This window comes from Thermobia domestica, chromosome 6 (genome assembly GCF_964235325.1).
Source record: "Thermobia domestica chromosome 6, izTheDome1.hap1.1, whole genome shotgun sequence".
Taxonomy (NCBI): Eukaryota; Metazoa; Arthropoda; class Insecta; order Zygentoma; family Lepismatidae; genus Thermobia; species Thermobia domestica.
The window spans coordinates 62,172,982-62,245,070 of NC_137459.1; positions in this window are offsets into that span (position 1 = coordinate 62,172,982).

Here is a 72,089-nt window from a genome sequence, read left to right on the forward strand (position 1 = left end):
AGGAATTCGTTCATCTACAAGTGAACATTAGACGCCTTGGTATGATGTATAATTACAGCCCTGCTCCAGTTCCCATTACACTTTCAGTGTTTCGTATGTAGTAGCAAAATAAATAGTAAAATAAACTGACATCATTCCAGTCTCGAGAAATAAACTGGATAACGTATACAAACCTAAACTATTATTTAGTTCATCTGGTATGGCGTCAAGTGTATACGTGTCGAAATTACTGCTACCAACTTACTGTTTAGTCGTTCTTCGTCACAGAGTTCCAGCGCTATCTAGGTCAAGTATTGAAATCACTATGAAAACATTCAATATATTATCACAAAGTACCTGCCACAGAAAAAAAAAAAGTGTGTGTCTTCATTAAACAAGTGAGTTTTCTTTCACACTGTGAAACTACTGTAGATGTAACCAATTGGATGCAACACAGAAACTAGAAGTAGCTCTGTAGCGTAGTCGCTAACGATTTCGTTTTTGGTGTGGGTGTTCCCGGATTCGGTTCCCGGTGGGTACACTCGGTCGAAAAAGTGAAAAAAAAAACTTTTCAGGCTAGATCCGCTGAGTGAGGTTTTCCTCATTCACACTAGGCAAAAGCCAGGATGGTACCTAGCATATAGGTTCCAGGTCGCTTCCTTTCTTTCCCAATCTTTTCTCCCTTCCCTTCCCTCGGATAGTGTAATCTCCGAGGGACGTCATCCCTCATACGGGACGGGCTAACATGGTCATAGATACTCAAAGCCCAGAAATCTAAATCCTAATGCTAATCTATTTTTACTTCTAATTGTAATAGAGGAATCATATCAAAGATAGAGCCTCTTTCGTTCCTTGGACGCTGAATCCAAAAGGATGAGGTGGAAATGGAATTTACTCTGGACGCAGAATCTGTTTCAAAATAGTGCTTCTTGCTTTATTTTGCTATATGTGTTCTGTGCCGAATAACGTTAAAACTGAAAATTGTTAATTTATTGGGTTTTTAAATATATACATATAAATGAGTTTTTAAATATATATATATATATATATATATATATATATATATATATATATATATATATATATATATATATATATATATATATATATATAATGAAATATTTCAGTTTAACGTCCCATGATTATGCCTGCTAGGCTGAGAGAGAGACGGATGAACAAGTCAAGTGAATGGTGGAAGACTTCACGAAATCACAATGTGGGAGGAAATGGAGTACCCCGAGAAAAAAAAATACGGACACAATGTTGTTGACAGCAAACATACTTGGCTGAAAATCGAACCAAAGCCCCACAAACCGAAAGTAAGCGTTCTATCACTGAGCCACTGAGGCCCCAACTTTTGGTTTAACTAGAGGGTTTGCGGAGTAGGTACGTACATCCTATTTTTGTGACGCTGAATCAATTGAAAGGAACAGTATCGCTATATCTTACTGTGGTTACTCCATAAAGATCAATATTGTAACCTGTAGCAGTAGCAAAAATATATCGGTTGCTCTTTTAGTAGAGGTATGTGAATGAAAGTAATGTATTTACACCGTGAATCGACTAAAAAAAATCTTGTCGTTATACTGTATTGTTTTGTGCAACGGCGATTAATTTTGAAGACGGAAAAAGTTAATTTCTTCTATTTCCAGTTTAAATGGAGGGTTAGCGGATGAGATGGAACATATTCTTGAGACGCCGAATCGACTCAAAAAGAAAAGAAACACGCTTGTCGATTTATCTTACGCTTTTACTCTGATACCTGTCGACAGATGAACATGTCCGTCTGACATTCTACACACGACTTCCAATACTATGCATAGCATAGTTTGGGAGTAGGCATAGATCTATAATAGTAAGTGAAAAATTAAACTGGCAATCTTTGCGTCCTTCACTTAATTTCAGAGTACACATTTGTACTAGAGGTCTGCACGGGCTGGAATTTTTAGCCCGGGCCCGGCCCGGCCCGGCCCGTGAATTTACAATGAGAGGCCCGACCCGAGTCCGAAATATGTTTTAGCATTTAGGTCCGAGCCCGGCCCGAGCTCATGTGGTAATCGTTACAGCAATTAGAGATTTATTTTGCAGTTGTGTTTTAAAAGTTCTCCAGAAAGAACGGTGCATTACATATTGTTGTACAGTATATTTACAAAGTTAGTCCCGAAAAGGCCCGATAAATATTGCCGTATATTTAAAAATTAACGGCCCGGTCCTGAAATGATATATGCTTTGTAGGCCCGAGCCCGTGCAGGCCTCTAATTTGCACAACACCGGATACGGGTCTATTGTGTGTTCCGAAACCTAGATTTATAATAGCCCCAAGATCACTCATGTGCAGGTGTTCTACTGAATTTAGCACATTTCCACCTACCATATATATATACTGCAGCTATCCTTGAAAGAGTATTCTGACTTCCCTTATATGAAATTGAGCTTAAATACTGTTACGAAATGGGGAATGGCGGAAACTTCATAACCAGGAACTGCATAAGTTATACTATTTACGGAACATGGTTGGGGTCCATTAAGTCTGGGAGGCTCCGGTGAACAGGTTATGCAGCCAAAATGGAAGAAAGTTGAAGCACTTTCAAAATTTTATCTGGAAAACCAATAGAAGAAAGGTCATTAGTAAGACTTAGGCGCAGATGGAAAGATAATATTAAGGTAGATCTCACAGAAATAGAGGTAAGTAAAAACTAGATCATGTTAGCTGACATAAGTCAATGGAGAGTTTTTGCGGCATTGAACCTCCGGGTTTCATAAGCCATAGACTTAATGAATAAGATCTTGACGGGTAATATTAGCATAACACTTGTTTGTTAATGCTTTCGTTGATTTTTTCCTTTTCTTTCTTTTTCTTTTTTTTTCAATTTTGTTGTTACACTTCAGTGTAAAATGTCCCACATACTGTCTGGGACTGTATATACAAATACATAAATAGTACTCGTAAGATATAGTAGCATATGATAAATGAATTGAATATGCAATATGTAAGGCTTCTACCATCGGGAAGAATATTCACTGTTAAAATGGATAGATAATTATGAATTATAATTTTTATTATGCTTCGTATTTTTCTGGTAAAACATATTTTTAGGTCCGTTTAATTCTATTTAAATTTATGTATATTCTACACTGAAGATCTAAGATAATTTCTGATTGATGGATTTTTTCTTTTCAATTCGATATTTTAAAAGTATATACGCTAATAGAGACTCGACTCCAACGTAAACCGAACCAAATTCAAATGCTGTGAACGCAAGCATTTTAAATATTTGGTTACTTGGATATTAGCATCTCTTTCAGCACCGAGGCAATGTGAGACGTGGACGTACAGGTTAACGTTGGATCCGAGCTCCCGAAAACAATAGCTTCCTCTGGAAATCGATCTCGGTCTCCTCCATCGAAGAAGCGTACACTAACCGTATAACCACGAAAGGTTTCATTTTTAAGTGTTCTACTCGTATGACATTGTGAATCTTCATTTCACAATTAGTCTTTGTTTTAATTATTATTTTTAATTGTTGACGTGAGAAAATTACAATTCGTAAGCAATTAGATCACAAAATAATGTTTTTAATTACCAAGAACGTATAAATAAAGGCAAATCACTGTTATGCAAACTAATGGTAATTGGAGGATTATATAAACGCAGAAAACACTTTCATATTTATTTCTGCAAATTTTCCTTTCTTGCAAACGGAGAGAAATCGCTTGCGGTAAAAAATGCAATATTCGCAATAGTGTGGGATAAAGAATAAAATAAAACCATGCTGTAAAATATTTTGTGAAATAGGAGACACACAAAAATAGAGAACAGAGATACATAAATGAAGGCTAGTTGGAAATTTCTTTGAGGCAACGTTGAGACTAGAGAAAATCCGGAGAGATTGTTTTCAGATCTTGGGAAGGGGTTTCTGTGGCACAGTTCAGTATCGCCTCCAGAGAAACACACGTTGCACAATCAACTAAAATTCTGTGTATGCATTAAGTTGGAAGGAATCCTACAAAGTTTTGGGTAACGTTTTGTTATTGCGCTTTATTGCATATGGAGATGCCGTTCCTTAGAGTGATAACTAAAGGAATACTCTATCGCATAAAAAAAATGTCGTGCACTCAACGTCTTAGAAGATCTGATTGCTTATCTCCGCGTTGCGTTTGAAAAACGGACGACGAATTTCAGGATCATTTAAAGGAATTGGTATTGTTGGTTCTCTTCTTCATTGGTAAGTCTTAAAGCTTACATGGAGAGGCCTCTGACCAGCCATCAGGCTTGTAATTGATTGTTTTGTGATCAGATAATCGATTCACATAGCTGTTGCTGTAGTATTATGAATCTAAGATCAGAAGTAGAAGCCAGATTTGCCAACGGAGTTCGAATATATGTTTTTTTTTTTTTAATTCCAAATGTAGACTTCTGATTCTCGAATCCGTATACGTTTTCTAAATCAAGATCTGGATACTTTGGATAAAAATGTCCATTCCAGATTTAAACTGTAATTTTCAACACAATAAGTAAATGTATAAATTTTGGTTTCAGGACAGTGCAAGAACATTACATGGAACTAACCCTATTACTATATGATAAACAATATGAATATGTTTTGTCTCCTGTGTATAACCTCAACTGAATCCACCCTATATTTATAGAACTGAATTATAGTCATTATTATTATTATTACTTGGACGAGGTAATAACAATTTATAAGGAAGAATTCAACGGTGAGTTAAAAATTAGATTCTTGGCGATAAATGCATATTAAAGTGAAACCTCTCTAAAGCGGACAGCCGTGGGGAATCAAAAATTGTCCGCTATAGAGAGGTGTCCGCCTTACAGAGGCTTCAATATTTTCTTATGTAAATTAGTAATCAAATTGATATGTAATTAGAAAAAAATGTGTTAGCATGAATTGTGTACTTACGAATATTACCAAATGTCACGGTACATGCATTATCCTCCGCCATCCAATACTCTATGTTCGAGGCACAACATTGAAATAAGATTCTATAGTTTACAATTATCACTACTTACTACGTTTTCAGTATGTCGCTTTAATTTGTGGGTTAATTGCAGTCCAGAAGTCTTTTTTGAGACAATATGCGTACCCGCGGGCAAAAAAAAAAAAAAAAAAAAAAGCTTGTTGGTTCGAGATTCCAGAGGGACAGTAGCATAATATGTCATCCCAAACGGCGGGCAACTGTCAATCACTTTTGTGTCTAAAACAGGTTGGCTGGGAGCGGGATGCAAGCAAAGGACATGAGAGTGTTGATAAACAGAGACACATCATCTGGGTTGCTGAGCAGACAGTTGAGGAAGCTAAATGTCACATTGCTTCCTTGGTGACACATATATGAATTACTAAAAATGAATTTTTACTATATTTTTAACTTGTTTCTAGAGAAAGTGTCCGTAATACGGAGGTAAATAATTCCTATAAAAGACAGAAAAGAATGTCCGTGTCCGTACTAGAGAGTGTCAGCTTTAAATAGGTTTGCCAATATGTTTTTTTTTTCCTATTGCAGTGTTTGGGGATTACAAAATATGTCCGTTATGGGAGGTGTCCGCTAGTAGAGGTTTCACTGTACTACTATAAAAAAAAACGCTGCAATTATATAGTCGAAGAAATTACAAATACATAAAAGCGTTATTTTATCTTTTTTACTTGGCAGATATGGAAGCTAGTCCACAACTTGCAAAGAGGAAGAGAAACTGAAGGTTTCTAAAACCGTTTTGAGAAAAAAAAAACATATTAATATTTTGGTATCGTACAGACAGGTGTATAAAAATAATTATATAATGCATCACTCTACTGTATAACTGAATATTAATATATATATATATATATATATATATTAAGATCTTGCATCCTGAGACGGATATTCGGACCCAAGAGGGACAGAAATGAGGAATGGCGGAAACTTCATAACCAGGAGTTATAGTTTACCAAACATGGTTTGGGTCCATTCAGTCTGAGAGGCTCCGGTGAACAGGTCATGTAGCCAGAATGGAAGAAAGTAGAAACACCTTCAAAATTTTATCTGGAAAACCAATCGAAGAAATATCATTAGGAAGACCTAGACGCAGATGAAGAGGCAGTATTAAGATAGATCTCACATAAATAGGAATGCAGAGTAAAAACTGGATCCAGTTGGCTGACATAAGTCAATGGAGAGCTTTCCTGAAAGTGTCATTGAACCTCCGGGTTTTATAAGCCATAGACGTAATTAATAAGACCTTGACGAGTAATATTAGCATAACACTTGATTGCGTATAAAATACACACTGGAGGATTGGGTACTAGCGTAGCCTTTGATATGCAAGGTATGCGGACGAAACTATAACACTATTACTGATAGGACTTTCGTATTAAAATTTAGGAAACATTGAAAGCACAATATTTTGAAGACGACTCCAAGGACTTTCTTGGTATTTCGTAAGACCACATTTCTGGATATGAGGAATCGGATATTTTCTAACTAGTGCATCAGTTGCATTAGTAAAATTGGAATATAATATGTTAAAATGACTTGAGATTTGTTCATCCTGGCCAAATTCTCAAGCCGAGAAACCGAGACATAACATCGAATAACGGTCCGTCTCCGAAAATTCAATTAAACTGGAAACCTCAATCAATTATAACTCTTTCGATTGAAATCGCCTCATAGTGGTGTTGTACACATCAAATTATTGAGCCAGGAATTTCAGACATAATTAAAAAGTAGATTTGAGAAAATAGAAAATCATTTAAAGTGACTCGACATTTCTCTGTACACAGAAAATACAGTAGAATCTCATACCATTATACACACTTTGAAACCCACTGGAAAGCAGGAAGCAGATTCATCCCTCTAGTTTTGGTGTTTAACTTGAAAGCAAATCCAAGTTTCACGCATTAAAGAAATAAAATACATTTTTTGGTCAGGTGACCATTTTTGAAAAAAAACAACGGAAATTTAGGTGTCCCGAAATATGTTCTCGGGACACCGAGACAGCTAACGGAAAACAGGGAGTCCCTTATTAAATCCGGAATATCTGGTGAACTTAAAGTTGTTTCTGTTTTGGTTTGCTTGTTCGTGTTATCTACGTAAAAGTTAGAAACAACAATGGATCTGAATCTCACAATTACAACTCAGTTAACAATCGAATAACCTCATACAAGAGATCAGAAATATATTATTGATATAAGAGCTCATATTTGTGAACCAAGTAAGATAATATAATATGAAAATTATATTATTCAACCTAAGTAACACGAATGGTTGTACACAACAACTAAGAGCGGTGACACGATTGCTTATATTTATAGTGTTCATCTCTCGCGCGAAAGGTTTCTGGTTGGATGTCGGTCGCCCGTGACCTTATGGACAAGATTGTATTCTTCGACCGTGGGACGGCTTACCATAACACAAAAAGGGAACAGTTTTCAGCTTAATTTTCCGTGACTAGAATTATCATGTTATAATTAATATCACCTTCGGAACATTCTCCTCGTTTGAGAAAAAAAAAATGATTAAAAATCATTTTTCACACACATATATGCATACGTAAATTAGGCCCATGTTTTTGTGATAATAGGATAAATGTAGTGGTATTATTATTAGTGTTCGTACTTGTAGTAAAACTATAGTAATCCATTCGTTATTAGTTTTGGTACTAAGCAGGATCTTTGATTCTTTCCCTTTTTAAGTTTCGAATTTATTATTCAATGAATAACAACAAAATATCATCGCTATGTTTGTCTTTGTTCCTTTATAGTTCTTATTTCGTACTGCTAGTTGTTTGCATAAATAAAAAATGGTGTGCACATTAAACTGTTTTCATGTGTAAATAACTTGCTAATTTGAATATACACGGAAATATCGTTAGGACTTATTTCAAGACTTGTTACCTTAAGACCCCTGGAAGTTGGCAGTTCGTTATGCACGAGCAGACGCACAAACTTAATTTGTTTTGCAAGTTATAAACAAATATTTGTCTTGAATAGTTTATTATACACTTACCTGATTAACGGGTAATTAATTAATTGCTCCTCCTCTTTGCGTATTAGAAGCGAAACAAGCTTAGCAGTGTGATGCTGAAGTCAGGATTCGACTAAATGAATCAAAATATGTAGCATCGAAGAAAATTTATACAGACGGTTACATTTAATTCCTTAATATGATAACACAATTTCTATCTACTACAGGCGCTTTTCCTAAATATCAAATATAAAACCACAAGGAAAACATGTCATATTTTAAAATTTATTTACTGCAAATAATAATAAATATTATGTGATTGAAAATTCTTGCTTATTTCAAAGTATATCGTAACTTTGTTCCGTATGAAAATATTCAGAAAACACAAGAAAACGATTCATTCTAAAAACAATGCAAACTATAAATTCATATTTGCATATTTGCCACAATAAGTGGATATGTGTAATTGATTTGAACAACTTTAGAATGAATCGTCTAATTTGATTTAAATGAGTTTAACGTGGTATATTTTACCTTTTTTTTTAAGTTTCGGAAAGTATGTAATTCAAATATTTGTTATCAATTTTCTACGTGGTTTAAACGATTTACTTGATTGGAGCGAGAAATGCTATGATTAGTGTAAACATATTGGATTAAATGACACGAAACAAATATTAAAGTAAGTTATGACGAATTATTCACATGGAAATTGTACGTATTGTAAACAGTGTGTGTTTCACCTTGAAGATAGGTATTATAATGTTGTTGCAAGGAACAGTTTGTGTGATGTAGAAAATTATAGGTAAGACTATATCCAATAAGCTAAACAGAAGTTATTTGTCAATATTTATTTTTGGGATATATTGAACAGTTATGGAGGACGTACTTGTACTGTGATCACATGGCTATATTAGTTAATGCGGATTAAAAGAAACATGAGAATCTAATTTCTACTTAACGTTGAGTATTTGTTATTAATACTAAACGACTTAAAGTTATTAAACTATAGGCCTCTATTTTGAAGTTGTAAAGAAAATAAATTTTACAATCCACTTGAGCTGGTGGTTGTACGGTCGCCACCAACAGAACTCATTTTATGTATTATTTCATCAGTGACTTTGGAGCAAACGTTTACTTGACATGGAAACGGCAATAATTATATGTAAGTTAAGGAAAATTGTGCTCGAATTGTCACCTTTGTTCCAGTTATTGGCAAAGCGAGAGATCATTTGATTTTAGTGGGATTTGTACGTTGACTATGCAAAAGTACGGTAATTTTGCGTACCCATCATTCTAGAATCATAGATTTCATTTTAGTTTCACAGGACCATAACTTATATTGGGAATGTTCTTCTTTTATGTGTTTATCTCTTAATCAATATTTAATGTGCATTTGGGGTCATGGTAGCTCAGTGCTAGAGCTCTAACCTGTAGTGCCAGGGGTCCCTGGTTTGATCTTAGGTCATGTTGGTTTGTGGCGGACAACACCGTGTTCGTGGGTTTTCTCGGGGTTCTCCCGTGCTCATATTTTCATTCCACCAATTATATCCCAATTACTCATTTATTATCCATTTTATTTAGCCTAAAGAGCATAACCGTGGGACGCAAATCTAGAAATTTAATTTCATTTAGTATGTATTTGTTTCAAGGAAAAAAATATTTACGGTGATAATATCCTTAAATCTATGGAAATTGGTAGTCTTCACTATTTTGCGGTATTGTATAGTTAGGAAAAAAGTTTAATTGATTTATTATAATAGTGAAATTGGGTGATACAATGTTTAACTATTATCGTGACCTATGTAATTTTGCCTCTATACGCTACCATCCCCCCATATTCATTTTAAAATCTTTTTTTTATTTAGCCGCTTTTTAAAAATAATTACAAAATTTTCTGGCAGCGTGGAGCCGAGTTTGCGGACATCTCTGTGAGAGCAGCCGGCCAAACACCAACAGGCTAGGAAATTCGCTGCTTTTAGAGTTATTGGAGAATGAAACATCCGTATTTAATTGAAATATATAGCAATTTTTGTGTATCTAATTGTATTCAATACATGTAACTTATTTGTATATGCCAATAATTTGTAATGGTGGGGAAACAGAGGTTCAAAAACACACCGCATGCGCATTGTTTACATAATTCGATCACATTTTCGCCACTAGAGAAGCAATGTGCGGAGAAAAAAACTCCATATCAAATATTGTATTTTAAAGACCAAAACAGAAAGTGAGAAAGATGTATAAGGTATCAAATTAAATCTGAAAAAAAAATCTAGTTTATTGTCAAGTTGTTGAAATTAGTCATATTTCATTGTTAGTTACATTAAACAGAGAATTCATGGTAGTTGTATGTAGTTCTACAGCTCAAAGAAGAAAACCATTGCTTTGCAAGATATAAAGAGAATGCTTTGACCACTTTGAAAAGCGATGATGCAGGGAGCGAGCTTCTCTTTTCCGAGGTCTTCAGTGATTAAGAAAACCAAGAGAAGGGTGATGGTAATCAGTCAGTCCATCTTTCGTCAGTCTTCTCTAGTTTTGAGTCGGTTCATTCTCGAGAGTTTTTTTCTTATTGGAACGGACAATTTTCTTACTTACTGTGTTCTTTGAAGAGAGTTTATATATTCTTACTCCCAGGCAGTCTCTAAGTTATTTTTTCTTTATTTGAAATGATCAGTGCTTTAACGATTCGACGATGGAATAAGAAAATTTTAAAATGTTAAATTACTTTTCGTTCGACAAAGTCTTACTCCATTATTTTTACCACAACAGCTATTTGTGCTACCCAACATAAAAGATTGTTAGATAATACTTTGCATCTCTAGATATAATACTGGCAATGCAAAGATGCATACAAAACAGTGAAGTTTAAACTTATTATAGATAACAGTGGCAACAATTATCCGAGAAAACACAGTATCTGCAACGTTCGTCACGAACTCGCACAAGTGGAACTGTTTAGTGTAAAAATCTATAGTACTGACATACTAAAGCTAGTATCAAGATACTATTTACATGGATGCGAATAATAATCCATGATTAGTGATAATTGGTAGTAATATATTATATTCTAGTAAAAAAAAAAAAAAAAGAAAAAACAGGAGCATAAAAGCCCAGAGGCAAGAAGAGCTTTACTATAGCCTTAATGTTCCCTGATGAAAATGAGATCAGTGTGAAAAGAATTCCAACTCTTCTTATTTAGTCCTTTGATTCAACATCTTCCAACGTTCTCCAGGTGGAATGGTTATTCAGTAACGGACAGACATGCAAGTGGTGTTATTGTGAATCTAACAAAAACAACAGATGTGAAATTATAATTAATTTCAGATAAATATTTTTTAAAGCAAACTTTTCAGTCAAAAACGTTTGAAAAAAAAAAAGAATCCGTGTGTATAGTTATATTGTGATGTGAATATTATAAGTAAGTTGTTAAATAAAAGTGTTTCGGGGTATTCTTTCGTGCGATGGTATGCTGAATGTTTCTTTCAGAAGGACTGTAATCTCTACAAGTTGTTGCCAAAATATTCGAGATTAATTTATAACTGGTGGTAATCATCTAAATATCTTTAATATAAGGTGGCAGATTACAATATGCATAAGTCCATATATCAAAGAAAGTCGGAAAGGGGTAACCAGACTATATGGAACTCACACGTGGGGATACAATTGAGAATTTATTAAAATATTTCGTTTTACTAACCTAAATAATTCATTATTTTGTATTTGGCTAGTGGAAGATTATCAGTAATTCGTAGAAGATTTAATAATTTATTCTAAAGAGATTAAACATTCGTGTAGGCGGAGTTTTTTTTTTTTTTTTGCATACGTTTTGCATATCAGCATCTCTCTTTACCCCTGCACTTCACAGCTGTCACACTTTTCCCAATTCAGTCTTGATGTTTATGTGGTTAATTAAATTAATTGAATAATTTTTTTAAATATAAATTTTGTCACTTAAAATACACACAGAACGATAAATAATATTCGATGATGTTACTAATATCTTTCTATTGCACGTTACTATATATGGAAGATATACTGACATATTAGCTACTGATTTTTTTTAAACACTCCCGTTGATTAAAATGTGACAACTTCCGTGATCCTCAATTGGCAACGTCACTTGAACAACATCCGATATTTTCCCTTCCCTAGTTGCTGCGGTCAAAACACACAGCTCCGTTCCCACCGAGTGTGAAGAAAGTGGGCGCAGATTGGATTACATTTGAACTTAGCCAATAAAGCAATAGAATGCGTTTGCATGTTTGGTTGAAACCTTTATTTTATTATGTATAAAACTTATGTTTTTTTTTCTCTCTCTCACTCTTTGAGTGCAAAATATACAGCAATTATATGTACAACTGTGTAACATATTTTGCTTACGACATAATATGCTACCAAACATGTATATTTACGAAAACGGTACTTTTGATTGTGGCTACAAATTTTGAGTTTTATGTGTTTCAATAACTACTACTATGAAATTTGTCTCTTTTTATTTGGATTTTCTTCTCTTCTCACTCGAAATACATGACATATACACATTTCCAATTTTCTACGTACATTATCATTATCATTATTATTATTATTATTATTATTATTATTATTATTATTATTATTATTATTATTATTATTATTTGTTGACTGTCATGTGTATAGAAATCCATACACACGACTCTCCCGTGCAGTGCCGGAAGTATGATTTTCCAGACAAATAATATATTGTACTTTTCTCGCGTCCGTTATATAGGTGTATATGCAATTGCATATATATGGCATAGAAGCCAAAATTTTTAAGTCCACATCGCGTATATGCAAAAATATACATTTATGGGACTAAAACAAAGTCGAAAACAAATTATTACTGGAGGACTGTTGCACTTGGCGCGCAGGTGGTAACGGTCAATATATATGATGGCAGCCAAGGTGTTAAAGTACTCTTGCTTAAGTTTGCGTCAGAATATTGCACTTACTAGCCTTAAAATTTGGGCTTAATAAATTGCATTCGTCTTATGGCAATAACTAATTAATTGAATATGTTGACGTTATTTGGTAGATGCAGAGCCAAATAATAAAACGAATCTTACGAAATGAGGTGACAAATTTACCACTATATACTGTACTACATCATTGTATACACACCATACGCTATCACTAAAGTAAACTATGGGACAACATTTGAGACTGTCGTCTCGAAAAAGTGTTGTGAAGATGGTCTTGGAAAATTCATTTTATTGCAAGAGTTATGTCTCGTATCGTATCGCATCTCCTCACGAGCTGTCTGGTCGTGTCTCGTGGTCAGCCTTAAGGGGATCTGCTACCTCTTCGCTTAGGTTTCTGACTCTCCATTTGATAACATGTAAAATTTAATATGGTAATTTCTAACAAAATATTGCAGGTAATGACTTGAAATTTTTAATACAATTACACAAGACCCATATAAATCCAACCACGGTCTCCAATTTACGTTACATGCGTAAGATTAATTGCAATATATTCTTCAGTAAGTTTGGCAATAGAGAATAAAAAGTATGCTGCAGAGGGGAGAGGGCTGACCATCTGTTTGCTTGTTAGCTGTTTTTAAAAGGACGCTCTTACCAGAAAAATCACGTTGTGATTCTCACTTCTCAGTGGTTAGAATGGTCTGGACTGTAAGAGTCCAAAACCACTTCTTCCTTTCACGGTTTGTTTGTTTCTTCCACCCCCTGCAGTCACAAGAAGACAACTTGTTTCGGAAAGCATTTTGAATTAGTAGCAAAAAGCAAAACTGAATGACACCACGGACGGATTAAAGGGAGGGGCGGTCACTCCCTCCGAGAGCATTTGAATATTTTAAATAATCGGAGTAAGAAACTAAAAATTGCGTAATCTAATAAGAAAAGTTTGTTGAAGTATACAGAACAAGACGCATTTCAAGTGTTACAGTATTGTACTCTCCTCCCCTCCCCTCCCAATTCCCTTCTGAAGAAGTTCTCTTTTGCTTCTCTGTTTCATATTAGCCTTTACACTTACAATTTCACTATCCAGTATTGATTTTGACCATACCATCTGCACAGCAAGGCGAGTAAGGTTTACGAGTCCCCTTTTTAAAAATTGCCAATTATAATAAAATTTATCGAAAACAATCATCTCAACGATAAAGACTTATACACATTCATTATTGCAATCTTAAAATAAACTCGCCGCCTGTCTCGTATGCTAGCGATCTAATATATACGAATAGATGAAAAGTTAGTTTGAAGCCTTATGTATTGTTTTTCTGTAAATAAGTCCGAATTCATATTTGTTTCTATTGTTGCATCGACAAAAGTGAGTGCCAAATCGTTTTAGGCTCGTTGGTCTTTGCGAGGTCCCTAAAGATGCAAGGCCGTGGGCAGTCGCCCACCACTTGAAACGCCTCTGCACTAGAGGCCTGCACGTGCTCGGGCCTACAAAGCATGCATCACTTCGGGCCCGGGAGGGGTTCGGGCAGTAGCGTCATTTCAGATTTGGCTTGGGGGGGCAAGACCCCTTGATATATGTAAAATTTCGCGTTTTTCACTGACTTACTACTATTCTGTTGATAAAATCTATATAAATCTCAAACTCAGAGGGTCAAACGCCTCTTTCTGCCCCCTAAATGACGCCCCTCGGTTCGGGCTGTGAATTTTTAAATATACAACCATATTTCTCGGACTTTTTCTGGCCTAACTTTGTAAATATTGTGTAAAACGCAAGTGGGTGAAAACGGGTAAATCCTGCAAAATATGAGAAGTACACACGCTATCACCTGGGCCGCCACGCTCCCCCGTATATTTATTGATATTAATGTCTGCATATTTGTATATTAGCTAAGTACAAATCTACCAAAGTGATTACTCCATAACATAGAAAGAGCGCACACATATATTATATTTTTTATATGATTTAATAAAAAAATATTATGACTTGAAAATGTCCTTATAACTCCTGCTAGAACAGTAGCAAAAACTGAATGCAATTGTTGAAATATAGAATCGTAAATTTCATCTATCGTATTTTGAATATAATTCACGTTGTATATGTTTCATGGATAATTACATCATGTAATTTGAAAATCAATGATACAAAACACACATTGTACTGTTAATGTGGATTGGGAACTCTGAAATAATGCAGATCAAATAGAATTAAAAGGGGATTATCTGGTAATAAATTGAGGTAATAGTTCAATATGGTCGCAGTGGAACGGAATTGTTATATGTATTATATTTTTTTAACGTTAGTTTTTAATTAAATTGTCGTGACTAATAAACATATAGCTGTATTTCCTTGAAACTTGTTGATGCAGAATGCTAGGTCTGGTACTGAAATAAGGTTATATTGAAATATGTGTTCCCATGCTTAAAGTTACGATGGTCTCAAATCATTTCACTACCTACCAATATAAACATATTTCCCAATGTAGATCATTCCATAGAAAAAATCAAACATGCATACGTAATTTGCGAGTCTAAGCATTGGCTGATAATATAATTATTCCGACTTTGTTCCTCAGCATTCATATGGTCAGTTCACAGGGTAATCTTCTGTCGTGAAACTTCTAGATTTTCCCCAACTAGTTTTGTCAGATTTATGCGCTGAGTGGCTGTTACGTAACTCTGTTGTATGTAGTCCATCCGTCTACATCCCAAATGAATAGATCGTAAAGTGACTGGCCTAGTACCCTGTGTGTGATGCTTCGAAGCAGAACGAATTCCATCCACTAGCTTCACCTATTGTTTTGGTGCTCTCTTCTGTTCATCCAATTCAGTTGCTAATTCATAGAGGGGTCTCTGACCAACACAACAAGACTCCAGAGTGTTATATTAGCAACGTGTTGATGAGTCTGAGAGTTTATATAATGTGACAGATAAGTAAGAAAGATAAGTATCCATGAAGTTATTTGGATTGTCTCCTTACTTTAAAATGATAAGGGCAATGATCATTGCACAAAATATGTAGTATATGCTAATATATGTTAATGCGCATATATATGTATACACCTATATTGGGATGCCACTGGCTGAATGTTTTCAATGTTTTGTATACATAAGCTATATGCACAAAATGTTTGATTTAGAAACAAACTTTAATTTTAATACTTTTTTCAATACTTTTAAAATGAATAAATGTGTGTGTGTGTGTGTGTGTGTGTGAATCATTAGTAGAGGGCGGAAGTTCGTAGCCTAAAAAAAAAATATAGGTATATGACCTATAAAATGACATGAAAGCATGAAAAAATGGCTTAAAATGCAAGAAAACGAGTGTTAAATTTGTAACTGTAACTTTAAAATAATACAGCAAACACGCCAAATGGTGGGCATTGTGTCTGCGATACCAGAAGGAAATGACATTGCTTCTTTTATTGAAATAATTATATAAATTTGATTTTAAATGAAAATAAACAAACGAAATATAAATTTTAAACAATTTAATGAATGAAACATGTATAATAAACTATTCAGTGTAAAATGCACTCTCGGCCTACTTCGAAGCACAATCTGTTTACATGTCCTGTGCGTCACTGTACAGACAAAAGGTAACAATAATAATGAAAATATATAACACCACCAAGAAAATTAAAAAAAAAAAAAACGATACCTAGCGCCTATTCAACAACACTGTTCACTCAGTGCGAGACACGACGGGCAAAATTCCATAGATAGGGGTTGACGATCGGGACACTTCCTTATGTTCTATTGGTTGGTGAAATCGGTACATGTGTGTCAAGCATCACGACTCCTAGAGGTCAGTTCAATCCCAACATTTTATCTGATCTTGTATCCCAGTTTCAGCCAGAGACTCAGAAACTTTCGTCTTGACAACATAAGAACAAAGAATAATGTTTTGTAGTTCAGGTCATCTTTTTTGCTTCCTAATTATCATCTTATGAGAAAATTGTTTAGCTCGGTGCAGGGTCTCGAATATTATTAAAATTGAAAAAAAATGACAAAAAATGAACACAAAAAACAAAGTACCAAAGCTTACAAAAAAAAACACTCAAACATTAGGAAAAAGTAACTAAAATGACCGAAAATCGAAAAACAATTCCTTTAAAATCTGAAAATATTTAAAAAAAAGAAGAAACTTATTATTATTTGTTTCAGAATGAAGTGTAACATTACGTTTATTTGATGGGCATTGTGTCTGCCTGAAGACGGAATGACGTATTACATTAAGGGTGGTCTGTATAGTTTGTTAAGACTAACCTTATCTTTTGACGGTGTTAGCAGCTAGTTCTTCTTCTTCTTCTTCTTCTTCTTCTTCTTCTTCTTCTTATTATTATTATTATTATTATTATTATTATTATTATTATTATTATTATTATTATTATTATTATTATTATTATTATTATTGTTGTTATTATTATTATTATTATGCTTTTTTTCTATTAGTATAGAATAACTCATGGCTAGTAGATAGAAGTTAATGTCGATCAGGCTTAGTTAGCAAGCACAGGCTTAGTTAATAGACAGTAGAATTTTGCTAAAGGAAGGGTGTGTATGCTTTAGGCTTAGATTTAGTTTGTGGCTGTCGTCTTATGTTACAAACCATGGTTTTTATTCCTGTAACACAAGTTATAAGTAAATCCAAGGAATTATCCTATGAAAACGTGTAAAACCTGATTGATTAATCATGAAAATCGGACATTTTTGAATATCCAATCTTTTCTTAATTTGTACTGCTGTATGAGGTAGAAGCGCATCTTTTAATTAATGTATTAGCGTATATCATTTTAGGTGCATTTCAGAGGAGTGTCCCTTTATTTCGTCCAGACGAATCGTGCACTCCAGATAAAACTAAGGCATCAAAATTACGCTATTTTTAGGCTACTCTCTAGTCAAAACTTGAACAGCAAATACTCTGAAAGCTAGGTTATGCTAGTTCAAACACGTAGATGTTGCAGGTAATCAAACGTTCAGAATGAAAGAGAATTACAGTTTTGCTAGATATATGAATGTGTTGTGTTTTTCTCCTCATGACTCTTCTGCTTTCCGTGATCTCGGTTGTAGACCGGCAGCACTCAACGATGAGGCTGTGTGCAAATGTAATATGAAAAAAAAAAAGAAAAATAAAATACTAAAGTGCACACAATTCATTGTGATGGTGCTACATTGTGTCGAATAGTTTTTTTTTTTTTAAACTTGTGAAGCTATTGCCAAACCTTCACCGCACCGCCTTCTTCATCTCGGAACATAATTGTGAGACGTTAAACTAAAAGAAAAATCTCTAATTGTAGCTTGGAAACAGAATAAATAACGCACACTGAAGATAAAAATTAATATGTGTAAGAGGATAGAACACAATGGAGCTAAAAGTCAGTGAAGAGTGTTCCGTGCATTATGCTTTCTGGGCACAAGCTTCCGTCAATTTTGCTTTGGAAAAGAAAACGTAACTTAGCACGTTACGTTTCATGTTTTCACTTTCATATTGTTGACGGATGCATAATAATAATAATAATAATAATAATAATAATAATAATAATAATAATAATAATAATAATAATAATAATAATAATAATAATAATAATAAAGAAGACGAAGAAAAAGAATAACGGCTGTTTTCTACCAATACACACAGTACTCATTTTAAATATTAAAGAGAAATGTTTGTGCACAAACGTGATTGAAGAAAAAAAAATTTTTTTCAACTTTTAGAAATATTAAATATTAATTCAGTTAAATATTAAACATTACTAGTCTTAAACTTTGTACTATGAATACATGTTCAGTTTCGGTTTGAGTGAAATATTGGTTCAATTTCATTTTAGCGTCCCTTTGAGCCGCGAGACTATATGAGGCGTTGAACTATAGCTTAACGTGGGATCTTAACCATATGAGCACCCTCCGAGAATCGAACCCTGGGCTCCCACGCCAATAAGGTGCGTGTGCTAACCGATTAGCTACAAGGGAGCTCTATAGTAAACTATAAATGATTAAAATTCGAATGTAAAGCATTATTATCTACGTAAACGTGTAAATAATCTGAAATATAAACAATTTTTAAAATTATATTATAAAATTGAAAGTGACTATGTTTGTGACTCTTAATCTCTTGAACCGCCCGACCGATCTCGATCAAAGTTTTCAACGTAGATGCGGTTCTGGCCTGGAAGTGATTTTAGCTATTTACTTTGACGATTCAACTTAGGGGAGGGGGAGGAGGGAGACATAGGGAAAAAAATAAAACTTAACTCTTGAACCACCGGCCGATGTTGATCAAATTTACAATATAGATGAGGTTCGAGACTGGGATGATTTTTGTAATTTCACTTTGATGGAACAACGTAGAGCAGCGGGTGCAGAGGGAGATATAAAAAATCAATAAATATAAAACTAAAAGTGACTATGTTCGTAAATTAATTACTTTTGAACCACCAGATCGATCTCAATCAAATTTACAGCATATATGAAGTTCAAATCTGGGAAGTTTTTTGTCATTTCATTTTGGCAGTAGATCTTAGGGTGAGGGAGGGGAGGAGGGGAAATATATGAACATGAATAAAACTTAATAACTCTTGAACCGACCGGCCGATCTCGATCAAACTCTCAACATATCTAAGGTTCTGGCCTGGGATGTTTTCTTCATTTCACTTTTACAGTACAACGAAGAGGAGGTGGGAGATATATGCCAAAAAAATAAAAATAAAAGTGACTGTCTTTGTGACTTCATCACGTTTAAACCACAAGACCGATCTTAACCAAATTTTCAACGTAGATGAGGTTCATATATGAGATGGTTTTTATCATATCACTGTAACTGTAGAACTTTGGGGAGGGGGAAGGGAGGGGAGAAATCTATAAAAATAAATACAACTTCATAACTCTTGAGCCATCAGACTTATCTTGATCAAACTTTCAACATAGATAAGGTTCGGGCCTGGGATGTTTCCATTTTTTCACTTTCACGGTGCAACCTAGAGGAGGGGATATATATATATATGTAAAAAGAATAAAAATAAAAGTGACCGTCTTTGTGACTTCATCACGCATTAACCACATGACCGATCTTAATCAAATTTTCAATATGGATGTTGTTCGGACCTGGGGGTGTTTTTTATCGTATCACTTTGACGGTAGACCCTACGGTTGGAGCGGAGGGGACATATATATAGCAATAAATAAAACTTAATAACTCTTGAACCACCCAACCGATCTCGATCAAATTTTCAACCTGGATGAAGTTCGAACATGAGGCGATTTTTGTCATATGACTTTGACGATGGAATTTACAGGAGGGGAAACACATTTACAAGTGATTTTAAAATGATCCATAGTAGTGTCGAATCTCTAGTTTTTTGAGGTGGTTGAGAAGAACAGTGACACTTCTGATGTCATTTAAATCCAAATTCAGCCCCGCAAAAATTGTGGGATGGGATATATATATATATATATATATATATATATATATATATATATATATATATATATATATATATATATATATATATATATATATATATATATATAATCAAAATGACCAATATCTGTGTCGAATTCATACTTTTCGGGGTCGCTGAGATGAACAATGACACTTCTGATGCCGTGGCCCGCAACATAGGTAGGAGAGGGGATACATAAAAATCATAGAAAATGGCCAATATCAAGGACCGCTTTAGTAATAGTAAAAAGTGACTGACTAACGAAGCATATTACATTTTAACATTTCATCAGCACCATACAAACTAATTAAGTGATTGATTGACTTACATTTATGTCCTTTTTCAGCTACCAGATCATAAGACAATGCCTTCAATTTAAGCTTTGATCTAAACGCTACTGTGCTCGATGTTCTTAGCAGGAATTGAACTCAAACCTCATACACTAAATGCAAAGCCACTTGAAGGAGAGAGGTTGGCCAAATAAACAGGTTATTTTCAACTTGGTTGGTTGTATTTTAATATCCTTTGTCAGCAACGAGGCGATATGAAACGGTATCTACTTCGTAGATTGGCAAGTCAATCCGACACATATTGAACATACATTGCCAGGATATTTCAAAAACATTTCGGACTGACACTGAAATATCACATGGTAGTACGTCGTTTATGGCATACAGTGTCATCTATGGAAGAAATAATGAATCACTTTCAACTGTCTATCTGCGTCAGTTCGTTGAAGACAATCATTTGAATCAGCCGCTGTGTGTGGAGCTCGCATGCTACATGACAATGCTCCAGTCCACACGGCTGTTATTACCAAAGCTGCAGTGTTAAGTCTAGGCTGTGGGTTGGGTCCTGAATCTCGAAGTCAGAGCCTTTCACTGTGACCTTCGTAACTATAGTGTGTGGGTCGGAGCATTATCATACTGCAGACAAGCAGAACGCAGCCTCCAACTAACTGACGCAGCTAACAGTTGAAACTGATGCGTTATTTCTTCCATATACGACGCATTTCCTGTAAGTGGATAATTACCAATGACTTGATATTTAAGTATCATGTCAGAAACTTTTGGAAATACTCTCTACATTGTGACCAAAATCGAACAGAAAATAAACGCCTATCATTTCAAAATATTTTCACGGACTCTGTTCAACTCAATTATTAAGTTTTTGTCCGTAATTGTATTTTTAATGCATTACTCTTCAAATGACTTACAAGGATAGTAAAAAAAGAAAGAAAGAAAATTTGGATATCTTAAAACTAAATTGTAATTACAAATTCTTTATCTATAAAAAACAATGCTATGTATTAATAATTCTCTCTTGAAATTTGTTTCCAAGTACCAAAGTCATCTACCTTACGCAAGTCATCATCTAAGTTCAAGTATTGACAAGTATGATTAAAAAAAAACGTATATTCGTAGATACACGTACTTACTATTTGGTCACGAGTACAGTAAGCGCATAATTTAAGGACTAGTTGAAAAACAAAACGACTTCGCATTCCCAAATTAAGAGTAATTGCAACGCTAAACTAACAAAAAGAGGACTCCGTATCAAACAGTGGAGCCGATTCTAATATTAGTAAAATGCTACACTTTTGTATTATTTTCTTTAGGCTTCTATTAGACTAACATATATGTCTAACGTATGTACTTGTTTCATATTTGTCAATGCCTAGTTATAATTCGGTACTTGGGAAGTTTCAACAGGCGCAAATAAACCAATTACATGCATGGAAATCATTCCAAAAAAAAAAAGACTATTCTATTATTTCACTATAAACATAATGTGCAAAAATATTAGTGTAAAATTATCGATGTCTAGATTTTGTAAACAAAGTTAGTTATTGCTATCACTACAATACCTCTCGCGTACGTTCCGTTCTATTTTAATCATTAGATATCTCATAGCATAACCGCAGTATTTTGTTTGTAAATAAGACCTATAATTTACAATATATCTTTATAATTAGATGCGGAGAAACCAGACCGAATTAATAATGACAAAAATCCAAATATTAAATATTTTCATGTAATAATTTTCCTTGATCGACACATTGCAAATGTTAATATAATAACAAGACCAAATCAGAAAGAGAGTAATCATTATTCACAAAATAAATAAAATAATATTTTTTGTTTAATGTAAACCAGAAATTTCAAAGCTAACAAACTTGTGCACTATAATTTCGCAAATCAAAGAGGAAATCAAACTGGTTGCTGCATTATTACAGAAGAAATTGTTTTAATAGAGATGAGACCAAGTGTAGTAATAGCCAGTGTGCGAATTGAAAAATTTTCCCAGGGGGGGATGAATTTCACCCATATGCGCACCCAGTCCTCCCCCTATATATATATATATATATATATATATATATATATATATATATATATATATATATATATATATATACTAACAAGTACAAAACAGTTGAGATGTGAGATCTTTCATAAATTTTCACTCAAGTAATATTTAGGTTAGCTACGCAAAGTAAGAATTGTTCCCTTTTTCTATCTTATCTTTATGTCCATTTAAAAATACTCCAGAGGGGGAAAAAGTTATCCCTGCCAGGGATAAAAGTTTTCTTCTCCAGGGTGGGAAAGATTTTTGCCAGGGGGAAATCCCTGGCATCCCCCCCGCCAATTCGCACCCTGGTAATAGCTTCGCTCATTGACACGAAGTTTGTGATACTGTAGCTTCCTTATTTGCAACACTGCAAAACATGTATATATTGTATGTTTTCGTTTAAGATGTAGATTTTAAATATACAGTGCCGTTTTATGAAATAGAACTTGGTAGGTTGGCAACACGTTAATTTTGTGGTATCTTAGAGGATGTCAAACAATATACTCCTGTCGATGTTTGTTTGTTTGCAAAATTCCAGAGATTTTTGTCCATTAGTTCGAAATTTGCAAGGGTGTGTCAAGATAAATTGTCCGTTTTATATATATATATATATATATATACAGGGTGTTAATGAACTATACCGACAAACTATAAGAGGCGATTCACTGCATCAAAATAAGATAAAAAGTTCATATGGGCCTACTGCGAAAAGTGTATAGTTTTAGAGCTAGGGCTGTCCAAAATCGCGAAAAAGCTAAATTTCAACAGTCCCTATTTCTAATTCCAGAAACTGTGGATGGTGGCCTTTTTCGGTGTAAAGGAAGTCTCGCATACACAATCCAAAAATTCATATTACATCAATTTTCAATGGGTGTGCTGTGCAGGGTATTCTGTACAGGGTATAATCCTCAAATATACCCTCAATATCTGATTTCAAGGTGGGTCCAAAGTGGGCGAGAGTGGGCAAAGTAGTACTTGGCAACAATCGACATCCAGTGTTTCGGACAGAAGTCGGAAGTGTTAGGAACCGGTAGCTCCATAGCTCCACGTTTTTTTTTTTTTTTTTTTTTTTTGTGCGTGTGTGTGTGGTCGGAATAAAGTGTGATGCAATGTGTTTCGTCACGGTAATTCATGTTTTCTTCAATTATAAGCATGAAAGGAAACATCACAGCATGCATTTTCCCAAGTACAAGAGACCGTGGTGTTGACGATCCTTAACACTTCTGACATCGCGTCAAAGGCTTCCGTGTTCACTGCTGTCAAGGTTTATCGTTTGCCTACTTTGGACCAATCATAAAGTCAAAGCGTGTTTCAAAATTCGCTTGATAGCAAGTCTTGGAAATTCACCCTGCAGGGAATACTCTGCACACCCATTGAACATTACTGAAATATGTATTTTGGATTGTGTATGCGTGACTCCCTTTACACTGATAAGGAACACCACTCCACGATTTCTCTAATTCGAAAGGGCCACTCGAAATTTGGCTTTTTCGCAATTTTGGACAACCCTAGCTCTAAAACTTCACACTTTTCCGCATGGGTTCATAGGAACTTTTTGACATATTTTGATGTGAGGAGTCACCTCTTACATTTTGTCGGTATAGTTCATTAACATCCTGTATATATATATATATATATATATATATATATATATATATATATATATATATATATATATAATATATATAAGCATCGGAAATTGTGATGCATGTGCGATTATAATTTAGTACTGAAGTATTCTTTTTTAAGATTATATCTTTTTTCTTGCTTCAAGAAAAAGCATAATATAGTACGTCCTTCACAAGAGTTCTCTTATGATCGTATATAGTAGTTATAAATATTTCCTCTAAAATCTGGCGTTCCCCTTTTTAGGCATCTTTCCTATGTTGTCAGTGATACACCAATACAATGTGGATTATGCCATATTTCCAGAGATGACCGTAGAACTGACGACAATATGTACTTTATTTTGTAGCACGCGGAAATAAAATGTTTCAATTAGCTTTCGAAAAGCATATAGTGGTCTCAGTCTAAAGACAGCCACTTGCTCACAAAGCGATGCCGCCCCCGTGTGCGGTTTCTTCTCATACTGTCCTGTTTGTTTTTTCTCCCCCTTGAAAAGTAACTGACAGGCAACAAACTGAACACAAACTGTTGCCAAATCTTTGCCAATGATTCTTTTTCTTTGACACAACCTCCCCCCCACATACACCTCCCCGTACACATACTGTTAGAAACATGGATGGAAGAGAAAGAGAGGAAAGGGGGCGAGGGTAAGGAAGGCACTACGTATGACAACGTTTAGCTTTTTCTTCTTCCAAAGAGACCACAAACTCTATGACGGCTTCGTTGTGCTAAATTCAGTCTCCCGACTGGCTATCGTGTGGACGCACTTTCTATACATCTGCTAAATTTTACGGAAACCTAAAACAGTGGACCAGAGCAGTACTTCCTTTTCTACCCTACTGTTGTTTCAAGCTTTTGAATAAGAAGTTTAGAAATGACACATCTGCATAATTACTTCATAGCATTCACCCAGAATTCTTGGTGGTTCTACGTTATCTCCTTTTTCCTGAAGTGGCAAAAGCAAATAGTGTTGTTTACAACTTTTTTTTTTTTAAGTAGGGAAATAAACTGGAATTGGCATCATTTGACTACAGTATGAGTTAGGAAATTAACGCTTCTAGGCCACTAAGTTAGTTTGTCATAAGAATATTCTATAGACTCACTTCAGAAGTTTGTAATGCAAATTCCTCGTTCCTTGACGACATTACGGATTCGGCACTTCGTTAAGAAACGAACTGCATGTAGGCATATTCAAAACTAGATACCATCTTAGCCAATCTGGTGAACGACGAAGTTAACACTTGAAAGAAAAATAAATCGCTATTTTTCTATTGTTTTTCATTGTCGTACAAGTTTCTTATGTAGATTTTTTTTTTTACGTCGAGGTAAAATAATAAATAAATAATTTCCATTTCCATTGATGTATAATTAATTTCCATTACGTTACAAAAATGCTGTACGTAACATAAATTTCAACAGAAATTTAAATTTGTTTCGCAAATTGTTGCGCGAAAGCAAAAAAAAAAAAAAAAAAAAAAAACTAGATGATTATTATTATCATTAATAATAATAACAATAATAATAATAATAATAATAATAATAATAATAATAATAAACTGCTTATTAATGCAATTTTATTCATGGTCCTTTATTCTCTTCTACTCGTCAGTGAAGAAACAGAAGGAGTAGCGCGTGTTAAACAAATTAACCTAGTCCAGTGTCCCAGTTTCATGAGGTAGTGTGTATGTTTTAGAATAACACTAAGTTAAACACTTACTTCAAGTCAAGGATCCAACATTTATTGACTTAAATGATACACTCGCATTTTGTCGTACGATCCGTTGTTTTCTTATTAGGTTAATGCCGTGACTCTGAGAGAGTTTGTAGTTCTATGTAACAGTATAATGATGGGCGTTGTTTACAATCGTGTCAAGAAGCAAGAACTTGAGATTAATACTAATGTCACCAACATCCATCTTATGTTACAAATAAAGAGACCCTTTTAATATAGGAGATGTCACAGTAGTTCCCAAGTCAGAGTTCCTTGACTTTTGTTACACCTGACTTGAGAGGTATTTCTATTGAACAGAAGATTTTGCTTTAAGAGTCTTCATCCCGGCGAAATTAAAATACCGCTAATTTTACAGTAATTATGCGATATCTTCAAATAGATAAAATGTAATTGAAATATGGAACAAGAGCGCCCTAGACAATATTATTTTGCGTGAGGTACCGTTATCACAAGTCACCTAGTGGCTTTCCGTTTTCAGCTGTTTAGAAACGCGAAAATAAATACCGATTTTCAAAATGGCTCGAAATCGAAAGCAGATAAGTGAGTCGTGATAACAGTTTCTTATGTAAAATAATATTGTCTAGGGCGCTCTTGTTCCATATTTCAATTATCTTTAATCTTATAAAAGATGAAACTCTTACTGTTTGTGCATAGTAATCTGAATGTAGATGAACGGTCAATATCCTTACATCGTAATCAGAAGGTTTCCTGTTCGAATTACACCTGCAAGATTTTCTGTTTTTTTTTCAGCTCCAAATAACGAATATTGATACGGTACTTAGAAATATATATATATATATATATATATATATATATATATATATATATATATATATATATATATATATATATATATATATACGGTGGGCCATTTTAATTAATCCACGGAAATATCTGAAAAATGATAAAACATAGAATAAATTTTTGAAGTACACGTTATATATTGCTAAGGGGGAAAACCAATTCCGCCAAAAGTATCCCTCCCCGCCCCCCGTAAATGGGGGTAACGGGGGATAACTTTGAGATGTCAAATGGAAACATGGATCGAGTAATATCTCGTTCGAAAGGTCTTGGGAAACTAAGTAACGCTGTACCAAAAGATGTTTCATATTGTGCACCAGTTTCAAAATGGCCGCCATGATATGGTTCGGAAACTCCAGTACCTGTAGTATGAAAACCATGGAAGGTAAATGAATGAAACAAAATTGAAATACGTAAATATCATAGGGCATATCTAATGATGTAATCCCTGTGATCCCAGTGGCCTCCCTGAAGGGGTCTTGTGGGCTAACTTCAAAATTTCAATGTCCGACCGGACAACGGTTCGGGCGTACGCTTGAACTACCCAATGCTGTTCGGAAGGCAGACTTAATGCATAGAGAATTGGTGCACTAAGTTAACGCGGATGGCCACAGTTACATTTTGATTAACTATTAGCATTCATGTCATATTGTGAGCTTGAGGGACGAAACGGTGTGTACGTATATCCCCGAAATGCTTTCTGAATAACCAGCACGTATTGCATAAAAGTTTCTCTCTTTTTAGTCACTACAGCGTCATCCTTACAAACAAATGTTTCAACCACACCATACCTATTTGTAAGATTAGCCTTAATTTATGAATTAGAGTTCTCGTTTGAACTTTCACTTTACTTTCCGCCCCACTCACATACAGAGCGCAGGGAGAGATTATTTTGCAGGACTTGGATTTCTCTGTATACATTATGGCAATTTTACTCTAATATTTTTATCTCTGTTGTATTATTCTCGAGCCTTGGAACGCCTCCGTGGTTTTCCTATTTAATTTTCGTTATTTTTATTTATGTCTAACCGTATTCATACTATGGGCACTAGACGTTTTCTTAGACACAGTCACCATGTCTTTGCGATCATTTTGAAAACGGTGTCTCATGTCGAAAATTTTCTTACAGAAGCTGTTTGATATTAATTTGTCTATGTAACGTGATGCTACTCGCTTCAAGCTGCTATTTGAAATTTTCAAGTGTAACGCGTTACTTTTTAAGTAACGTTTCCTAGTAACACGTTACATTTTTTCCAAAGTAACTGTAACGGTAACGCGTTTCAAATTTTTAAGTAACGTACCTAGTTTGCGTTACGTTTTCGCGTTACATTTCGGATGAGTAACTACAATATATGTATTTTTTTTTTTTCGGAAACAGTTTATTTCCTGTAAGTGAATTTCTCAGAATGGAACAATGGAGCATGAACGATGTCAGTGACTGACAATTCCTGCACTGTTCGCCTTTTCCCGTTTCGCCTTATGACCTCTAGCAATAAAATTAGCATGTAAAACCTGTCATCACTTTTCATCTTAATGCAAGGCGAAACGGGAAATATCGATGTGCATTTTCCCGTTTCGCCTTACGAACTTTATGTTGGTAGGCTTGCAAATACATTCATAGATACAATTTGATTTGTTTATTTACATAACAAAATATTGTCACTTGCTGCTTTTGGAAAATGAGGACAGCCTCAGGGAAATCTCGTGTACTGATTGCAAGCACCTGGAAGATTTTGTCTTAGATTTTGACAGCTCCAAATCAGTACATTCATTGAGTGAACTACGAGTGCAATGGTACTGGTAGTCTATTTTACTTTGAATGGTGTTGTTTTTATAAAGATGGAGAACGAAAATATTTTATCGTTCGAACATTTGAAAGAATACTTTTTCTTAAAAGCTGAAAATAATGGTGAACAACAGTGGCGTATTTAGGGGTGGGGCTTCCGGGCTTAAGCCCCCCCCTAAATCTTACTTACTATAGTAAAGTATATAAAATATCTTGCAGAATTTTCACATTTTCAGGCAAAGCCCCACCGAAACAAAATCGTCAGTACGCCACTGCTGAACAGAATTTAAAAGTAAAGTGGTGCCCCGGCGGGAAATATTTATCAACAATTAGGGTGCCATAATGAACGACATCCAGTAAGGGTTTAATATGAATAAACGGTGTTCTGATGAGCAGGCCTACTTTTTTGATATAATGTTGATGTTATGTAATATTAGGGTTCTTTTAGATCAGTTTGCATATCCTAAAGTCCCGTTGATTATAGAGTTTGGAACAACTAGCTTTAAAAAGCATGTATCGATTTTAGTTATTGGCAATTTTGATTCACCCCCAGTTCATGTGTTCTTATTTCGTCAGTTGTAGTGTAATGTTTCTCTATATTGTGTATTTTTAATTTTACATAGCAACGTTGTTATTATTATTTAATTAGTTTAACAGAATAATAATAAGCAACCATTTTTTCTAACGCATAGGGATGGGTACGAGTCAAGCTAAAACTCGACTCGAATCCAAGTCGAGTCAAAAGTAATATTTTCAAGTCGAGTTCCGAACCGATTCACTGTTTTTGGCGTCGAGTTTCGAGTTGAGTCGAGTTTGATAAGTGGCTCGCTCGTTTTAACTCGTTTTGAAATCATGGGCTGATTACACTGGAAAGCGAAAGCCATGAGAAATGTAAGCTAAGCAGTAATATGGAATACTTTTAGTGTTGCTCACGAGAGGGAACACTGCTTGCATCACGTCTCGTCTCGATAGCGAGAATACAAGAAATTTTTTATAACAATCTTAGCTCGGCTCGGCTTAACTAAGCCGATGGCTCTAGCCGGCTCGCTTGGGGTGAATCAACGGCTCGAGCTGGCTTGGTTGGGATAAGCCATCTGCTCGGTTCGACTCAACTGTGCGAAGGGCTGTAGCCGACTCGGTTGGGTGAGTTGCTGGCTCAGCTCACTTCTCGGTTTGAGTCCATAGTGAATGAGCTGTGAGCCGATCTGCTCGAGTAGTTGACAATTCTAAACCCGGGCCAAGCAGTTTTGAAGATATTTGGCCAGTGCCCTATAACTTTTAACAACGTTTGGCTCGAGCCCGAATACTCAGCCTAGACCCTTCAACCCAAATTCAGAAGCTCGTGAACAATGTCCTTTACTTCTAGACTTCACGGCTACCGAGGTTGGCAATCAACTACTTTTTTAGTATTCATATATAAACCGCCTATCTTTCATGTTTATACACAGTGTTGTTGTTATAATAATAATAATAATAATAATAATAATAATAATAATAATAATAATAATAATAATAATAATAATAATAATAATAACGGTAGTAATAGCAGTACGGAAAACTGAAGTAATAAGATTTTTTTTTACATATTCAAAGTTTCGGACCTAAAAGTAACGCGTTACTTTCGAAGTAAAGTAGCAGTTACTTTTTTTGAGGCAAGTAACGCGTTAGTAACGCGTTACATTTTAAGAGAAAGTAAAGTAACTTGTAACACGTTACATTTTTACAAGTAACTTACCCAACACTGGCCTTACGTCAGTTAGCTACTCCAGTTTTTCTTTTGTTGATTTATCTCCAATCGCTTTCATACTACAGGTACTAAACCTTTTCTCTGACACGGATACTATGTTTCGGCGGCCTTTTGAGAACACTGCCATTTCACATCAATCGTTTTCGCCTGCAATATGTTAGATTTTGCAAGATTTATCGAACGAGGTACCACTCGACTTATGTTACTATTTGAAATTTTGAAGTTAGCCCACAAGACCCCTTTAGGGAGGCCACTGGGATCACAGGGACTACACCGTTCGATATGCCCTATGATATTTACGTATTTCAATTTTGTTCCATTCATTTACCTTCCATGGTTTTCACACTACGGGTACTGGAGTTTCCGAAATATATTATGGCGGCCATTTTGAAACCGGCGCACAATATGGAACATCTTTTGGTACAGCGTTACTTAGTTTTCCTAGACCTTTCGAACGAGGTATTACTCGACCCATGTTCCCATTTGACATTTCAAAGTTACCCCCCGTTACCCCTATTTAGGGGAGCGAGGAGGGGTACTTTTGGCGGAATTGAGTTTCCCTCTTAGCAATATATAACGTGTACTTGAAACATTTCTTCTATGTTTTATCATTTTCAGATATTTCCATGGATTAATTAAAATGGCCCACCCTGTATATATATATATATATATATATATATATATATATATATATATATATATATATATATATATATATATATTCCCGGACGTTCTTCGAAAAACGCTATCCTATGTATATGTCCCTTTCTATTTTTAGCATTTCACTGGCTCATTTATGTAAGACTTAAAAAAAAAACTATAAACTACTAATTAATAATTCTCTGCTAGGAACTCCAAAACTTTCAAGTTTTCTTGAACGTTTCCCTATTTTTGGAAAAAGTCACCCTTTAGTGTTTTCGTTTTCTTTCTGGCAAATTGTTTATTATAAATAAATACACATTGCATTTACACTGTAGTTTATCAACAGTTGCATCATTTATTTCCTTAGGTTCTGATTTAATGTTTAGTTTAGTTTCGTTGATTTTGAGTTTATCGTCCTTTTTAGCAGCGAGGCTATATGAGACGGAACCTACTGATTAACGTGGAACCCAAACCACATGAGCTCCCGCCGGGAATCAAACAATTTAATGTTTAATAACAGGTTTTATCCGTCCATCTTTTTTCTCTAAATATCAATTGAATACTCTGATTTTGCTAAACTTTTAGTGAGTACAAACCCGAACTTTGATGTTCTACAATTCGGAAACTAAGCATTCCATATGCCTACTAAGCTCATTTTAATGTTCAAGGCCTACCACTGTATCAAGCTTGGTCAAGATTGGATGAGAGTTATCGATCGTGTACGATATACAATTATTTTGATTGACTTACGAACATTAAAAAGAAAAAAAAAACTCAAGAACGATAATGGAATATTCAGTTAGACATGTTGCGGTTATAATGAGTTGAATGAAGATATTGAGAAAAACAATAGAAAAAATGGAGAATTCCCCGACATCATGTCTCTACTAGTGATGGGAGAAACTTTTTTTTTTTTTATACTTATAAGTTGGATTTAAAGAAAGAGGTGTAGCACTGCTGCAGGGGCGGATCCAGGACCAACTTCTGGGGGGGCGGTGGGTTGTCATACTGCTACTTTTAAGAGCTCCAAACTTTGGGATGGGTTTTATTTATATATATAAAATAAGAAAGTTTCCTCTTCCCCGGATCCTCTTCCGATCGCCCCCCCCCTGGATCCGCCCCTGCACTGCTGTTACGTCAAAGAGTTGTGTCCCAGCATCCTAAGATTTCCTCAGGTGAAAAGGAATGTGAGGTTATAATTGTGTATTATTCAGTAAAATGCAACAATACCATAAAGTAGAGGAGAAAAGTGGAAGCGTCGTAACAATATGTTTCGGAATGACTACAAAACGGCTGAGGTTAAATTTGCATTGAAGTTGCATCACCCGAACGTAACATAATGTCACTTGGTATTAATATGGCGGCGTGTCGGCTGTGAAGAGAAGGGTGTCAAGCCGGTAGCCAGCTCAAAAAATGTAGGGGGGCTGAAGTTAGGGGAGCCCGATCCAACCATATTATAGTTCATCTCCATATTAGACCCTATAGTTCATTTGCAAGTCTACCGTGAAAATTTTAGGGGGCCAGCAAAAAATTAGCCCCCCCCACAGACCCCCTGGATACGGGTTTGAAGTGCGTTTCTATATAAATTCTGATCAAGATGGAATAGTGCGGAACATCTGACGGCCTTCGCTCGCTCTGCTATGTTTCGTACCCTAAATAAATAACTTTTTTATCAATCAAGTTTTGTATGCAAAGTAGACTAATACCACGTGACATTACGTCAGGATCGAGTGGTACAACTTCAGTGTAAATTTACCCTCACCACTAAGAACGTGTGGGGATCAAGGTTGAAGTTGCACGTGGGTGCATTGCAGACAATGTTTTCAGGAACTTTGGAACAACCTTCTCACCGAAATCAAGGAACTACATTGCGGGAAGCGCCACGACACAAGTAAAGCTGCTATCCGTGCTATATGGCGGTCCTTTTGGGACATCGACAAAGACTGACGTATAGACGGTGTACGACGCCTTCCTTGCGCGTGGCAGAAGGTGATGATGTTAAAGGAATCTAGCAGGTGTTCTTCTGTGCATAAAACCAGCTAACTATGTTGTCTTAACATTTTATCCAGCCATTTTGTATATATATATATATATATACAATCGCAGATCCAAGGGGGGCTATAGCCCCCTTGGCGCTCAGGTATACACTGGATAAAATGGGCTTCAATATTGCTTTGCACTGGATAAAGCTGTAAGCTATGGTTTAGCCCCTTCTGGATCCGCCACTAGATATATATATATATATATATATATCATATGTGTGTGTGTGTGTGTGTGTGTGTGTGTACGTTCGGTTTTGCATGGAAACCGTTTTCTTCAACAGGTTTGATTTTTTTTTTTTTAATTGAAATCAGTTTGTTTCGCGAAGCCGGTACCCTTTGTTGTTCTTGTAGTAGAAAATTCCGAATAACTTAACGTAGTATCAAAGTTCTATAGAAAACCGTACCATGTTTAAAACTAAAACTGGTTTTGATATAAAATCAAACCCCTTTACAAAAATAGTTTTCTGAAAGTTTTTTTTTTTTTTTTTTTAAGCATTTTAAGAAGAAAAGCTTTGTGCCCACCAGAAGTTCAAATGTCCTGATATTATTTCAAGATTTTTTTTTCTTTTTGTTTTTACCTCAGAAATGACAATCACTTTCACCATTAAGCCACCGCATTCTCCTTATATATGAAATTTTAAAACTTATGAATTAATCATTTATACAATTAACTAATCTCATAATTTAGGATGTCTACTAAAAAAAAGAAAAGAAAAAGAAAAGTACAAAGTAAATATGGCCATTGGAGCCATTTTCTGCTGCTTCAGAAATATTGGACTAGGTTATATAGTAAATTCAAAACAAAACAATTGTATTATGTATTGTAGTAATAATGAAATAGAAAGTTTGTTTCGCCCACTGGTATATATATATATATATATATATATATATATATATATATATATATATATATAATATGTATGTATAATGTGGAACTTGGTTTCCTAAAACTATAATTAAAAATGTTTCGAAGTTGCTAGTAAAACTCATGAGTATTACATAATTGCCTGTGGCTCAGAAATGAATTAATTTTTTTGCTACTTTTTTCTTTATCTTCTACAACGTAGCTCTTTCAGCAGCATACATTTTCTCTTCATACGAATAAAAAAAAAAAAAAAAAAACTTCATAGAAACTACCCAAACACAATGTTTCTCAGTTGGAAGATAAAAAAAAACACACACACACACAAAATTAGCGACAAAAAAACTGCACAAGATTTCTCGTGTCGAAATTTGAACTTATTAGTATTATGAGACTACTCGAAACAGGGTGAACACTTACTATTTTACTTGAGTCGTCAAGTGAATATGGCGTTTGTTCTATTCTTTTTCTGGCATCTTTATAAATTATCTTTTTTGTCCATATGACATTTTGCTTGGATCGATTTTTTTTTTTTTTTTTTGAGTTATGCTTGGAGAATTCGATTGTTAGTCATCGTCAAGTATTGGAGGAGCCACCGTGGAAGTAGAAACACCTGTTTCATCAAACTATTGTAGAAGAAAAGATGAAACAATTTCAACAACAGTTTCTTTCGTTGAATGCTATTTATTTTGATGATAGCAAAACAAGTAAGTAAAAATTCAGCATTTTGAACTGCCAGCTTTTTTAGCTTATAATAAACTAAAAGAAAAGTACAGTTGTGCAGTGATGAAGTACTTTTTTTTCACTAATGTGGCTTTCAAACCACCCACTATGTCATTTTGCTAGACACCTAATTAGTATTTTTCGCAAAAACATGTCAGTCCACTAATTATCACTGCTCTTTGCGTTATTAGCTCAATGGTGTTGGAAACTTATTGGCATTCGAGTAAAAAAAGCTAACGAATTATGTTCACTGTGCTTAGTTAAACAATTACAGTCTGGAAATTGGTGCATGCAGTCACCGGGTTCGACCAACGCTGGAGCAGATTTATTAGTGAATAGAAATAGGGCGTGATTAAGATTAAATAAAGTGAAGACGACATTACTGGTTTTCCTTATTTTCTATTTTTAAAGGAATGGAGATAGGAAACTGTGACAATAATAATAATAATAATAATAATAATAATAATAATTATTATTATTATTATTATTATTATTATTATTATTATTATTATTATTTATTTATTTATTTATTTATTTATTTGTAATATGTTGTCTCAGTGTCATTAAGGACTGTATGAGACGTAGGCTGACAGCTTATAGTGAAATTCAAAGTATATCTCGAAACGAGGTACTGTGTTTTATAGGAGCGAAACCTAACCATTTCACAAAAAAAAAAAAAAAAAAAAATGTGTGCATTTCCAAAACGAATAAACCCGTGACTCACCAGCAGATCTTCAAAGATCTTTTAAGTATAGAAACTTGTAATTCTGTACAAATGTTGTCATTATGTTCTAGGTTTTGTATATATATTAAAGTTCAAAACCAAAAGTTGCGAAAAGGGAGTTAAATGTTTTATTATTCATTAACTGATTCTTGGAAAAGTTGAGCCTGAAAACTATTTTTTTCCTGTTTTAATTTATCCCTTTAAGAGGGAAGAAGAAGAATGTAATACTTTATAACTATTATTACTTTGTTTCTTTGTTTTTTTTTTTTTTTGTTTAACTGCTAAATGTACATTCATGTTCAAAATGATTGTCGCATACCTATAACTGTCTTCTTGTAAGAATATAATTTGATAATGATTTTGCAGGGTACTTGCAATATTGATACTATGTGCATAATCGGTAAATGTATATTTGTAGTAAATTTCATAGGAACTAACTAACTAACTAACTCTATGGCCTATGGAACCCGGAGGCTCAATGCCGCGTTCACAAAAGCTCTCCACTGACTTCTATCCTTAGCTAACTGCATCCAGTTTCTACTTCGTATTCCAATCTCTGAGAGATCCATCTTAATACTGTCCTCCCATCTGCGCCTAGGTCTTCCTAATGGTCGTTTTCCGATTGGTCTTCCTGTCAAGACTTTGAAAGCGTTTCTACTTTCTTCCATTCTAGCTACATGACCCGCCCACTTAAGCCTCCTAGACTTCACGACCCTAACAATGTTGGGTAAACCATATAAATTATGTAGTTCCTCGTTCATAATCCCTTTCTTAGGAAAGGGATTATAAATACGAAAATTGGAATGAGTAAAACGAAATGTTGCTAAATGTTTTATTTTCGTTTTGTTGTTCTTATTTACTGCTCTTTTGACATGAAATTTTCCATATACATGTCTTTGCCGACTATACACATACTAACATTATAAGGAATACCGGGCGAATTCGTTATCAAATTATATTCCTACAACAACATATTTATGGACATGCGAGAATAATTTTGGATATGAATGTAAATTGGCATATTTTTATACGAGCGTTTTTTGGTTTACATAATATGACTGTCACTTCGCGAAATAAATATGACGGACGTAAGCAATGTTTTCTGGATTCCAGAATATTATCATCATCTTTGACGTTTAAGACTATAACATATCATTCATTTGCAACATTTCTGGTAATCTCACTCCGAAGGAGAAACTAGCTAATTTTAAAATTACGTTCGTCTTTTGAACCATTGGATATAAAGAAAATTTTCTGCCTCAAGTAACATGATTATGTATTTTTTTTTCGTGAATTTAATATACGCACAGAAAGTACATATTAAAGTAAGAAATCGCAAAATATGGGCCACCACTGTGGGAAGTGTCTTTTAAAAAATGACCAATCTACAGGGTGGAGGGAAAAGCAACTGCATTAGAAACATTTAATAACATACTAATTGGTCGATTCTAATAGCACACAAGCTTTATGTTGCACAGCAAGATAATGCGAATTTACTACAGTATTAAAAGTTGATGTGAGCGCAACAGTTAAAATTTCACAAGGCACTAATAATATCAGTCATTTTTGTTTTAGTCGTTTGGGACATCCTAATTGAGGGACAGCAGAAACACATGTGTTATGTCTCTCAGAACTTCACGAAAGAGGGGAAAATGAGGAGAGGCACCATCTTGTATGGATATGAAGTATGGTCATTTGGGGCAATACCGACACCCTAAGGACATTTGCACTACTATAGTCCAGAAGGTATAACGTCATTGGCTTCCCGCGCTTGGACCTGCTCGTCACTGGGGGTGTGGTAAGAGAATACACGACAAAACGTACTAGCGACAAAACGTACCACCGACAAAACGTACCACTTGATAGGACAGCATATAAGTATATATATATATATATATATATATATATATATATATATATATATATATATATATATATATATATATATCGGCCAAAATAAGGTTAGAAGTTGAACAGATTGGTGCTGAGAAAAGTGCCTATGCAAGATTAAGACTCAGGCCGTGTCCAAAAGATACAAGTGCACATTTGAAGTACGCTTATTTCCGGAAGTGACGTCACCTAGTGTGCGTCAAAAGGTCCAAGTTCACAAGTGTGCGAGTGCATAGTGCGTAGTGTGCGAGGATGTACACTACGTTAGTATACTTGTGTGCTTAATATGGCGATTTCTCGTAGAATGACCTAATAAAATTTTAATAGGCATATTCTTAATATTTTTGTTTAAGTAAATATATTTGTGGACTGATTTTATAATAATTTACTTGATAAACATACAAGTTAGTGATTTTACAAGTCGAATATAAAAATATTACGCAAATAACAAATGTATTTACGTTATGTTCTTTGAGTATGCAATAGAATTTAAAATAGTATAGGGAAAACAAACAAATAGTTTCTTTAATAATGCTATAAAGACATTTGTGCTTAAATATTACATGGTTTATGTAGCTTAATTGAAATAGTTGCACTATCGGTAATGCGGCTATTTGTACGTAAATGACAAATTTTAATGGTGTATGAATATATTAAGTTCTAGCATAGTATACGTAGATTATTCATTTCTCTATAGCTACAGCTACAGCCGCAGCCGCAAATGTTAATTCATAGACACATAAGCCTAATTTTATAGTTTTGATTCTAAACGAATTCCTTTCAAGGATACCATATTTCCTTGCACTTGAGAGAGACTGTAATATACCAATTACCATACATTGTGTATTTTTGACATTTACCGAAAAGTGAAATACAGATCAAAAATTCCTTTCTCCACATTTATCAAAGATTTCACAAATTACTCCTGGTAAGTCTTTACTATGGCCATTTCATTTTTTTATTCTTCGATTTAGCGATTTGATCTCTTGGTTCCGGTTTTAACAACTTGCCTCTTCACCCATATACTGTATATAAGGTAGTAGGTAGGTTGGTTCCTTTTTGTACCAAAGTATAATATTTAATTCACATAATATTGACGAGCGAGTGTTAGCGAGTGAAGGCTGGTTGGAACCCCGCAGAGCACTTTCTTTTCCGTCTTCGTTACGAATCGGTTCATTGAACGATTCATTGAAAGAAATGTCCAAAGTAAAGACTTGCCTTCCTCTTAATTCATATAATCCCATTACTGTACCCAGTATTAAAGGATTATGAACAATAATTTCTTCCGTATAGTTGAACAATGAGAGCCATTACATTACATACTGTATTTTTTCATAAAACCGTCTCTTAATTTTCATAAAATTCTTATTATATTTTTAGTAGTTTATTTTACGTTTATATTTGGACGAGGGGATTTGCTTCGTTACTGAATAACCATTTTCGCAGTGGGAAGCATGTAGGAGAGTATATTTCAAGAGAGATGTAGGGCGCCGAAAGCGTAGTAAAATGCACGTAAATGTTGAAGTGTATACAATATACAGAACTCCATTCAAGCAGGCTTATAAGATAGTAATCTCACTTTTTTTTTTTTTGTTATTTTTACCATACTACTTTCATTAGGGTTATTCGCCTTGAGTATGCATTATCCTTATAAATTGGTATTTCATAGCGACATAATAGCTTTTTTCTGTAATTTTGGTCCTCATGTTGTTCAACTTTACCATTTCTTTCCTTGTCATCCTTCTATGTGTTAACTTTTGCTGTAGATTAAGAATACGGAGACACTATTTCGATGATTTCCAGGTAAAATCAATAAATTCACAGTGAAAGAATAACATCTAAGGAACTTCAATATTTGCGCAATATGGTAGAAAGAGTTCAATCAGTATGCCTGAACTGAAAGAATACAGTAGAACTACAACAATTATACTGTCATTGTTGTGAAATCTACCGTACAGGAAGCAATTATACTCAGTATCAACCCTCTCCCAAAGTAGTTTTGTGCCACATTATTGTAAATACCGCTCCCCTCGGTGTCCTAACGCTCTTGCACGTTGCCTACTTTCAGTTGCAATAAAATTCCTAAACTAATTCGCAAAAGTGTCTTCAGCGCCCTAATCACCAGTGCTACTCTTCTTTCGGGAGATTATTAAATATTCCCTCCGCAAGCATGCCTAATAAAGTAGAATATCGCCAATAGTTTAGTGTTTTTTATGCTGTTACGAGTTTATTGTGCACATAAGACAACGCACACATATATTTTATATGTATTGCATTTATGCTCCGCTCTTGTTAATCTGCGCGTGAAATACCCAAAATGACAAATATTTGCAGGCACGGCAAAGCTGAAGCTGTTGGCATACATGAAAAAAACTCTTAAATCATTTTATGGTTACCCCATATAGTCAATCTGTACGGTTTATTTATCTTTAATATAACTGGAAAGTCATTCATCTAAAGAAAAAAAAAAGCATGCTAATTTTTTCTAGTACGCGAAATTCTCCCTTCTTTTGTCACCAATGTTCCATATTCCACCACAACGAGCCGCTGTAAGCAAGTGCTGATCAAAAGCTAATTTTACGAAGTGTACACTATTTAGTGTGCACTCCATTTGTAGACTTCGAGTGTGCATCCTCGAAGTGTGCACTATGCACTTTTAAAACGGCCTAAGACTAAGGATAAGACTAAAACCATGCCTGCAAGATTCTCGAAACACCAAGACCATACCTGCAAGATTCTCGCCAGACCAAGACCAGCAAGAATCTTGCATATGCAATATTTGAATATTTGCTGATTTCCATCACACTTTATCCAGGCTTTGGACCAGAGACAGATAGGCATTATTAGAGGGGCGCGGCGCTTTCTCCCACAAGGACCACCAGCATCTGAATGTCACAAATCGATTGCACAGTTTTCTTTCTACAGTAAGTCAATAGTATTAACAATTGACAATTAAAACCTGATATTCTTTCATCAGTATATTATTCTGAATTGTTCAAAATATTATATGAAGTTCAAGGAGAACGTATACTATATTACAAAATTAGCAGATGTTTTAGTGTACTAGTTTTTGATGCTACTGTATCTATCACTTTTGCACTCGAAATATTTTTTAATAAATCTTTTTTCAATAGACATCAACATAAATGTTTTCAAATGTTCCTGAGACATGGTACTCGTTATCCTATTTTTGATGTTTCAGTTAATTTCAATTTTGAAAAAAAATCTTTCACATGTTACCTGAGTTACGGGCAAAGTCAATAAAAATGTGTATGCTGGAAACCTGGATAAGTATTACTGCACAAATTACAATTCTGCAAAATTAAAAAGCAGCACATTGGACAATTTTGCAACACGTTTTGCATTTGCTTTCCTTGTAAACAAATGTATTTTCTCCTAATTCTGAATCACTTGCATCATCCGCACAGTCATTTTTCCTCGGTTGTGCTCGTCATCAAGACTGACTTTCAAGGATATCCACGTCCTTCAAAAGTCCAAGAGAACACATTTACAGTATCCTTGGAAAGTTCTTAACTGAAGTTTTTCAGAAAATATGTAAGTTTATCGAAAGGCACGTCTGGAAGTTCTGTTACTTGGTTGAAGTGGCTAGGGTCCAAATAGTCCATAAAGTACATTGCTTCTTGAATCTTGAAGAAATACTCAAAACTACCATGTCCAATATTGTGTTGAATGCTTCGATGCAGTACCTGGTCATTGGATAGAAGCAACTTCATCATCATATTTACAGGAAAAATCTTTGTCCATCTCTGAAGGCGAATTGTCGATAGGTCAATAGAAAAAAAGAAATCACGTTCTAAGTCTTCAAATTTGTTATTGGACCATTCTGCAAAGCTTAATGCTGCATTCTTAACGGATTCAAAATCATCTCTCTACTCTTTCAGTTGGAACAGAGTAGTCTGCACCATCCGATAGGACTACACTAGCAGCAGCCTCTATTTGGAGATAGTTTACAGAGAGGTCGTCACTTGAAATATCTTAAGGAACATTTCTGCTGTCCGAATTGTTTTGAACTTGAGAAGATCTTTTATATATCCTTTCACTTTACACCTAGCTTTTGGTTTGATATTTTCTGTAGAAGCAATTTTCTTAATTTTTATGGTCAACTCTATATACAAAGCACTTTTTGGGTTCGAAAAATGACCAAACTTTTTCTGAAAAACAGTGTGTTTTCTACCATCTTGTTTCCGCAATAACTGTAAGACGCCTTTGTTAACATTTGATCTTCCAAATGTACATTCGCTGATAAGACTCATGCATAAATATCGCAGTCATTCAACACAACAATGACACAGAATCAGTGCAATTGTTTGTCAGATCACATATGACATGATTGAGTATATGAGCGTAACACCACACGTGTAACTGAGTTTCTTAGTAGTTAAGCGGTTAGCGTATGCGCATTTGTCGTGGGAGACCTAGGTTAGATTCCCGGCGGGAGCTCATGTGCTTCGGATTTCCCGTAAATCAGTATGTCCCGTCTCATATAGCCTCGCTGCTAAAAGGGCCGTTAAACTCAAAATCAACTGGATTACACGTGTAACTGATCATAGGTGAATTGAAAAAATCCGAATATTGTCCTTGCATGTTACTTGAGCCATCGGTTGAATTTCAAATACACTTCTTAATATCAAGGTTCAACTTCTGCAGAATTTCCAGCAGTAAAGCGCAAAGACACTGGCCTGTGGTAGATATGCATTTTACAATGACAACAATACTTTGTTTAACAACCATTTTAACAACATGCCGTAAAACAACAGAGCACTGGCCTGAAACTACTATATCTTGAGTAGTGTCTAATAGAACAGAAAATATTGAAGCTTGAGAAACTTCTTTCGAAATATCTTCTGTGATAAGTGTGCTAATAGCATTCAAAACATAATTCACCGTGTTCAGTAAAAGTTATGCTACCACTATCCTGCTTACTTCTTCGTATATGACTCTTCTCGGTGATCTTATCTAAATTACTTTTAAGCGGAAGATCAAATTTGCTTAAGAAGGGAATAATATCCAAAAAAGTGTCCATGATCTATAGCTGTGTCTTTCAGTTTATAGGCTGCTACATTTCCTCTGTAAATGAGCACTCTTTTACCAATGAGTTTCTGCACTTTGACAACTCAATACATTACCTGTCTGTTCTTCTCAACCTCATACTGCTGTTGTTTTACCTGCTCATGAGGAAGTAGTTTTGCGCGGATTAAATATCCGAAATGTTTTAATTAGTCCATGACAGGTTGTAATTTATATAAGTGGTACGTTTTGTCGTGGAATAAATATCAGAAATACTTTAATTAATCCATGATATGTTGTCATTTATGACAGGTCGTCAAAAGTGGTACGTTTTGTCGCGAAAATTCAAGTGGTACGTTTTGTCGCTGGTACGTTTTGTCGGGACACCGTGGTAAGAGGGTAGCCAATTACCACCAACCGTCTACTGCTCTCAGCGAGCCACGAGTAACCTAGCTGGCCACTCCTCGTAAATGTCACTACAACTTTTCGCGGGAAGCTAACGACGTTATACCTTTCATACTATAAAAGATTGTAACGAATTATTAAAGAAACGAGTTATAGCCCATGGTTAAGTATACTATTTCAATAGATACAATACATGTTACACAAAAGCAATGTGTGGCTATAGAGCCACAGTTGAAATGAACGAAGAAGTGTCGGACATCCTCAACTCTATGGGGAAGACCGGCAGGTTGTTGGGGTAATACCGACACCAACATTAAAACCTTACTTACTATGATAATGTCACTAATAATTCCACAACGCACATTGCTGTCCGTAAAGTAGTTCATGTGCTTTAAGCAAACACGGGAATCTATAACTTTAGGAATGTAGAATACTTTTATTTACAGCTACAGAAAATATCTAAAAAAAAAAAAAAAAAAAAAAATCACTGAGTTACAAACGAGGAAAAGAAATAATCACAAAATGTCTTCAGTTACTAGAAATATATGAAACAAGAATTTCTTTTAAAAAATACGTAATATGCTAAATCCGAACTAGTACAGAGAGCACAAAAATTCTGTATTTCATGAAAAAGTATTTGTTGATTTATATTAATCATATGTTGTCAAAAGTATGGCTATAGGTTAAAATATTGGCGTTAGTTTCACATACAGGAAAGAACAAACATTATGCTCGTATTTGTCATAGACTTCACACTGTTGACACACAAAGAAGGGTTGAGTTGATTTCGAGTTAAACGTCCCGTTCAGCAGCGAGGCTATATGAGACGTGGACCTACTGATTAACGTGGAATCCAAACCACATGAGCTCCCGCCGGGAATCGAACCCGGGCCTCCCACGCCAAAGGCGCGTACGCTAACCGCTTAGCCACAGAGGAGCTCACACAAAGAAGGGATCTTCTGGATAAAGAGCACAGTCCTCGTTAAACCGCTGAAAATATTTTGTGCATTGAACGCAATCAGTGGAAGTGTTTTTGCCGTAAAACCAACTTCGGCAGATAACACAATAATTTTCTTTTTGACTTTTCTCACTGTTGACTTAGATACAACATGTTTATGTATCTGCACATTTCTTTGTGTCACTACCTTTTGATTTTTTTTTTTTTTACTATTTTCTCTGTGCAGATGTTAAAAATTTGAAACTATTGCCCTTTGCTTTACATATGTTCTTGGGTGAACCCATAAGCGTCTCTAATATAATTAACTTTTTTTTCTAGTGCGTGTTCGTCTTCTTCAACAAATGTTTTATGTTCACCGAAATGTTTCTTTCAGTTAACTTTGAATAACCTGCCACGTAACATATCCGAGGGACTTCAAAACTCTTGAAGCAGTAGCAAGTAGCATTGCATTTTTTAGGGCTTCTATGGCTACTGACATTTTGTTGAAATTCCAGAAGCATGTTATGCAATAGAAAGAGGATGCAGACATGATATTATCTATATTTTAATACTAATGTAGTACATTTGATATATCACTATTGAAAATCACAACGAAAGAAAGAAAAAAAACACCTGTCGAAGGTGCCCCAAATGTGAGTGTCGGAAGTACCCCAAATGCGTATGTTTCACTTAACTATATTTTATGCAGGTTAGAAACACTGCACACTGATAAGCGTACTATCTGTGATTGCACAACTTTCAATTGTATACTGTCTACTATAAGTACTGAACAATACAACTTTTACTTTCGAACAAAAGCTTAACAAAACAGTCTCAAATTTTGCAATGACCCTTAACTTTGCCCGTCTTTCACACCTTACCTTATAAACTTCGACTTTTCTGGTCAAATTATTCTACTTATTTTTAAACTTTTACAAATATACATTTCATACACAGTTTCACTTAGTACTGATTACGCCAACATCTTCACTTTCAGGTAGAATTAACAGTGTTGCAAGCTTAGAAGTGTCGGTATTCCCCAACTGTCGGTGTTCCCCCTGAATGACTACAGTTTTCTACATTGGAAATAATAAGGAGCGCATGTTCTTGAAACATGGTTAAATAGTGATCTGCCTTCATTGTGTTCCGAATAAGGAAGGACCCTATATCTTGATTTGAGGTTATGGTGAACTAACTACATTTAGAGTAGCTCTTCTGATAGTTTTAGCACTATGCCCATGAATGCTGTGCCACCATCTTAGCAAAAGAACGAGAGAAGTGATTGCCGCGGTTCGTAATGAGATGCACCCTGGGCAAGATCACGCAGTACTAGACATTTCGTCATTCTGGTCAACTGATATCACTCTGAAATGAAAACAGGAGCTACTAACACAATTTTGCCACTTTAGGCATCATTTTTTTATTACAGTAAATTCTCGGTTATCTGCGGTCTCTTCCTTTCTTTATCTTCTTTTTATGCAACAATAAATTATGCTATAAAACAAAATGTAATATATATATATATATATATATATATATATATATATATATATATAGATAGATAGATAGATAGATAGATAAGGGCGGATCCAAGGGGGGGGGCTAAGGGGCTATAGCCCCTCCCCCCTTGACGCTCAGGTTTACACTGGATAAAATTGGTTTCAATTCTGCTTTACAGTGGATAAAACGGAAAATTATGGTTAGCCCCTCCATCATATCCTGTATCCGCCACTATATATATATATATATATATATATATATATATATATATATATATATATATATGTGTGTGTGTGTGTGTGTGTGTGACGTTGTTTTTAAAGGAAACTTCAGTCACAAATGAAGTTGCTTTAACAAAAAAAAAGACAGTTGACTGATATATAATGTGTATGTATGAAAGAGAGAGGGAAAATAGAGAGAAACACTAAAATAATCAGTAAACTTGTAAGTATAGTTTTATGTACTTACTGGCGGTATGTGTAGGCCCCTTACTGCAAATAAAGAGTGTTCAAAAGCATTTTCGTGTTGATTTGTGTTCTTATTCGGCCATTTAACGGATTATCCGCGGAATTCTCTTATCTGCTCTCGCTGTGCCTTCCAATTCCGCTGATAATACACAATTTACTGTATTTCCGGTAAAGTACGTTATTGTTTAAAAATAAGTTGTCAACACTTGTTAATAGGAGTTACTTTACACCTGTCCTGTATTTGAAAAAGATCTAGCAGCTCAATATAAAATCGAGATATATCTTCATGAATTTGAAGTCCTTTTGAACTGGTACGGTGCCCTCTGAGAGAAAATAAAATATATATTTGAATGAGTTTCATCTTTGAGGTGGGAGAACTGGGTTTGATCTTACGTGAGATGCATGATGAAATATGTGTTAAATAGTTAGTCCAGCTCTCGTGTGGTGTATGCTGGAAAGAGATACGTCATATCTATGTTCTAATATTGAATTATTCCATTGAGCAAAAATCTTGCATTTCATACACTTTATACTAGGTATCGTCAACACGGATCATTTTTTGTATTATTCAGCTGTTCTTTTAAAACTTGTCCAGAAGAATAGTTCTCGCATAACGGATAGCAACATAAATACCAGTCATAATACGAAACTATTAAATTTACTCATTCTCCATTTTGTATTGAATTATTCTTGAAATTGTCAGTCTATTTAGTACATTTTCCATTGGCGTGGGAGACCTGGGTTTGATTGCCGGCGAGAGCTCATGTGGTACGGATTCCAAGTTAAGCTGTAGGTCCACTTCTTATATAGCCTCGCTGCTGAAATGGAAGCTAAACTAAATATTAAATCAAATCACATATTAAATATATGTCATTATTTACAGAGAAAAAGAATAGTGTAAATAAGCAAAACTCATTATGATAACGTATCTCTCAATGCATAATGGTAATATTAATACATCAGGCGTCATATTCTCATGTCTTGGCTCATATATTAAGTAGAATAGCAGTACACTTCATGCTGAGATAAGAGAGATAGATCCTAAAACGAACAATACGAGGCAACGCTCCTGTCACTGCGTGCTCCATTTGATTAAGAATGGTTTTACTTGCACAGAAGGACATTGTTAGTGTATATCATCCTCACTGCACACTGGCTTGCACAAAATTTCATTCTGGAGCTAGCTGTGGAAAGACTTTTTCCAGCGGGGGTTTCCTCCCACCGGAAGACAAGTCATGAAGGAGCATCACGCAAACCAAGCAGCTGCCCGTACACTCAAGTTTTTTTCTCCTCATTCTCTCTCTCTTGATATATATATATATATATATATATATATATATATATATATATATATATATATATATATATATATATATATATATATATATATATATATATATATATATATATAAAGGAAAGAGCTTGCCAAGTGAGACAAATAGTATTTCGAGGCAATGTTTTATGTTTGTTTTTGTATAGCGCGGAAATATGTGACGCTGAGTTTTCTTGGATGAGAGAAGATGGAAGAAACGTAACGTACTGCGAAATTTTGTGGCTGTTGTACACACGAAGGATTCTCAGTTGGAGCGAACATAAAAAAAAAGATGAGGGAATCAGCTTCGAGGGCAAACATGATAAATTTTTGATAAGTAGATATAGTTGCTTCGTGTTGTATTTTAAATATTTTCTTAAACACTCTAACGAGTTCGCTCTGTTGGCTAAACGACGTTGATGATAAATAAACACATGTGAGTGATGATGATAGAATTAGTGAAGATGGTGGGAAGAAACAAGAAATTGCAAACTTTATATGGTTGATATGAAATCAAGAACGTTAGTCCGTCACGTATGATGGATGGCGTCCCACGACAGTCACATTATACGAGGAAAGGGAAGAAAGAAAGAATTGGGGAAGGAAGGAAGCGGCCTAGAACCTATATGTTAGGTATCACCCCGGCATTTGCCTGATGTGAATGAGGAAAACCCAGGAAAATCTCACTCAGGGTGGCTATACTAAAAAAAAAAAAAGCTTTTGCACCTTTTCGATCGAGTGTCTATTTCAAATCGGAAGAGCATCATTGTGCACGATATATTCTATCAAATATAAATAAGATGTGTCCACTTTGTGGAAATTTCTTCTGGAAGTTCCCCTCCCCACAATCAACTGTTAGGGACTACAATGGAAAATTATTTCATTCTGGTAGTATAGGAACCTTAACTAATGAATAAAGAAGATGATGAAATATGTAGAATTCAAAAAAATGCATAAAACCCGGAGATCTACTTCTTTGGCTCGTAATATTTATTTACTTATTTATTTATTTAGATAGATAGATAGATAGATAGATAGATAGATAGATAGATAGATAGGTTCTGCTAATTTCAGTCATTTGTATTATTCTAGAGATAGATGGGTAACAATTAAAATGAAGTGTTTACTATTAAACACTTTTGGAAAATTGTCTGTTTTCTAATTACAAACAAGTGTCAATTCTAGATTACGTGAATGTTTCGCGTACAAAGGTTATCAACTGATATTGTGAAAAGCTATTGACAAGGATTTAACTTGTCTGGAAATGAAATCAACCCAGGAACCCTTTTTATATTATTTTTTCTTTTTCTTTTTCGATTCGAGCGTATAGATTGCCAATTAGAATTTGCTTTGTGTTTCGTAGGATATTGTTTTCAATGCGCCATGCTGTGTTTGTGTCAATTTCAGTGGATCGCTTGCGGTTGGAGATTGCACGCATAAATAAAGCACAAATACGTTGAAAGCGACTACATGTTTTGCTTACTCAATTTTTTGTGTATTCTAGTAGAGGATGTTTCATTTTCTTTCTTTCTTTCTTTCTTTCTCTCTGTTTTTGTTTTAGTTTTAGTTTTGGGAACTGGAGAGAACTTAAATTTTGTGAACAACGTGGCTAACCGATATACAATTCTAAATGTTTTTTTTCTTAAACATACATCCCTATTGTATATTATATATAACCAAAAAGTACTTCATTTTATTTTTATTAGGATTACGCAGTGAGACTTATAATTAGACTTCGGATTTTTGCATATTTGCATGTTTTTTTCCTGATGTGATATTGATATGCTCTTTTAACAGAAATTTGTTTCAGCTGTTTTGGGGTAAAATAGTAGAGTTTTATAGTGCATATATTTGCATATTTCGGAGGTTAGTGCATGTTTATGTCGTTATTGCATATAAATGCATATTTAAAAAACGACCAAATTTATAATTTTTAATGTACGAGGAATATACCGTACAATAACTTACGTCAATAGTACGTACAATAACTTTCGTCATAAATGGAATTCCAAGTTTCTAATGTAAATCGACTCAAGACCTTGAAATGGTTCATTGTTGTCGGTTTCAAATAGCCTATATTCCAAGATCATGTAAAAGGAGAATAAGAAAGGGGCGAGTGATTCATCCTCCCGGAAATGATGCATGATTGACACCTTTTTTTATAGAAGATATAAATAAAGGTGTCAAATCACCTACAACAAAATTTCCACGTCACCCATATCGGAAGTTAAAGTTACTGCCGTTGTGTGTGTGTGGATTGGAAATTGTGTGGTCCTGTGGCAAGACATATATATCGAAAGAAAAAAAAATCTTTAAGAAGTTATCTCCTGACACAGGGTCCATTTAGTTGTAGTGCGACATCTTCAAATTGAATTTTAACTAGCTCAGAATTTTGTCAATTTTTGTCCTTTTTGTCCAACCTAGAACAAATTTTGTACGATTCAAATTAACAAAGGGAAAACATTTCAAAATTTGGGCAACTTTGATCACCTGTAGTGCGACATCTTCAAATCTGAAATTTAATTACCTCAGAATTGTGTTCATTTTTGTCCACCCAAGATTTTTTTGTAGAATTCAAGTAAACGAGGGAGGGCAATTTAAAAATTTGGCCACTTTGATGACCTGTAGTACGAGATCTTCAAATTCGAAATTTAACTAGCTCACAATTTTGTCCAATTTTTGTTCATTTTTGTCCACCCAAGAAAAAAATTTGAAAATTCAAATAAACGAGGGAGAACCATTTAAAAATTTGTTCACTTTGATGACCTGTAGTGTGACATCTTCAAATCTGAAATTTAACTACCTCAGAATTTTGTCCATTTTTGTCGACCTAAGAAAAAAATTGTAAAATTCAAGTAAAAGATGGAGGGCCATTTCAAAATTTGGCCACTTCGATCACCTGTAGTGAAAGATCTTCAAATTTGAAATTTAACTATCTCACAATTTTGTCCAATTTTCGCCTATTTTTGTTCAGCCAAGAAAAAAAATTACCATTCAAATAAACGAGGGAGACCTACTTCAAGCTTTGGCCACTTCAACCACCTGTAGTGCGACATGTTCAAAATCTGAATTTTTAAGTAGCTCATCATTTTATATGATTTTAGTACCTTTTTGTACCACCAAGAAAAATTATGTAAAATTGAAATAAACGAGGGAGAGCCATTTGAAATTTTGGCCACAACGATCAGTGTGACTCACTTAAATTCGCGTTTTAACAAGCTTAGAATTTTGTCCAATCCTTGTACCACAAACAAAACATTTTGTACCATCCAAATAATCAAGGAAGGTCATTTCAAAATTTGGCTACTTCGATCACCTGTTGTGTGACATTTTCAAATTCGAATGTTAATTAGCTCAGGATTTTGTCAATTTTTGTAGGTCTACATCTTTGTATCACCAAGAAAAAAATTTTGAACGCTAAAATTAGCAAAGGAGAGTCATTTCAAAATTTTGTCCACTTGGTTCACCAGTAGTGTAACATCTTTAAATTCTAATTCTAGCTAGCTTAGAATTTTCATTGTTTTTTGTAGAGTTTTGTACCATCAAGCTAGTTGAAGTTCAAATTTGAGATGTCTCACTACAGGTGAACGAAGTGGCCAAATTTTTAAATGTCCGTCCCTGGTTTATTTGAATGGTACGAAAATTTTTCCTGGTGGTAAAAAATGTTCAAATATTCAACAAAATTCTGAGCTAATTAAAATTCGAGTTTAAAGATGTCTCAGTACAGGTGATCGAAGTGGCCAAATTTTGAAATGAACCTCCCTCGTTCATTTGAATGGTATATTTCTTTTTGTTGGTGGTTCAAGAATGTAAAAAATTAGACAAAATTCCAAGCTTGTTAAAATTCAAATTTGAAGATGTCGCACTACAAGTGATCGATGTGGCCAAAATTTCAAATGGCCCTCTCTCGTTTATTTCAATTGTAAAAAATTTTCTTCATAGTTCATCAATGTACAAAAACCGGACAAAATTCTGAGCTAGTTAAAATTCGAATTTGGACATGTCGTATGACAGGTGAGCGAAGTGGCCCAAATTTTGAAATGACTTTCTGTCGTTTATTTAAATAGTACATTTTTTTTTCTTGAATGGACAAAAATGAACAAAATTATGAGCTAGTTAAAATTGAAATTTGAAGATGTAGCACTACAATTAATGAACCCTCTGAAACAATGGATTGAGGTCGATAGACGTTAACAATTGAAGGAGAAAATATATTTTGCAAAGTGTGTGCTAAACAAATAATATTTTCAAAATAAGTATGCTTGTTTTCAGAAGAGGACATTTCCATTTTGTTGGACAGCAAAAGCTTACACTTCAGCAGCGTCCTATTTTTTGACCTTCTTATATAGCAGTTTCAAGTCTGGTAAGGAGTTCTAGAAGTATGAAACAACCCAGTTGTCTTTTTTTTTTTTTTTTTTGGCATACTCGACAGAGGTCATCCAAAAGAAACCCTTTAAAAATGTATTTCTCGAAGAAATGAACAACCCTTTTGAAAATATGCTCTACAATTAATTAAAATATTTGCTTCACAAAATCTAAAACTTGTCGCAGCAGTTACTTTTTGAGATAAGTTTCCGAGTTTTTCTTTAAGGAGTTTATGAGATTATTTAAATATAAGTTTGTGTTGCTTTGATATGCACCTCAGTCTCTCGAAACGTAACTTTCCTATTAAGTCTTCTGTTATGTTTTCGATAACTTTACATCCTTCCCATTCATGCTCCATGTCTCGCACAAATCAGTTTATTCCATTTAAAGTATCAATATTGTACATTGTAAATAATTATTGTTTTAAACGGACAATATTACGCTAGAAGAAAATATTCTAGGATTAACACATAATTGGATACAAAAAGTAATTAAAGTGGATTTATTTTCTTTTAAACAAGAACATAAGGTTTTGAATACAGGCTTTAAATACAGTAAAAATTGCCTTCAACATGCCCCTTATTAAACGGAAATATTCCACGCCCACCCCCAAAAAAGTGTTAAATTCTCTTGATTAGTCGGAACCTTTGTTGCGAACAACGGATGTTAAAATATACCTTTTAACGGAAATTTTCAAGCTCCAGACTGCAGCATTTACAAAGTTTTAGACATTCTGTGAGAGGTTAGGTATATAACTATGCTGTCCGTAAAGATCTTCGTTTACTTGTTACCCTACATATTTAACCTTTAGTCCACCGCCATATAAGGCCCTAGACACCTTGCAACTTTTTGAACGAAGTGCAATTTACATAGTTATTTCCAAATACCAATAACTCGTTTTCTAGCTGGTCTAGAGACAGGCCCGTAGCCAGCCCAAAAATGTAGGGGGGCCCGGCTGAAGTTAGGGGGGCCGATCCAACCATATGATAGTTCATCACCATATTATAGTTCATTTGCAAGCCTAACGTGAAAATTTTAGGGGGACAGCGAAAATTTAGGGGGGGCGGCCCCCTCTAGACCCCCTGGATACGGGCCTGTCTAGAGACATAGAACAAGGAGCATAATATACACAATAGATCAAAGGGAGCCAAAATAGAGGGAGGAGCGCTGAAAAGGGCATAGCATATACTTTATTTCTTGGCCTTGGAAAATGTATGTAGCAGGGGCGCAACCAGGAACGGGGGGCGATCGAAGCGATCGCCCCCTCCGAAGAGGAAACTTTCTTATTTTATATATATAAATATAAACATATCCCAGAGTTGGGCGGAGCTCTTAAAAGTAGCTCTAAGTAGCAGATTACAACCCACCGCTCTCCCCAGAAGTCCGTCCTGGATCCGCTCCTGGTATATAGGCTTTTTTTTAGTTCACTGTAAGTTTTATGTGTATGAATTTGTAGCACAACTAAATACTGTAATTTAATACGATATGTATAACATTTTATTTTATCTTCCAATGTCCATTATTTATTTATTTATTTATTTATTTATTATTTTTTGCATAGATCTATCTCCGTTAACTTTTAACCCTTTAAGGGAATTTTTTACGAGTCCTGTTCAATTTCACTAGTCAGATTTTACTATATGCTTATGCCAGAAATGTTTATTTACTTCTCTGAGTATATTTATTCTTTATTCACAGATACTTGGCACATTCTTTTTTTTTTATTTGTATATATATATATATATATATATATATATATATATATATATATATGGGGGTAAATGTATTTCAATTTCAAATACTGAGCTGTTTGAACCTGAAGAAACCAAATACATTCAAGAAGTCGTGGATACTGAAAACATTAAAAGCGAACTTGCGTTTATCAATACTCATTTCAGTTCAATTTCAAAGATCATAACGAGATGAGAAGACCGATGATTAGGACTTTGTAGTGCATTTGAGCTGTTTGATTCAATAACGAAACAGGCTCCGCCAAGACCAATCGGACAAATATTTTCTCGAAAAGCACAGTCAATAGACGCGAAAAACCTGTCATAAAATTCTTGTCTAATGCAAATAAAATGTTCCTGGGAACAACGACGCACGAGTTACAGATTTATCGGTAAGTAACATTGCTTCTTTGAAATATTGTTCCTTAACTACCTGTGTCACGGAAGAAACATTTTCGATGTACAGTAATGTTTTGACTGACAAATACAGGCTTTTGCCAGAAAACACCGAAAACTACATAATTGTCTATTGTAGCGTGAATGCATCATAATTGTACACCAAGTATATGTAGTTCAAGTATTACAACTTTTTTCTCTAAAGATTATAAAATTTCTCGTTTAACTCTAGCTTTTGATTGGTGCATATTTATCCTTTTTAGTGCATATTTGCATATTTTCAGTGCATATTTTCGTGATTTTTAGCGCATATTTGCATGCATATTTTGCCGTTTTTTAGTGCATATCGATCCGAAGTCTACTTATAATATTGTGTTATTGGTCTAGTACATACGTCAATTACCACATACGATAACTCTTGAACGGATACGATTTTTAAACTTTTGTCTTTGCAATAGGTAATTAGAACGATCTCTCCGGTCGTTATTATTCGTTAATCGAGTCAATCTCTTAACATATTAACGGATAACGGTGACTTTAACGGTCACTCGCCAAGTGTACTTTGTGGTGAAAAAACACCGTGTGCGTGAGGTTTTTCGGGGTTCTCCCGTTTCCTCCCACTTTATGCATCCCACCATTGCCTTCATTTCTCATCATCACCGTTTCCTTTAGCGTAGCCAGAATCACCATGAGACGTAACATTGAAAGATTTATTATTTATTTAACGATTGCTATAATTATAAACAAGTTGTATGAAAGAATATATGAAACAGTTGAGGAGTAACAATTCGGGTTCAAGGGAGGTAAGGAAACGAGAGATTAACTTGGATCATTAAGAGTGATCGGTGAAAGGTTTATGGACGTAGGAAAGGAAATATACAGTATGATTGATACTGATCGATCTAGAAGAGGCTTTAGACCGCGTGAATTCGGAATTGTTGTTGAACATTTTAAAGATGGTTGGTTGGGTTGGAATGGAAATATCGAAAACTCATAAAAAACTTATATATGCACCAACAAGTAGGTGTTAGAATACGAGGAGACTTCTACAGAAATGATGTCTCGCCAACATTATTTGATATCTATCTCTAGAAGAGGGATTGGAAAAGAGCCTATATAATGAAGACGGCGTTTCAGTAAGGGGTTGAATTGCCGAAAAATGTAATGAAACCTGAGCTAGAGCAGAATCCCTTCATGCGCGAAAAAATCATGAAAATATGTGCAGCAATGTAAGAGAAGTTAGCCGTCAAACACACTTTTACGCGTCATACTCCTCACCTTTCACCCCTTGCTGAAAATGTGTTACGAACATAAGGTGGGCCAAGTTACGCTCATGTACCATAATCAAAATATCGGCTCAGCTAGGAGATCGCAGACACAGTTATATTAATTGCATATACCTAGAAGACAACTTCCTTGTCACCCCATCCATAAGATAGGAATTTAAAAGAAAAAAAATAATGTTAGAACACAGAACCTATTACTATAAGTGGAAATTGTATGTCCGAAGTTTCATCTTCTAAGTTAAGAGTACTGTAAAATACTCATTGTTTGTATAAATTTTGAACCCCTCTCTCTCCTCCCTTAGGTTACGCATCTTAATCAAAGTAACCTGATAAAAATAAAAAATAGGCTATGTCTGAATCATGTGCCCAAAACAATGGAAATCTATCGAGCGGTCTAAGAGAAGTTAAGGGACAAAACATATGTACACGCATTTTATACCTAGGTATATTGAGGATGGGTACTGTGAAATGCAGATTCATATATTTATTAATTTTGGATATCAATTTAAATTTAATCAGTGTCTGCATATCAACATGTAAGTGTAGGACAATGACCATGCCAATAGTTCAATTTTGTTATCATTTGTGTAACATACATAGCATTTAACGCCTGACTACAGATGACTGTACTTTTCCAAAGCGGAAAACAATATTGTGATTTCTTGTAATATAGTATGGTATTTGTTCCGATTATGGCCCGGGTCTCTTATATGGCCCACAGACAATATATCTGCAGATTTACGTTTGTGCTACTAGATGACAATATAAAGTATGTCATCATGACAAGCGTAAACATATTGTCTGCGCGGCTCGAAGGACATAGTTTATATTGTCATCCAGTAGCATCAACGTAAATCTACAGAGATATGATGGATGGGCCATATTAGGGACCCGGGCCATAATCGGTACAAGTACCATAGTATTTCGAGGTGCAAAACCTCATTTTGTATAAAGAGTTAGATAGCTAATAGTAGATTTTTCTTTTAACCCTCCATAGCCTTCGTGGTCAATTGTAACATCAAGGCACGCGCACGGAGTCTCACTCCGCAATATTTATTTATCTTATTTTAATGTGTATTTTGTTTTGAAGCGATATTAAGTTGTTTAATATTTTCTTTGCAATATTTCTGACAATTCACCAAGTATATTTTACATAACAAACTACTTTAACAGTTCTAAGAAAACTAAAATTTTTCTATCTATGGAGTATCCGGGGAGTGTAGCTCCGCGACGCGTGCTACGGCGGGATAAGCTGTAGGGTAATAAGTTCACAAATAACGCATCTGCGTAGTTACTTCTTAGTTATTTCATAACATGGGCTAATAAATATTATTTTCATACGTCGTCTTGTTTTTCACTGAAATTGCAATCAAAAGTAGTCCTCAGTTTGCAATTGAAAGAAAAAGAAAAAAACAATGGATGATAAACTTGAAGCTACTACGTTTGAGAAAATACGTTATTGTTGAGTTGATTTTGAGTTTAACGTCCCGTTCAGCAGCGAGGCTATATGAGACGTGGACCTACTGATTAACGTGGAATCCGAACCACATGAGTTCCCGCCGGGAATCGAACCCGGGTCTCCCACGCCAAAGGCGCGTACGCTAACCGCTTAGCCACGGAGGAGCTCAAAATCCGTTATTGTGTTTTCGTTATAAAAATGAAGCTTCACTTCGTGTGTTACGTAATGCTAATATGTCCAGATTCCTGATGGTATTACGGTTTCAGCACACTACTACTACTACTACTACTACTACTACTACTACTACTAATAATAATAATAATAATAATAATAATAATAATAATAATAATAATAATAATAAACTTCATGAGGACGCATGTAAAATCAAATACCATTTTAGTCAGTCTGTAGAATGATAGAGTTGGTACTTAGATAGAGAGATAATGATAGAGAGAAGTCATTATTTCTCTTTTCTGCTTTCCAATACCACATTTTTTTTTATTATAGGCTATACAAAATTTGTTTATTTTAGTATTTCATGTCCACGTGAAGTAGTAAAATAAATATATCCTTTTTTCATTGCTACCGAAAATGCTACACAAAAATATAAATACATAATAATTTCAACATTGTCGAAAATACAACAGAAAACTTACCAATTGCGATGCAAATTTAAAATTGTTTGCCATATTGTAACTTCACGTTTGGTTATAATATTTCTAAAGACTAACCCTCAGCGAGTCAAAACGTGTTTCAGGATTCATACATACATTTACAAAACAATTAATTAGTAATTGCAATTCAATCAGCGGATGTGTAATGTATGATACTTTGTCAAAAATCGAGGATATAAAATCGGAGTGCGTACAGCATAAGAGCAAAAGGCACATGCGTAATGGTGCATGTAACGCAAGCGCTATCTATCTTGGTTTTAAGATAATTCAATACTGATGCAGTGCTCTGCTTTGCGATCAATTAATACGTTGAACAAAACGTACGCATGGACACTTGATTGGCAGGACACACTCATTTAAGACAGGAGTAAATGAATATAGCTGAACAAATGAGAGGATATTTTGTAGCTTTTTTTTTCTTTTTCCCTTTCTTTCTTTTCTTTTCTTTTTTTTTTGAACTATTGCAGACTTATAATTCAAAACTGTCTGATGATAAAATTTTTAGTATTCCATATAAACTTTTTTGAGTTCCCATATGATTGAATGAAGGCTTTGTAAATGATACTTTGTTTCTGTTGAAAGTATGAGATTTGGATCGACTCGGAAGGCGGATGGTACTACCGTTCCCTTTAATGGTGAAATTGTGTACTTTCAGCGTTATTCTTTAGGAGACAATCATTTTGTTTTTCGCGGTCGACATAGTTTGTATGACACAAATTTGGCAGAATCAAACCAATATTGGTAGTATTTATTTAGGCATATCATTTGAATTGTAGATACTTCTGTCCGAGTGTCTTGAGTTACGATAAGCATCAGAGGAGAGAATGTAAGATTTTTTTTTCATTGCTCGAACAGTTATATCACCAGGGACGGCTCTGTAATATAGTCACAAAGTCACGTGCCTTCCTAAATGATATGAAGAAAAATAATTAAGAAATATATTACATTTATGCATGCATGCGAGTGAAGAATAATTATGAAAAATATAGTTACTTTAATATGGAGTTTGCAGCCCTAATTGCTGTCTATGAGATATTTTGCAACATAATTTAGGTCGCAATTCTTGATTTTTACTCTTGTTCACATGTTCTGGCTTGGCTTTTTAAGTGATGGCCTGCCTCACAGAATGCATCCCTTTGCATACAATGTAATCATACATTTTTCGTGACGAAAAAAAAAAGAATCATTTCGGTCCGTAGACAGGACTGTGAGATAAGAAGTAGGGCGGAGCCTAAAGTCTGTGGTTGTGCTAATGCACTCAACTCGAGCTAAGTGACATTGATTTATTTCGATTCTCGCACACATACACACAAGAGCGATTCATATTGTAGCAAAGAAGAGAAGAATCTACACTGATTGTATGTTAACGTAAATTTTCTCTTGTTTGTAAGCCTTTAGGGAAAGAATGAATATTCCTCAACTACATTTTAAATTGATTTACCACTGAAATGTTACTGTGAAAGCATACATGCGCAGCCACAGACAATATCAAAAATTATAAGAAAAGCAATAAGTAGATAATTGTGAAGTCATATAGGGTAGGTTTGTCAGAAAACACTCGCGGAGAATCGGTAAATTTGGTTCCCGGTAGACTTGCGGAACTTCAAGCATATTGTAGTTTCCTCGTGCCTATATGGTTTGAAAACGTGTCATCGGTATGGAAAACTTGGATTCGATTTCGATAGGAATATACGTGCGAATCAGAGGCAACGTTAAATAGCCAGTATTCTTCGTGGTGCTGAAAATGAATGTTCGAATGAATTACTCGTTTGCTTTAAGAACGATCGGAATTTTATGCATACTGGTTTCAATGCATCATACAAATATTATCGTGTCTCTGTTTAAGAAGTAAATAAATAAATAAATATTATTGTTATTTACTTTTTCCTACTTTTGTAAATAATTTCATTTGAAATTACATCTTAATGGTATGATTCGTTATTCCAGATCAGCATATATAACAGTAAATTGACTATCTAGTTATAAATAATATTTGAAACGAGAACATAAGCAATATATTTCGAACTGTTAAGGACGCTGCTATTGCAGTAGTAGACAAGATAAATTTTACGTTGTAATCAGAATATAAGTGTAACGACCAAATACTATAGGTAAAATGGTCTGTTAAAAGAAAAATGAGTCCAAAACCCTAATTATAAAAGGAAAACATGTCAGTTTGTGCATCACAATATCCTGGATTATTATAATGGCTTGCTTAAGAGATTTGTAATGTTCTAAAAGGACAACAGAACAATCAGAATAATTATCGGAAACCGAAAAACGTTTCAGTGCGTCACATTAATTTATAATATTAAGCAGTTTCGTTAATAAGTGTCGTCACGTGTTCTATCACTTATCTGTCTGACGCTAACAAATCGTCTATCTCGAGACAAAGGGATGTATCTCATTTTCTTAACTTTTTCGAAAGACAAGTTTAAACTTTTTTCTCATTATTTATTATATCGTTTTCTTTTAAAATTTAGTTTGATTTCGTGAAGTATATAAAGAAGACGATAAAATAAATTTTAAACTAAATTTTAAAAGAAGACGATAAAATAAATAATTAGAAAAGGTTTAAACTTGTATCATGGAAAAGTTAGGAAAATGAGATACGCCCTTTTGTCTCGAAAGGGACGAAATATCCATACTTGCGTGTATAACAAAGTCTAAATAATTGGCAAGCTTATGACATGGAGTTCGGGGTGATTCGTGAGCAAACTCAAATAAATAAGTAAATAAATAGGTACATGGTAAACATAAACAAGTATGTACGATTTTAACTCTAGCATACGACGGGTCGAAGGCTTAGGCACAACTATTATCCAGTGGCAATTTCTCCATGAAACAGACGGAAAAGCTTGTTCGCTCCCATTTGTGCTTCTTTAAGTAAAGTCTAAATTATGAAACCTGCACTTTCTAGGTGAAAAATTGTTTCAGTTTGCTAAGGAATAAAGGAATGCGTTCATCCTTTTGTACAACGTTGTATGTGACACTGTATCACTTTTTTCTATAAAAGTCGGGAAGGCTTGGGTTTGGGTTTCCAAACTGCTAGTTAAACTTTTGCAAATAAGACAGCAACGAAATAGGCGGGTGTTATACATTCTAGGTTTACAAATTCTGAAATTTTATTATGCACAAAAATGAACCGCCAGTATATGATAGATCAAGTGAAATTAAACCCTTTTCCTTTCACTTGATTTTGCGATAATCTACGGTTATTTTGATTGACAGATCGGTGGGAACATTCGGTCGAAAAAAAAAATGTAAAACACTTTTTCAAGCCAGCCACCCTGAATGAGGTTTACCCGAGTTTTCCTCATTCACACCAGGCAAATGCCGGTGTGGTACCCAAATTATAGGTCCCAGGCCGCTTCATTCATTCCCCAATCCTATCTTCCTTTTCTTTCCCAGGATAGTGTGCTCGCCGAGGGACGTAATCCCTCAAAACGTGACGTTTAAAATAGCCTTAGATACCAAAAGCCCAGAAATCTAAATCCTTTGATTGGCAGGTCTACTCATCACCTTACAGAATTTAAAACTAAAACTAAATCTTCTACTAAGTATTCTCAAAGTAGTCACTACAATTCTACAAAACAGTTAACTGGGTATTCATAAGTGAAAAATTGACATGTTATTCATGTTTATTGTCACTGAAAAGGCATTTGAAATGTCTCAGAATTCAATTATTATTCTTTAAATGTAAGCAGTAGATACCGTGAATAATCACAAAATCATCTCCATTCAAGTTCTGCGTAGAGACACTCGATTTAAACAAGGATTGATGATTAATTAGATTGTCAACATCGCTGTGAGATAATTAAAAACAAATATGTAATAAAATACATGTATAATTAAAATGTAAAAAGAAACATTATTATAATGTCTGATTACTACCAGAGGTTCCCTTTAGTAAAGCAAGGCTTGACACATAGAAGACATTGAGAGGGTAGCAAGTAAATGAGCAACTACATTCAACTGCTGAATTTGATTATAAGATATGACTAGAAAGTAGCAAAGCGTTTGTTGAACAGAACTACGTTTGCTAGAATTTCCAATAGAATTAAACATGACTTAAGTGGCTTTCTAGCAGAAGATGTACGAAATAAAGCATGAAATTTGCAGTTTTCCATTTGTTGCAATATCACTTCACAAACAACAGGCATAGCAACATTGAACACTGTCAGAAGTAGACATATATATAATAATTCACAGATGTCACTGGAAATCGATCAGCTACAACATTGGCCAAACATGTGTAAAACTGAAACGAAATCTTTAGCGTCCCATAATTGTCATTAGACTAAATTAGTATTCTAAAAGAATTTTTGGAATTATAACGTGGGAGGAAAGGGGCGAGTCTCGAAAAAGTCTATGAACATGATGTTTCCCATGTTAAGCACATGCTAATATTACCTTGTGTTTAACAGTGTTAAAGGGTGTAATATTACTATTCATGATCTGTTCTTCGATCGGCAAAAGAGCCGCATGTCACGGCTAGTATTCGCAAAATGCAAAATAGTATCAACATTTTAAGATCAGACACAAGAAGAAACGCATTATTACTTTAATGACACTGCGATTTGAGTAAAATGGATGGGTTTTGCCACGGCCTTCTCAATCTGTTATTTCGAAGGTCGTGGTTTAAGACGGAAGCTAAACCATCGCAATGCGTTCAATGCTCTCTAACCGAGAATTGAACCAAAGATTTCGTACACTGAAGGCACGCGTGCTAGCAACTGGATCAGTGAGAAGGAATTGACGTAAATTGCAGCCTTGCTATGACTGTTTACAGTATCTAGAAACTATTGGCAAATTCATGTCTTATCAATGCGGAAATTGACCTCTCATGAATTACAACATTAGAAATTACATCAAGGAGATTACATGTTCAACTATTGATGGTCAATATATATATATATATATATATATATATATATCTCCAACTAACAATGTATATCAAATTATTATTATTCCGTAGTGTTTATTGCTGTAACAGTACGTTGCGTCTATCTCTTGTTGCCTGATTACACGAGCCCTTGTTGCATCTCCGACATTCAAAAGGATCGACTAACCCATTGGATAACCGCTCATTACGCTATTCTGATGAGTTTAAACCATCCTTCTATTTTCGTGGTAAGGTCTTGGGAATTGACCAATTAAGTTTGTTTCCTGCTATGGTTTTCAGAAGGCTTTCATTCAGCGGTTTTATATTAAAGACTTATTTTCTTGCTAAGCGAGTACTTTAAAGTAGTATAAAAGAAGTTACATCTGAACAACGGAATATGAAAATCGGCATCGTTGCTTTTGAGATTTTTTTCCCTTATATTACCACAGAAAATTTGCAAACCGCAACTCTTGTTTTAGTTCTAAAATATATCCCTAATAGTAAGTGATACAGGTTATTCATTTTTAGTAAATATTGTTGTATTTGAAATTCATTCCATATACAAAGAAATTCACAGATTATGGTTTCCTATTTTCAAAAAAAAAAAAAAAAAAAAGAAATATTTATTTTCAATAATGTTCTCCTCATTTTTAGGCTTGTATGTTTACGTTTATCTTACATAATCGTAATTTTGGTCGATATAAGTTAGTAGGCACGTTGTGGCAGTTTTTGTATGCCGATGTCATACCGGCTTGTTGCCATGTGTCTGAGGAATAGGGATGCGCACGAGACGAGTCGAGACAAGATTTTGTTGACAAAATTCCAGTCGATACACGGCTCTTCCAATAGAGAAATATACATTTTTTCGAGTCGAGACATCACTTTTACAGCACATTTTCGAGACGAGACAGCCACAAATCTTGTCTCGTGCTCATCTTTACTGAGGAAGCAGTGAAACTCATCCTCCACCTCTTCGTTGTTACTGAAGTTCGTTCCGAGCATATTTTTCAGCGTAAGAAACAGATGCTACTCAGTGGCTTGCTCAATCTTCGCGACTGTCTGATCGGAGATTTACAGTCTCCCGTTTCTTTCTTCGTCGTGAATTTCAGGACGACGAGAACTCCCTACAGCACGTCCGGACATGTGTGACACTCACACATAAGTTGCCATAGATTTATGTCAATTGACGATGAACTTCAATCGACTTTACTGCTTGTGTGTTCGAAAACTAAATAACTGCGCAAATTTGGCACTTGGTTGTAGTTCGAAGCATGAGCTATATTAAACAGCTGCCAAACCAAGACTGTGCGTCCCACCGAGATACAAGCAGGCTTGTTTGAGAGTTGGGGAAACAACAGTGTTGTCAACAATTGCATGAACAGTTTTACTATGTCCGCAGCGATTTGACCTTACTTTTCGGATTATCCTCGTATATACAATGACAGCTTTTGGGTTGAGTCACATAAATAATCCCAAATTCACGCCATATTCTTGCAGTTAGTCAAAGACTTAGATATACAGATAAGCGATATCATTGTCAACTACATCTAAGCTTCAGGCAGGAAAACATAGGTAGCTACATACATCAAGGTGACTGTTCATTATTAAGATTAGCATGAAGCACAGACTGGTATATTTGTTGTTTATTATAAGAATTCGGAAATAATTACATGTTGCGTAGATTTCAGAACTGAAATCTTAATATAATTGATTACTAATTTTTGCAACTACAAGTGGTTACACAAAATTTGCTTACTTTTGTCAATGTTTAGAAAAAAATATGGGGCGCGGAAGACGAATAAACTGACGTGTGAATTTAAAGAAGTATGTAACTCGAAATTTCACAATAGCTGCATGGTATCAAGAATATACGCATAATAAATTGAAGAAGTATCGTCAGAACTCGTAATATATATGGATGATAATGGAGAGGAGGAGTCCCACAAATCTTAGGTTGAAATTCTAGAGTAAAGAACTAGTTGGGTATTTGGGGAGTGAAGTAGTAAATCGGAATATAATACATGTTGACTTCGGACATGAAAAGTGCCGAAATTTTGAAAATGCTTTTTTTTTTTTTTTTTTTTTTTTGGAAGGTTATGCTCTATGTGCTATATACGCAGTATGTCCATTAAGTTTGTGTACCCGTATATCTTACTAGATTATCCTTAGTGTATCATATTAGTAATGTTAGTAACATTAATGTTGTTATTAATGTTTAGTGATGTTAGTGTAGCTGATAGTGTTATCATTGTTGTTATTGTCTCATTGTTGGTGGTCTCACTTCACCTCACCCAATCATTTTGTGAGTTGACATGGCAGACACAAGTTAGTTTTCTATTGAAGATAGGTTAGTTGCAAGTATATAGGTTCATGAACGTCCTTGCACAGGAGAACCCTGACCTGACGGCACCCGATAACTCGTTCTAGAGCATTATCAAGATGAAAGTCACTTAGAATCACTACGGAACCAACGATGAACTGCAACAAGCAGTACAGGATGTATTCGGTACAACCATATCACCAGTCTTGAAAAACAAATTCTAAAAAAGCCTGGAGGCGCATTCAATTATGAATTCAACATGATGGAACACATTCGAATCATTTGAAAAAAAAATAACTATGATCATTATGAAACTATTCTAATAAGAAACTAGCAAGGCACTAGTATACGGGTACTCAGATTTCCCGGACATGCCATATTTAACAGAAAATGACTACAGCGTTCCTTTTGAGGCTGAGAGGGAATGCATGTTAGCAAGTGCAAGCAATTGACAACAACTGAATATTGACTACAGCGCCATCAGAACATAAACAGCACTCCCAGAAAACAATGGCGCACCAAAGTGGTAAGTTTGAAAATGTGCTCCTAAATCCATACCGGAAATATGAAGTAACCATATTATCAGTGGCCGGATTTATGAATATCACCCTGTAGAAAGCAGAATCTTAGGAAGTTCGATTAAAATCAAGCGTGATCTATAATTGGAGGACAATAGGAATCCAATGGAGAGATTGCTTTTGCGGCGACGAAGCTTTGCATACCTTAAGCAATACTTTTTTTTTTTTTTTTTTTTTTTTGCTATGTTGGAAATATTTGTCAATTTTACATATTGGTAAATGTTGATGTCATATTTGATATTCAGTGCGTTTGTATAGTACAGGTTGCATTAACATTTGAGACACGTTCCTGCCAAGACACTACACGTATTTTTCTGGGTTGACTGCCTAAAATTGCACAAAACAACACAAAAAAGTTGAATTGAATGCAAAAAAGAAAAGAATCATTGCAAATGCAAACAGTATGTCGTGCATGCTACTTAAATTTACGACATTCATGATTCATGTTGTCGTTAAAGTAACAGTATAAATCTCCCACCTGCATACCTGCTTGTGATACACTCGATTGACACGAAAAGACTTACAGTGGGGACAAATGTATAGGATTTTTTTTTGGAATGTTGTAGATATCTTAAGAGTTTTAAACGTATGTTGCAAAGCTCTGTAATCAAAACACATTCCGTTATTCTGGTTCAACTACTAAGAATAAACATTAAGTAACTTCTTATACACTCTTGTCCCGGAAGTGACGGTACTTAACTTTAAACTGTGCTGTTCTTGCTCAAGTGCAGATAGCTTCCACTTTTTTGCGTTCATATAGTTTTCTTTTCTGAAATGTAAGAATTATGTGAGAACCTTGTGTTGTTTAACTACTGAATTCTAAAGATAAAATATTGAATGAGAAGCCAACAAACATTATACAAAATAATCTATCAGAATTCGTTGCTCCTTGGTTGGACTGTGACATCTGTTTTCAGGAGAGTGGAGCATATTTTTTTCAGAAGAATGGGTTTCAGGTACATCACCGAAATTTATTTTTGAGAATGTACATATGTTCTGGCCATAGAATATATAATGTGTTCTGATTCTGGAACCAGAATCCATTTTCTGAGAAAATTTGTCTCCAGTTCCGGAGTCAAAATTAATTTTACAGCGAAAATCTCTTTCGGTTCCAGAACCAGATTATTTTTTTTTCTGTTCCAGAACCGAAACGCAGTAAAACCTATGTATATGCATTTATTGGTAGCGTTACCGTTAACAACCCTAACTGAAAGTATCTTTCAGCATCGAGGTTATACGATACGTGGATATATAGCATAATGTGGAAACCTAGCCACATGATCTTCCATCGGAGATCGAATACAGGCCATTTACGCCAAAGGCGCGTACGCTAGCCATAAGAACGTTCTTTAGTGACATCATTGTATCGCTCACTGCCTCCTACATCCGCTCCTCTCCTGCTAGTGAGTGTACCGAGGAGGCCCAGTGGTATTGCTAATAGTCCAGTAGAGAAGTTTTTGAACAGTGGAAGCTCCAGAAAGCATAATATGATTTATAGTTAAAATGCATCTCCCCTCATTTGAGCTTTATACGCTGATTTGATTTGAAAATCCATGGTAAACCATTGAAACCGGCATTAAAAGACTAGTTTTCATTTAAAATTTGAGTGATCGTCTTAAAGGGTTTCAGGGTTTATTTCTAAATCCATGAGTCTAAATTAAATAATCTAACTTAAGTTCATATGATTTATGCAATATATTTTGCATATTCTGAAGTTTTACATCCTACATTTATCTTTATAGGAAAATAACTCTATCATAAATTAGTTAGGGTGATGAAATAAATTGTGAAATTGTGAAATAGCACACATATTGATGATTTAGGCCAGTCTCGAGACTATGAATAGCACATATCATGTTCGTTCGCTAACGTTGGAATCTGTTATCATTCAAAACTTAATGTTGAATCAGTAAATTAGTTCATAAGTGATCGCCAAACCGTCAACCGCGAGCTACTAGTAGCTCGCGGGGACGTTTCCGGTAGATCGCGCTAACGTTCCTGTTGGCTAATCTTGATTTACGCTAACGACAGGGAGCGCTGACGACAGAAACTGCTTGTTTCTTCCGCGCAACCGTCATTGTCAGCCTCATCTCACACTGGATTTTATGCGTTGTGCACGTTATGTTTTTTCATGTGTATATTAGATATTTACTAACGTGGATAGTTTGATTTTATATTTGTTAGAAATGTAAGTTTATAGCTAGTAAACAAATGTAAGATTTTTTTTTTAAATAAAAAAGTTGGTAGTCCTTTTGGTTGGTAACTCACAGTAGGATTTTAAAATGTACGGTATCTCCGAAGCTTCATAAAGTTGGCGACCACTGCTTTATAATATAACTAGAAGCTCATTATATCTATCGACACAACCTTGAACTATTAATACAAGTCTAGTTCAACAAAAATAGTTTGAAATTTGAACCATCCCTAATCGCTATACGTTAAAAAAGTCATATTATTGGCTCACAACGTAGAAGGTTTCTGTGAAATAAATAAAATTTACCTTTTTGCCTTGTCCTCTTTAAAAGGTAAAAATTGAGTTATCAGTTTTTTTCTTTCAAATACAATTTTAGTACTATGAATCAAATTTGCAGATTTATTTTCTTTACCTGTATTACTTTCATTAGATCAAGAACTTTAATTTCTTTCTCTGCTATTTTTTTTCAGTTCGTTTCCAGGTGCTGTGTACAGCTAAGCAATAAGCACTTGTCTTCGTTGATTTATGAATTGTGTTTATTGGCTGGACGACAACTGCAGTCGTTTAAATTTGTCGTAGCCATCCATATTGAGCGGAAAACCGTCTCGGAAAAGGACTGAACTTCGTGACTTTTGGTAAAATCTCGCTCCTACTATTAACTTGGAAAGAGGAAAGAAGAAAAAAATGAAAACTCTGTAAACGTGTCAATTGGCCAATTGAACTTGAACCTCTGGTACAACGAATGTGGTACTAATATGTGGGTTATTTTCTCCCGTAACGAGCGTGTGACATTCTGAACAAATATGCTAGGATATGCGTTCTGCTACTCAAGCAAGAAATCCTTTTTTTACTCCATCCCACGTGAAGTATCGTGTATTTGCTGATTTTATGTTACTCTTCCGAAATAGCTCTAACACTGTTTAACATAAAATACATCAATTTGTAGTGTAGTGTAAGTTCGCAATATTATGTTCCGAGACTACCGGAGACGGTTACTATGATAAAGAACTAAGTGGTTAAATAAAGCAACATACACCGTGTTTGTCAACCACAAACCTCACCTTAGTATACTTGGGAACACATTTTAAGGCTTTTGAAGACAACGCCCCATGGTCGTTTGTAGAAAGCTAGCAACTGTAAATTCTTCAATGTTGCCACATCAAACGCAAGAGCAAAGAAGGGAAGGGGCATGAAGTAGGAGATGAAATAAGCAGCTGTTAGCAGTGTACGCATGGTCATATGTGCAGTCACGAGTAGTATGCCTGCAAAACCACCGACAACCCTATCATGTTCTAATTTGCCTCCCAACACTGTTGTCCCTTAACGCCAGGCTTTTGTCTGCTTCTTGTTCTTTTCTTCGTATCATTTACTACAAAGGGGAACAGCAAATTGTGATCTCACATATCATTGTCTTGACCTGTAAATTACAAGTTCAAAACCTGTTCAGGATGGATGTTGTACATTATCCTTTAATTACTAATTTCTCATCGTTTCATTTAGCATATAAAGCAGAACCGTTGGACTCGAAAACAAAAAAAAAAAAAAAAAAAAAAAAAAAAATGGTACAATACAGTTGAGCGTAGTGTTAAAAATACTCTTGTTTAATGATTACGTACCGGTAAAATTTTAGTGACATGTGTATCGCTTTGCAAGCTTGGAATCAAACTTTCCTTACACTTGAGAACCAAAATAAATAAGTATTTTTGGGTGAAATGTGTTATAGATAGTGTTCGAAGTAGAGGAAAAGCAGACGCGGCATGTTTTATTAGGATTTTAACTCGACATACCGCCTGTCTACATATTGAAATACAGTGAGGGTATGTTCCCTAAAAGATTGGATTTATATTTGCATAATGAATGAAAACCACTGAAGAGCTTCTCTTTAGTAACGGGGAGCTGCAGTGGCTCAGTGGTAGAGCGTTCACCTCTGGTGAATGGGGATTCTGGTTCGATCCCAGCTCGCACCAAGTGAACTTTATGGTGGACAAACACCATGCGCGTGGGTTTCCTCGGGGTTTTCCCACTTTATTAATTCTACCATTTCGTTCATTTCTCATCATCATCATCTCCTTTAGCCTAGCTGGCATATTGTGGAACGTAAAGCTTTAGTTACGGGGAAGGGGCATGGATAAACTTTAATCATTCGCGAACGACTTTCTGCAAAAAAGTTTAAAATATCCACTTATGTTGTATTATAGAAAATTATACAAGAAAATGCTTTAAAAACGAGTTTTTACATTAACTATTTTCTGTGGGTATTCCAAACCCCTACAGCAAACAAGCCCTGAATCCGCTCATGCTCAAAACATGACATTTATATGAATTAAGACAAAAAAGACACACACATATAGGAATGAAACAATTCAATATGGCACATCAAAATATAAACTAGATATACTTCGTTGACAGCTCATTTTAAAAACAAAAGGTAGGAGAAAGATAACAAAAATGTCGATGTTGTCAACTTATATCTACATAAGAAATAAAATATTTTTATGTGCAAAATCTGTTTGTAAATTACTGTGCATAAAAATCGATTTATTAAAGGTATTTAGCATCTACTCTCCCTTGTCGATATGTCTTGATCATTAAAAAAAACAGAGGCGGTATGCCTTAATCACTGAAAAACAGGGGCGGTATGGCACGCCACTACATACCGTCTCACTTCGACTACTGGTTATAGATAAATTACAGTCAGTAATTACTAGCTTAAAGTATGTCTTAAGTGCTGATGAAAGTTTCTACACAATCCAATCACTACCGTTGTCACCAGAACGGTTTTCACACTCAATATAATTATTTCTTCTTCATTTGTTGATGGCAAAAAGGTATACTCTTGCAAACTACTGTTGTGAAGACAATTCCCAACATTTATGCCAGCGTATTCAACTATCATTGCTTCAATGGCAGCTAATATATATATATATATATATATATATATATATATATATATATATATATATAGGGTCCATTATAAAAGTAATGCGCATTTTCTGGGAAAAAATCTTCAAAATACTTTCCCCTGCATTAATACTCTTGCGGAGACGTGTCTGCCACGTCTGGAAGGCATCCTGAAAGTTCTCGACGGGAATGTCTCTCAGGAACGTTGTAACATGCTTTTGGATGTTTTCCACGGTCTCCCAATGCTTTCCTTTCAGCTCTCTCTTCAGTCGTGTAAACAAACAAAAAAAAAGTTGCACGGAGCCAAGTCGGAACTGTAAAGGGGATGGGGGACCACCTGGATGTTGCTCCGGGCCAGGAAGTTGGTAACGATAAAGGACTGTGGCTGGGGGCATTGTCGCGCCGTGTTACAAAGTCGAAAACAACACTTCACGCAAAGACACGTCTTTCCGCTCACACTGCTCGAAGCAAACTGGCGACCGGCTGCGTTGAAAGGGCAGATCCCTCACTACATTGAACGACCAGTTTTACCACGCTGCCATGGATAGTAGCGTCACAATAAAATCATGCGCAACAATAATCAACATTTCTGATACTGAACGCTTATATGACGAAACAGTCTCTGTTGTAGTAAAAGAGGCTTTTCAATGTGTTACCTTTGTTTCCCTCCTCCATATTGCATTTACTTTTATCTAATCTCAAATGTTTCGAAAATGTTTTCGACATTATTGGACTGAAGCTCCTCTTTACTCAGGCGTTCGTCCTGATACTTATCCGAGAGGCCTGAACCGTGCGCAACCGAATTTGACATGGTGATTGGAGAGTGTGAGCTACGTGTCGTAAGGAGTCTCATGTCCCGATTGGACGTATCGTTGAGGAATAATCACTGGAAAACGGGATGACCATAGACTTAGCAATTAAAAAAGCATTTGACGCTCGAATCCTTGTTGTAAAGAACGGAAAGCAGATTTTTTTTTTTAAACATTAGGATAAAGCCCTTTTCATTTTGTTCTGTGAACACTTTTTTTTTTCAAAGCCATTATGTTTTTCGCTGATATGCCAAATTCAACAATTTGCATGTCGTGTTCGTTTACGAAAACAATTGATCCACTAACAAATTCTATAAATAATCAATAAAAGGACAATCGATTCGCTCCAAATTTGCGCTCATTGCATGCATAAAAGTTAGGGTCTATGTATATTAATTTAAATAGTATTGGATTGTATAACGTAAATAATTAAGATGCTTCAAAGTATCGTTGTTTGCAACTTGTGCTAGCAAAATTTTATTTAAAGAAAAAAAAATTAAGAATAATAAACGTAAAACAATCTCAATATCACATTTATGTAATACTTTAATAAAGTGTATAATGGTGGTTTAACCTTGTGTTTTAAGTATGCGACTTAATTGTGGTTCTATGAATGAATATGCAATGCTATACTGTATATATATTGATGACTGTTCCACGATTATCGGAAATAGATTATAGGATAACGCTAAAATATATGTTTTCTAATTAGCCCGAAGAAAAAAAAAACACAAGCTAAGTCATTATTACCCTACACAGAATCCGGTAAAAAAAAATAAATAAAATAAAAGATGATCACACGAAATGTAGACCCTACGTATTTCTAAGCATGCTTTGTGGGTTAAGGAAAGCCACTGTTATAGCAGCAGTTACCGGTGAAGATATTGATAATCTCGGCCGAGACAATAGCTTCAACTATATATATATTGCAAATAGTAATAGCTTTCATTCAAGATGTAACGTGTGGCCTATCGGATGAACAGGCATACTAACATCACAGTCTTATAAAACCCACTAAGTCTGTTCCTAATAAAGATAATTATTTATAATGGGAAATCGATGGTCAATGGTCTGGTATAGTTAGCGACAAAAGTTCTTTCTGTTTGATGAAATTAGTTTCATAAATAACTTCAGGATGTAAGGAAAATTTGAGTACAGTTTTTGGTAAATTAAAAAAAGAATGTAATTTTCTATACGTTTCAGCCACCGTTGTACGTTCCAGCCGTACCACCGTTATACCCAAAATAACTTTTACCAAACGGTAAGAACTTTTTATCGCTAACTGTACATGTACCAACTGGCTCTATAGTGCAGTTTCGGACGTAATATTATTCCAAACAGTATGTATTTTTTTAACACATTACTACTAGATTGACCAGTTATTTTAATAGTGAACGTTGCGAAGCACGTGTCTTAGATATTGGATCTTATGAATAAAACGGAGTCTTGACTCTGCTCACTTCTCTCATGAGTGAGGTGAGCAAGCTCTGTTTCATAAACAAACTCTCAAATTTCGTATGAATAAAAACTATCATAGTTGTGAGAACTTACTCCTAAATAACCTGAGCATGCTCATAGAGTTTGCTCCACTCCCCGCCAAGA